A 72,089-nucleotide genomic window follows, 5' to 3' on the forward strand; every position below is an offset into this window, starting at 1 on the left:
TCCACAAGAGATCCCACTTCAAAAAAGTAATAGAGAAAGTGTGCCAAAAAGATGCTTCTAAATTGAGGGTGAAGCATTGGTGGTAACTCCTCTAGATGATAATAAGCCACGTTCTGTAAGTGAAGCTTTATCAGGACCTACTAGGGATAAGTGGAAGAAAGCAATGGATGAAGAAATAGATTCTATAAGGACTAACAAAGTATGAAAATTAATTGATTTACCACGTGGCTGAAAGGTTATTGGAAACAAGTGGGTCCTCAAAATCAAAAGAAAAGTGGATGGATTAATTGATAAATACAAGGCTCTCTTAGTAGCAAAAGGGTATATACAACAAGAGGGAATAGATTATGAGGACACATTTTCTCCTGTTGTATGCTTCAATTCTATCAGACTGATTCTGGCAATAGTAAATAGTCTGAATTTAGAGTTGCACCAGATGGATGTAAAGACTGCTTTTCTAAATGGTGATCTGGATGAAGAAATTTATATGCTACAGCCATTAGGTTTTATTGAAAAGGAAAAAAAGATAAAGTATGTAAATTAAATAGATCAATTTATGGACTAAAACAATCATCCAGACAGTAGTATTTGAGGTTTCACAGAGCAATAATCTCATATGATTTCCAAAAGATTGAGGAAGACCAATATGTTTACATCAAGAGGTTCAATGGGAACTTTGTAATATTATCTCTTTATGTGGATGATATTTTACTAGCCGAAAATAGTCTGGATTCAATAATCACTATTAAAGAATGGCTTTCATTGAATTTTGAAATGAAAGACATGGGTGAAGCATAATATATTCTTGGAGTTAAAATCCAAAGAAATCACTTTAAGAAGCTTCTTTATCTATCACAAGAGAATTATATAAGGAAAATTCTTGATATTTTAATATGAAAGATTGTAAACTCATGGATACCTCAGTAGCTTCAGGTGTGAAGCTTAGTCCTAATATGGGTCCTAAAACTGAGATAGCCAAAAAGAAAATAGAAAGAGTTCCATATGCCAGTGCAGTCAGAAGTTTGATGTATGCAATGATATGTACAAGACCAAATATCTGTTATACCGTAGGCCTTGTGAGTCGCTACCAATCCAACCTTAAAGAAGGACATTGGAAGGCTATAAAGAAGATCTTAAAATACTTAAAGGGTACTGTTGACTATACACTGTGTTATCAAGGGAGTGATCTACGCCTGACAGGATACTCCGACGTGGATTTAGGCGGAGATGAAGATGAACAAAGATCAACTTTATGCTACAGTTTCTTGCTAAACAATGAGGCCATTTGTTAGAGCAGCAAGAAGTAGACATGCATTGCCCTACACTTTATGAAAGCTGAGTTTGTAGCATGTACTGCAGCAGTGCAAGAGGCTATATGGCTTAAGAGATTTATAAAAATATCTTGGGTTTGAAAATGAAAGTACAAATTCAGTGTTAATTCATTGTGATAACACTGCAGCTATAGCTTATACCAAAGATCCTAAATATCATAGCAAAACCAAACATATAGATATTGAGTACAATTTTATAAGGGATTATATAGCACAAAAGGTTATCACTGTTCAATACATTTCTATGAAATGTATGATAGCAGATCCCCTAATAAAACCCATAGCCAACGAGATATTTGAGAAACATGTAAGGGCTCTTGGCATAGCTAGATTGACTTGATGTAATATATTGGTTATATTAATAAGATTTTTCATTACTTCCATATGTGTACAATTGAGAACATACAATGTCTAGTATGTCGTACAGGTTGATAAGGTTGACTCTCTCACATGAGCAACTACCTTTGACATTAAAATCAAAGATGAGATATTAGTGTTCACTAACAAGGCAATAAAAAATGTTGATATGGTAGAAAAGAAACACAAATCATATGTCAACTTGATCAAAGAGCAAGTTGAGATGAGATTCATCAGCATACTTGGATCGAGTCATGGATCCCTATATCCATCTGTAGCCAAACAACAAATTCTTTTAAATTGACGTCATGTGAGATCAATAGAAAAGAAGAATTTGGGTTTAGGTACAATGAAAGCTAAACTTAAGTTTGTATGGTGCTAATAATAAATGAAAATGACGTACGCTCTTACAAGCAAGAGTAACACCATAACATGTGTTTCATACCACATGTGCTTAAGAATCGCAATGGGAAGCAAGTGAATAAATCCCTGCTTCATTATTGTCTGAGTCCTAAAAAGGAAAAATCCTTTCATTGATGTCCTTTGACTTTGACATTATCATGGAGATATGTTACAGTGTCTGCTACTTTAACATACATCATATGGTCATGATTGATGCGACCTAAAGGTTTCATGTTAGGAAAGCGACTATTTCCTATCAAAGTGGTATATGGACAAAAGGAAGATTATCTTAAATATACACATCTATGCTCGTATTCAAGACATGTCCCTTATGAAATAATTTGTGAATTCATAAGTGTGGATACTACGTATATAAGAGAGACTATCTGAGTCTTGTACTGACTTAAGAGGGATCAGATTAGTCATAATGAGAAAAAGTGTATATTGGTAAATCTAGGACATTAAGGCACAAATTTAAGCAAGAATAAATTCAACTTTAAAGTTATTTATGCTGGTCCTTAATAGGATTTCCTAGTACAAACAACTGAAACGAAGACGTCAAGCCTATGCAGTCACGGCAAAGCACCTAGTATGAAGAGAGGAAATAAAAAGAGATAGGACTAACATTATCTTCTCCACCTAGTGTGAGTGGGAGATGTTGGGTTATCCACCCTTGGTGGATTAGGCCCATATAAAAGCCCAAATTGAGAAATGGGGCTCTTGTGACAATTACAAAAAAATGTTTGGGTTCAAAATGTAATTTACTCAGGGCCTTAAAACATAATATTGTTCAACCTTTGAATTTGAATTATGAGCGGTTAGACAAATTGCCGCACGTTCCCATAAAAGGTGGTTATGGTGCAGTTTCAGTCAGTTCATTTTTTTGTTCTCTGCGTAAAGAAAGAAACCGAACGCTTTCGTTTTTCAGTCAACTCATTTTCTCCTTACAACTCATTCTCTCAGAGAGTGTGTTTGCTGTATATCCGAATGAGGTTTGACCGGTGTAACTTTGTTCCCGCATACATACGTGCGAATTAACGACTCAAGGTATGTTTTTCCTCCTCAATTTCTTTCAGATAATAACCAAGCCCTTAAGCTCGTTGATTAACTCATTGGTAGACGGTACATTTTTAAGCTTCATGTTATTGCAACACGTATGTCGGGCTTGCATTTGTTTTCCTCCACATGACTGATGATGAAGACATGATCAAGGCCTATAAGGATGAAATTCATCAGCCTCTATTGACATGGATGAAATTTATGTTGATGATGATGATTATGGAACTAACGTAAATTGCTTACAATGCAATTTTTATATGACGATACCATTGCCCAATTGTGATTATTATTGTGCAAATAAGTGAGTTAGAGAGTTAATTAAGGAAACAATATCCTAATGCCCATTCTTAAGAATATGCAGTGGATTGCACACGACATAGAAATTAAATAAAAGGTCAAACCATAGGCAAAAGAACCATACCTTTATAGCAAATACAATGAAGTTAAAATTGGAGACCATCACAGTTAATCTAACTTTTAACAAAACCTCATGCACCCCAACAACTCGCAACTTGGAGTGGTGACCTTACTTTAATTGGGGTAGCAGCTAAATATCAATGCAGCGACTCATTAAAGGAAAATATTCAAAAGTAAGAAAGCACCAACTTGATTGAGAGTTAAAGAAAATATGCAATTGAAACACCACTATATATATATATAGTCCAATGTATATGGTTGGAGTATTCATGCAACTTCAAAATTCAAATATCCAGATTGTTCAAAAATAAATTCAATTAGGCAGACATTAAATGGATTTACGAAGTTAATGGAAGTCAGTGAAATATTGCAACTTATTTCCCAAGTTTCAAACCAATCTATATTTATATATAAAATTATATGTAAACATATATTTGAAGGAAATTGGCATGCGTGTTTTACGTCAAGTAAGATTTATATCAAGAAAATTACCATAAGTCAATGATCACAATCAATACATATATATTTGCATCATAGTTTTTTCACACTCCAGACAATTTTAATATGCTTTTTTCAACATAAAAGAAAATCCATATCACAAACAATGATTCAAACTCTTCCTGATCCCAATTAGATTGTAAACAAATGGATTCATGCATTTAATATCATCACAAATTTATCCCATGATTATAATTTTCATAAATTAAATAATCAAATCAAGAAATTAATTCTTGCATCCACTTTCATTAAATAATATTTTCAAATGATGAATAATAATTTAGGCTAAATTATATTTTTAAGCATTTAACTTTATACAAAATTTTATTTTAATACTTTAATTTTATAAAGTGTATTTTCAGTCTTTTAACTCTAACACCTTTATTTTTATCACAATTTTTTTATATTAAACTTTTAAATATTGAAAAAATATTCTCAAATGTTGACTTATTAAGATTTTTTTAAAAAAATAATAATAATTGATATAAAAAATAATCATTTGAAACTAATAATATTAGTGTTAAAAGATCAAAAATATACTTTATAAAATTAAAGGACCAAATTGAATATTTATATAAAATTGGAGGACTAAAAATATAGTATATGTTTGGTTTTTAATTTATCAAAAGCCAATTTGATAAAAATTTATTTGACAAAAGTCAATTTGGTGAAAATCAGTTGTTATAATAAAATTTATAGTTAGATATATTGCTCTAAAAGTTAGTTTAATAAACTAAAAGTTGTTTAAATTAATAAATACTTGTACTTTTAAAATGTACTTTTAAATATACAATGACAAAAAAAGACATTAATTTATGATAATTTATAATTTTTATTATACAAATATAATATATAAAAAATGTCAAAAAATTTAAAATAACATAAAATTTAAAATGTTAAATAATAAGAATAAAAAAAATAAAATTTAGTATTGAAAAAAATTATGTAATAAATAATTAAACATTCACTAATATTCAATAGTTACTTAAATGATGATTACTATTTATACATGGATGATATGAACTATTTATACATCCTCACCAAACGCATTCCTAGCAAATTCAAAGACATGGCTGATGATTACTAATTAAAAATTAGGAAAATTTGATGCGAGCATAAACACGGTATCAAAAAATAGTGTAATTTGTCCTTGTTAATATCCTTTTTAAATCACATGATTTCTTAGGCAATGATTTATTTGATCAAATTAGGCAATTAAATTATAGAACAAACCATTTGAAAATAACATCAATCATACAAAACTATCTCAATTATATAAAAATTGAATTATGATAGTTATGTTTAAAAAATTTTAAAAAATAAGTTGAATTCAGACATTTGTAAATAGAAATTTTAATTGCAAATTAAAAGTTAGATTTGAAATTTAAATATATAACTTGAAATTAAAACTCTTCCATTTATATTTTTCTACTAATTTAAAAAAAATTTCTATAACCTAAACATCATTGGATTGAAGTTTTGGATGTTAAACAATATTGCTATTACATAATCAATAGTATTACTACCAATATCAACTGTAGAAACTTCGAAGTAAATGATATACTTATACAAGATTCACAAATTTGCTAAAAGGATTCTCCTTTTTCATTTCTCTACAGCATCAGAAATTAAAAACCTATAAATTTGACCTTGCTAGTAGTTAGCGCTGGTGATATATTACAAGCACAACTTTTGAATTTTCTCATCCAAAGCTTAGGTGGAATATTTCTTTAAGAAAACAATCAACCTGAATCTACACATATTCTTGAACTACTTGTGAAACTATCATTTGCACTTTGAACCACTTTTTGTTTATTCAATGCTAAAATTAACAACCAAACTTCCTAGTCGATGAAAAAAAAAGACAAAGAACATAATCAAATCTGAAATGGCAGAACCAAGCTTTCCAGTAAGCAGAATCAAACTTCCTAGTTGAAGGGAAAAAAAACAGAGAGCAAAATCAAATTTGGAATTGCAAAACCAAACTACCCAATAAGCATAATCAAACAAGTAAAACCAAACTTCCTAGTTGAAGGAAAAAAATAAGAGAGCAAAAACAATTTGGAATAGTAGAACCAAACTTTCTAATAAGCATAATCAAACAAGCAGAACCAAACTTCCTAGTTGAAGAAAAAAATAGAGAGCAAAATTAAATTTGGAATGGCAAAACCAAACTTCCCAAAGTAGAATCAAATGAGCAAGAACCAACTTTTGAAAAAATCACCAGATCCAAACAAAGGACCACCAAATCGGAAGAGGATATCATACCTTGCTGAAGGAAGATTAGATTGAAGGAGGAGGTTGGAGTTAGATGAGTAAGAGGTTTGAAATTGGAGATGGCGGTCGTAGCTTGGAGAAGGAAGTTGCACTCATCAGGTTACAAACCCAAGTGTTTTGACTTCTCTCAACTTTGAAATGTCGCCTAAATTGGAGAAGGAGTTTGATCTATGACAGACTCAAGTAGACGGTGATAGTCACTATGATCAGCTTCTCTAAAATGGCGAGTGATGAAGCTCTAGAGGACAATAAAATAAGAAACCAAACTTGAGGATGGAAGAAATGGAGGAACTCAAGTCCGATCTATGACCAAATGATGGAGGAGACGAGAAGGAGAGATCGTAGAGAGACAAAGAAGGAGCGATATGAGAGAGCTCGGGCAGAAGATATGTGAGTGATAGTAACACAAGCCTTGCACACGACAAGAATGAAAAAAATAATGGAGGGTATTATGGTCAAATATAAAATTATGTACAAATTATTAATGCCTAAATGATCACATTCACATTGAAAAAGCTACCTAATGAAGCTTTGGGAAAATCCACGTTCAACCCATTCCAGATGTACCTTACCAAAGTGTTTTTACTCTAAAAAAATTTTCCCAAACAACTTTTCACGTGTTTTTACTCCAAAAAAATTTTCCAAATAACTTTTCACATTCCAAAAGTAGGAAAGTGCTTTTGGGATATGAAAAGTGGTTTTTCCAAATGGTCCCACACACTAATCTAATTTATTATTGACAAAATATTCAGCCCGCGTTCATGTGTTAGCACGAGAGAAGCTAATGTGGTTTTATAATACATCGACAATAGTGCCTGGAAGTCTTGATAGTGTGTGTCTCTCTCTGTGTCCGTGTGTGTTTGTGTGTGCGAGAGATTTTGAATCTAAAAAATTTCCTTATACCATCATCAATTTTAATTAATATTAATTATTAATAATGTATAAACTTCAGTACCCTGATGAATATTAAATTTAAATACCTGCATAGCATGAATGATGAAACACACAAAACATGGTTGATTTAGTCGTTACTTTTTTTTTTTTTAAAAAAAAGGTAGCCACAGGAGATAAATTTTAGTTAATGTGTTTATATGTTATAATATGCATAGATTAGATGGTGGTAAAATGATAAATTTTAATATTCCAATTATATAATATATTTGTGCAAAATTTAGTATTCAATGACTATACATATACTAAAATATTGTACAATATATTAATATTTATTCAATATTAATTTGTGTAAAACTAAAGAACATTCATGCATCACATGAGTGCATTACTAGTTAAAGTTATAATAACATTTATGTTTTTTGTTTTATTTATAATAACCTTGTGTCTTTTAAGCAATTGAAGGGTACAAAGTCTAAACCCATATCATATCATTTCAACGAATCAGACCCAAAAAAACTTCTGAGTAATTAACCATTTTATCAATTTAAATGCTTCAAACAGAATTTGGTTGTACTGTAATTCATAAAGGTTAGGATAAATGTCACCAAAATCAAATTAGTTATCAACACAAATTTAGAATAAATTTTATATACAATTTATAACATGTTGGAGCTCTCATTTTTAAGAAAATAGCTTGGGGATCATTTTCTCATCCATAATATATCCAATAAAATTACACCAATTCAATCAAATAAAATTTTATATGTCATTATTTTTAACAACTATGTTATAATAGAATGTCATTTAATTTCTTGAGTTTTCTATTTCTATAATTATTAATATCAGAATTAATTTACATTTAATATTGCCTGAATGTCATATTTTTTATTAGATAAACCATGAATGACGTGTTGCAATGAATCTATCAAGAAATTCTCCGTGTTCAAATCTTATCACTGTTTATGGAACAAATATAATTGAAAGAGATCTGCCATTTATTCTCTATATTATATTCAAAGATTAATTTCAATTATCCGCAGAGGTCTATCTCAATAAAAAAAAAAGTATAAAATCTCAATTTTAATTGGATCATCGTCTTAAAACAGCACATAATTTTTGGACCGATCGAATAAAATCTCCCCTAATAAAATCCTTCCTTTGTATATTGAAGATTCCATAAACCTAAAATCCTCCAAATATAAATATGTAGAAGATGGACAAACTCATCACTCAAACACAAAGCAACAATTTTTCTTGTTCCAAACTTACGAATTTCAACCTCAGAAAGAAACGATGGACAAGATTTCTTTCAAGTTGGCTTTCATTGTCGTCCTCGTGTTCCTATCGGCCTACGAAGGTATTTTATTATATTCTTTGTATTTAAATTTCTATTTAATTGAATCGATCTGTTTAATTTCTTATGAATAATGTGTAAATTTTTTTTTATGTGAATGCAATAAAAAAAAAGGAGTGACTCTCCTAGTGTAGTTTTTTTTTCATTCACACAATATCCTTATTGTTGATCATACTTAAGATATACTAATTTTCTTTCACTCGATCCAATCACTATTAATTTTATAAATGAAAAATATGTTTGTATCAATCCCTATTGATTGGAGTAGAAGAGATAATTACGACTCATTAATCTTCTTTCCATTTAATTAATTATAGGTAGAAAAGTATTGGTGCTTATATTTTAGATAATAAAATTATAAGGACTAAAATTATTTCTTAAAATTTAGGGATTAATGTTTTAAATTGCTAAAACTATAGTGACTGAGTTACATTGAATTTTAACAATGACAATTATAGAGATTAAGTACTAATGATGATAATTTTATTTTTCCCTTATAATTAATTATATAATTATAGATTAAAATTGATGACTATATATGTAACATATATGTGAAATCTATATGCAGGGGTATCAATTGATTGCAGCACTGGAAAAGATTGTGAAGTGAAGTGTGGGGAAGGACATGGGAATTGCATAGATGGTGTTTGTTACTGTGATTCTCTTAAAAATGTTAAGAAAGAATCTGGCTGTGTTTTTATCGATGACTGTGCTAATATCCACTGTGCTTCACCATTATGCTCCAAGAAATGCCTCACTGGAAGGTGTTTTTGTCAGTGTTAATTAGATAATCTTAATTAATTACTGTTAATAAATGTGTAACCACATACACGGTTTCACATTTCTTGTCCACCATATTATATTCTATTAATAATAACATGACTCATGATATGAATTTATATGGTTTACATGAATATTGCAATCTTTTATATATTCTAGTTTTTCATGAGGCATTGAAGGTACATTGACAATTAAGTAACATAATTTTCTGTAGCAAAAAAAAAGTAAACATGATTAATTAAGGTATGATTAAGATATTCAAGAAAAAAAATGAAATTGTTGAAATTCAATTGAATTTTAAGAAAAATACTCCCTCCATTTAAGAATATAAGACATTTTTAACTGAATCCTATCTCTCAATAAAGTAGTTATCTACTTTTAAACTAATCCTATTTTTTCATATTCATCCCTATTAAACACCCTATAATAAATATAAAATTATTATTAATACGGATACTTTTAAAAAAATGGTAATAATTACACATCAAAAAAATAAATATGCCTTATATTTTTTAACATCTAACTCCTTAAAAAATGCTTTATATTTTAAATAGAGAGAGTAAGTAAAATTTGATTACAAATAATTAATGAGGTTTATTTTGATTTTTATTATGTCAATTTTGGCTAAGTAATTCTGCATTTTTGTTCTCTGACCCCTGAATAATATTTTTAATGAGAATAAGGAAGAAAATGAGGATATGGATGACATTTAATTGAAAGTAGAATCATCTTTAATCATATATTGAGAAAATAAAAAAAGGAGAATGACCAAAAGATTTGCAAATTAAATTTCAAATGGGGATTTCACTCGCAAATTCTTGTTTTGTTGGTTACAAATCATTTAATGAGAGTAACAAATTTCAAGGTCAATTCACTAAATGATTTCTAATCATTATTTTGGATTGCAAATCTTTTGGTCTTTATTTAAGTTTAATTCAATTTTTTGGTCCTCTCCATTTTAGAATATATGGTTAGCACTAATATTCCTTAAAATTACTTCTGTAATTGTATGCAGGGAATATTAAAGTGTCACAGAAGGGACTTGAAATTACTCCACAGAATAAGGGATTAAAATGAAAAAAAATATATAATGGGTGAAATATAATAATAAAAATATCCTTTTTGGCTACCCCTCTAGCGACATATTGTAGTTCATATTTTAAAAAGTTATAGTTCAAATTTCAACTTATCAAAATTAAAATTTCATATAAAAAATTAGGAATAAAACTTCCAAATCTCTAAACAACTTATCAAAGTCTAAATTACAAATTGTCAAAACTCAATCTATACCTTATTGCTATTGATTCAATGGCCACTTGGAATAACAATTTATCAAAATCTAAACTATAATTATAAAAAAAGCCAAACTACAATTTTTCACTTTTTAGGGTAGGCTCTTTTTTTTAAGGCAGCCTCTATGAATAATGGCTTGTTAAAATATGAACTCTAACGTGTTAAAATTTAAAGTACCGCAAGAGGTTGGCCTTTCTTCTAGAAAAACAGAAAGAAAACAAAAAACAAAAAGCAAAGGGGAAAGAGATATTTTCATCATTCTAAGTTACTCTTTCCAGCCATATTTATAAGACGGAGAGAAAATATATTTTTAATCTTATTTATAAATTACTTTATTAAATTTTTATAATCAATTTCTCAGTTTATCCTCTATTAGATTTTGGTGAGATAAATTGTTATTAAAATATGTATATTTCATAGAGGAAAAATTAAAAATTTATTAAATTTTTGGATAGAATTAATAAGTTATTTTTTTACTTCTGTGAAATATATTCAAAATGACTTAAAAGTAGAATCAGAGAAATATTTTTCATTTCATTTCCCTGCTAGCTAGTCTTCAGTAAAGATTTCAGATTCATATATCCTTGTTTTCAATTAAGTAATCAATTAAGTAATGTGGGACTTTAATGAAATTTTCAATTGAACATATGACTGTAACAATTCAGTATTAATGTTATTATATTTGTTACAAATTTTTTTATAATATTTATATTTTTCTTTTATTTATAATAACTTTGTATCTTTGCAACACACTACATTTGAGCAATTGAGGAGTCAAAAAAATTCTGAGTAACATGTCGCCATGTTATTACGAGCAACTTATACTACTCAACTCTAAGCCGCCATATGATCAATTTAATGTTTCAAGAGCCTTTGGTTAGACTGTAATTTATAAAGGTTAACATAAATGTCACCAAAATGAAATTAGTTATCAACACAGATTTGGAATGATTTTTATATAAACTGTAGAAAGATAAAAGAGCAAATTGACCTCTAAACTATAAGCTCAAGAGTATTTAGAATCTTAAATTCATCTTTTATATAATATTTCCCTTTAACTTTTGAAAATTGTGTAATTTGACTTCATTATTAATAAAAGTTAACTTTTTCTTTACCAATAATAAAGTTAACTTATTAGTTAACTGAAAAATGACAGAACAAGACAAAAAATTAAAGTAAAAAAAATCTAAAAATTACAGATAAAGACCCAAAAATAACAGAAAAAGATTTTGAGATCCTTATGTCATTTTTAAGTCAATTAATAGTCAAATTTAACTTTTGTTAACAATAGGGTTAGATTGTATTATTTTTAAAAGTTGAAAGAAAGAATTGCATAAATGATGAGTTTAAAATCCCAAATGCTTTTAAATCTATAATTTACATACTAATTTCTATTTTATCCAATTTAGAACATAAATATATGGGTCCTAATCTAGACTTGACCCAGACACGCTTTGAGGAAGAGGATTTTCTTGGCTTTTTGTTGATGGATTGGCGACTCAAGAAGGAAGATGTGGATGTGGTGGGATGTTGCGTGATGTTCACAACCATTGGATCTGTGGTTTCAGTTCTAAGCTTATTATGGTTCCCCTGTTATTGAGGAGCTCATTGGTATCATACAAGGATTACATTTATGCTAGGAACGTGGCCTTCACAAAATTGTTTTTTTCTGATTGTATTGCAGCCATTAATTTGATTGCAAAAAATTGTGATTATAATTATCCTTTTAGGGACATGGTTGAAGAGGGAGAGCTTATTATGTATGTTCAGTCATATTTACGGCGAACAGAATTTAGATGCGGACTACCTAACTAGATACTCCCATTCTATGGAGTCTTGTTTTTGTTTCTTTGATCATCATCCACATACAAACTAGGAACTGGAAGATGGTGAAAGAGGATAGGTTTTAGCTTTTCTATTTTTGCTTTGTTGCTAGTTCTAGGTCTGTTCGTGCCTTTTGAGTTTATTTAATGGATTTGCAGTTTTATTAAAAAAAAAAAAAAGGAACATGAATATAGGTGCTCTAATTTTTTATTTTTTTTATTTTTGAAAGAAAACAGGCTTGGGAGCGGGTTCATACATTGGTTAATGGGACAAATATAATTGGGAGAGAATTACCGTTTGGTCAAAGGAAGAGAATTACCGTCTGGTCAAAGGAAGAGATTTACCGTTTGGTCAATATATTCAAGGAAGATTAATTTCTGTCGGTGAAGACTGAAGAATACACCTATCTCACAAGAAGAAGAAAAAAAAAGTATATAATCTCAATCAATGATTAATTAACTAATTTGTTGGTCAAAATTATTAATTAACTAATTGGCTCATTTCTTAAAACAGTAAATAGTCTTTGGACCAAATAAAATTTCTCCCAATAAAAATGTCCGTTTTATATTGAAGTTCCCATAACATTCAAAATCCTCCTCCTATAAATCTGTAGGAAATCATAACAAATTCATCACTCAATCTCAAGCACTAAATTACAGCAACAAATTTTTTTTGTTCCAAACTTAGGAATTTCAGCCTAAGAAAGAAACGGTGGAGAACATTTCTTTCAAGTTGGCTTTCATTGTCGTCCTCGTCATCCTATCGGCCTACGAAGGTAGTTTTATCATATTGTTTGTGTTTGAATGTCTATTTAAATTTTACCCAAAAATACGTCTATTCAAATATCTACATTGGGGCAACATTTGTGTCTAAAAAAAAAAAAATCGAAGATACCAGGCATATCTGTGTGGAAATTTCCATAATAGATTTGTATCTTAATCTAAATTTTAATATGTATGAATTTGAAATCTGTAAATTTTTATGGACCCTAACGATGAATTTAGCCTAGATCTAAATTCAAATCTCCATGTATATCGAAATGAAATGTTAGAAAACTACTAAAATTAGCTACTTGTAGAAGCTAAAGTGCGACTACAATTAGATTGAACAAAGAACATTGGTACTGCATGCAAATCTAGACCAAACCAGAGATATTATTAATGGACCACATTTATTTAGTCAGAGTTTATTTAGAAAGTTATATTTCTTTTAGTAAAGTAATTAAAATTGAGCCGATCATTAAATTGATTAAGATATTAATTTAACAGTTAAAAATCAAAACTGTAATTAAATTGATTATAAACATAACATTTTATTAAATAAGTCAATCATTTAAGATTCATCAATTTAACCGAATGAGTGAATTTTTATATTATGGTTGATAGTGTATGAATAATACGATTTTTTATAGATAGTGATAAGAATAAAATTGACAGGAGTGGGAGTGTCAGGCATGAGAAAGTATCAAGTTGAAATGGGAGGAATCAAAAAAGGCATACGCCAAGAGTGTCAAATCAATTCAGATTGTGAGCCAAAGTGCTTCCCACCATGTGATCTCCCTTATTGTAAGGTCCAGAAGGGAAAATGTGAGTGCCAATGCGTTCATTAAAATGCATGTGTTGTAATCTTGTCTTTGTGGACGTCTCTGGGAAAAATTATGTGATGCACTCCGACAATAATGAAAAAATAAAATAAAATAATATGTCTTATTGAGTATGTTCTTCTACCTCATCATACACATCCTTACTCGCTTTCTTGTTTAACCTTGTAGAGAATCACAGTCAAGTTTTTGATAAAAAAAAATTTAAAAATTAAATTGTAAATATTAATTTAAACGGTTACAAACATAAAATTTTGATATAGTATGAGTTATAATTAAAACTTCAATGTCTTGTCTACAATTAAAACTTTTAAATTTGCACTTGTTTAAATTGATTTTTATGATTTATTTTTTCGGTAATTCTTTTGGAGATCTTTTTTTTTTAGCAAAATTTTTTTGTTTGAGATCTAATCATAATTAATATAAAAGTCTAAAATTTATTGTCATCCTTGGGGGTTGATGTGCGCGTTGCATCAACATGCTAATTTGACTACAATTTAGAACCAAAACATATTCTAATAAAGGACCAAAAAATCTTAATAGCTGAAATTATTAAAAGTTGGGATATCATTTACAAATTATTATACATTCATTAGTAAATTGTGGAAGATAAGTCCTTATTATTCTATAAAAAGTAATAATCCACTAGTTAAAACAAGTCTTTTTCTTTTCAATCTTCCATGTTAAAGATGATCAATTAGTTGCGTTTTTCAATTTGAAATATAAAAAAAAAACTATTATTGGAAGATACAATCACCTTCAACACCATTGTCCTTCTTCCCTTTGTATCACGAGGTCCCACATTTCACATACTTGTGTAGCTCTTCATACTCATTTCTATATAGTATGTAATCATTAGGATAAGTATGTATTATTTTATAATCCATAACCATTAGGCATAAGAGTTTCTTTGCCTCATCCATATCTTTTGGAAGCAAATTATGGGTTGGAAGTAGATTACTAAAAAATTCAAGAAACTTTGTGAAGCTTGAATTGGTGCACCCACTTCTTCATTTTAAGTTAACCAATTAACTTCAACATAGCTGCCAAGTGAGTACACCTTGGGTATAAAGGCTCCTCTACATCACTACACAAGTTGTTATACCCATATGATTGTGCAAATAACTCCATCTCAATATCACGAATTGTATCATCTATTATCATCCAAGTCATTAACAACTTGCTATTTTGGGACATAGAAGTTGTGCTTGCTTTCCATGCCATACCCATCTTGCATGTCTCAAATTTATCCCATCAAAAATTAAATATGTTCTTTTATTTCATTAATACCCAGTACACTCTTATTCAAACAGTTGATATAATGACAAGAATGCTTTCCATTATGAACATTTCTTCTTCCAAATTCAAGAAACCGATTCACACCATTATCATATTTTTTACTCATTCTCCTAGCATTCATCTAACAATGATCCAAATATTTGATATTTCCTACTATATTTAGGAAATATCAAAGTTAATCTTGCTTAAACACATTAACATTAGAAAAAAAATTTCTCTAGCTCAATTCTATATTTGTTGAACTTATACAAACACACTAAGATTAGGGGAAAAAATTGATAGAGTTTTCCCTTAAAAATGAGTCTCCAAATTTCAACAACATTTAATTAATTAAGCACTTTAACTAATCCAAATCATCAAATATCAAATTTAAGTATAAATGGACTTAGTCATGTATAAGCATGGAAACAAAATATGTATAGTTAGGAATCTAATTGTTGGCCAATCAATGGAAACACCATGATTCAATTAAAAAGAAACTATATCAAAAGCAAGAAGAAGAATAAAATTGAAATTGTGTTTCGGTCAATGAAAGAGGTGGGAAGAATATGGAGTCATCACATGTATCTTACAATTTAGATTGTTTACAAAGGATATTCTTAGACTACACCACTGACATTATCTTTCTGTTACCTCCACTCCTACCCTTTTTCTCTCTTGTGTGCATTTTGTTGTACATGATTCATGAACCTGCCATTATCTCTCTACATCCGTTTTACAGCTATATATGCACTATATATATCTCAATAACATTCATCCTCAAGTGAACACAATACAAGATTCTAATTTTAAATATCACTTATGATAGGCATATATAATAGATAGGCTCCAACTTTCTTATCTCGCATGTCACCATTAATACTATATGTACTAATTGAACTCTTCGTTACTTGAAATTCAGTATCAATGAGCCAGAATAGTAATAACAGCAATATATCTCAAAACAAAACAAAAATAATCAACATATAATTCAATATCATCAAACAAAGGGGAGCTCCTGTCTCCAAAATTACAAGGAGAGAGCTACACAAATTAAATACTATGAAAGAATTATATATATATATATATATATATGAACCAATAATGCAGCAAAACTTCCAATAAATCTTTTTTTTTTTAAGGAAACTGTGGATTTCACAAGCAGAGGGGAGCTGGAGAGGAGAAGAGGACTAAAGAAACTCGAGCTGGAGAAGAAGAGGAGGGGAGCTCGAGCAGAAGTGGATGTGCCGAATTGGGTTTTAGGAGAGAAGACAAGAAGAAGACGAGCTGTGTTAACGCCAAGAAGACGAGCTGGGTTTTTGGATCGTCGAGAAGAGGAGAGGAGAAGATGAGCTGTCGCCGTTCTCTCTGTGGGTTTCGCGTGAGGAGACGATGAGCTTATGGGTCGGCAGAAGGGTAGGAGCTTCTGCGAAGAGGAGGAGACATGAGTGGGAATCGAGAAACTAAGGGGTTAAATTAAAATTCTGATATTTTTAATGCCACGTCGCTTTTCCAACAAACGCGATGTGGCTTTGTTTTTAAAAATTGAACCACGACGCTTATTTAATAAATGACGTGGTTGGTTTTAAAAAAAATAAATAATTTATTCATCTAAATATCAAAGCCACGTCGCGTACGACAAGACGTGGCATGGCTTCGTTTTAATTGTCCATGTCGCCATCTCGGAAGGTAACTTGGATAACTGAACCATGTTGTTTAATTAACAAACGATCTAGTATGTTCTAAATTAGAAAAATTATTTATTTTAACTGAAAATAATCAGTTTTATGAAATTAATCAGCTATTGAATCAATCAAGATACTGATTCATGATTCAAACGATCTAGTATGTTTCTCTTCAATTTTTAAAAATTATATAATTTAATTTTCTATCATTAATAAAAGTTAATTTTAAATATTAATTAACCGAAAAATGATAAAAAATGAAAAATTAAAATAAAAAATTTAAAAATTACATATAAAGATCCAAAAATTACAAAAAAAAAATTGATGTCCTTTTAAATTATTTGGTAGTCAATTATAGTCAAACTTTTCTTAACAATAAAAGTTAGACTTTTTTTAAAATTGCAGAAAAAAATTGTATAAAAAATAAGTTTAAAATTTCAGAAACTTCTTAATCAATAATTTACAAATCAATTTCTCTTTTATCCTATTTAGAACATAAATATAGGTGCGCTCTCTCTCTTCTTCTGTTTTTTAAGCAAACGGAGCCGATTCATGCATTGGTTAATGGAACCATGGTATTGAAAACTGGACCAGACCGGCCGGGTCAACCTAAAAACTGATGAACAGGTCCCCTGTCCGGTCTGGGTTTGCTCTTAACCCGATGAGGGAGTAAACCGGTGTAACCCGGTCAACCCGGGTTCAACCCGATATAACCCGGATAACCCAGTGGGTTGACTGGGTTAACCGGGTTAATATTTTTTCAGACTTTTACCCCAAAATAATGTCGTTTTTTATTTTTTTTCATTTTTAATTTTTCAGAGCTCTGAGTTCGGAAAAAAGATAACAAAAAAAGTAAAATTGAAGTCAAAAAATGAAAAATTAGAGATAGAGCATGCTAAGTCCAAAAATATAGAATTTTATTATTGTTAGACTTTTGAGTGGTTGGATTTGGTTGAATATTTTTATAATTAATGTCTTTTTATTTAAATTGTATTATTTTAATCATGATCGGTTTGTCACCGGTTCAACCCCCGGTTCAACCCCGATTGAACCACTAATCCGTGATCCAATACCATAACCGATTTAATGATCGGTCCGATTTTACGTACCTTGAATGGAACAAATATAATCGGGAGAGATTTACCGTCTGGTCAAAGGAAGAGAATCACCGTCTGGTCAAGGGAAGAGATTTACCGTTTGGTCAATACATTCAAGGAAGATTAATTTCTGTCCGTGAAGACTGAAGAATACACCTATCTCACAAGAAGGAAAAAAAAAGAAAGTACATAATCTCAATCAATGATTAATTAACTAATTTGTTGGTCAAAATTATTAACTAACTAATTGGCTCATTTCTTAAAGCAGCAAATAGTCTTTGGACCAAATAAAATTTCCCCCAATAAAAATGTCCGTTTTATATTGAAGTTCCCATAACACTCAAAATCCTCCTACTATAAATCTGCAGGAGATCATAACAAATTCATCACTCATACACTAAAGCAACAAATTTTCTTGTGCTAAACTTAGGAATTTCAGCCTAGGAAAGAAACGATGGAGAAGATTTCTTTCAAGGTGGCTTTCATTGTCGTCCTCGTCATCCTATCGACCTACGAAGGTAGTTTTATCATATTGTTTGTACTTAAATGTCTCTGTCAGGATAACATTGCATAAAAAAAAAAAATTGAAGATACTAGATATGCTGTGTGGAAATTTGAAACATAGATTTGTACCTTAATTCAAATTTTAATATGCATGGATTTGAAATCCATAACTTTTAATGCATCCAAACTGTAGGTCTAAATTGAAATCTCTTTGTATCCAAATGCAATATTAGTAAAAACTACTCATAATAGCTGCTTGTAGAAGCTAAGAGACACAACAATTAGATTGAACGAAGAACGTTGTTGCTATGGATAAACCTAGAACAAACCAGAGATATTGTTAACGAACCACATGCATTTGGTTACAGTTTATTCAAGGAAAGTTATATGATTCATGATAAGGTACTAAAAACTTGACCGGTCATTAAATCAATTAAGATACTGATTCAATGATTAATGATTAAAATTATAGTTGAATCGTAATCAAACCAGTTGCAAATAGAGTATATTATTAAACAAATTAAAATATTGATTTAATAATTTACTAAATCAACCGAATGAGTTGGTCTGGATTTTTACATTATGATCGATAGTGTATGAACAATATGACTTCTTATAGATTTGTGTGTGTGTGTGTGTGTGTATATATATATGTTGATGAGAATGAAATTGGCAGGAGTGCGAGTATCAGGCACGAGGAAGGATCAAGTTGAAATAGGAGGAATCAAAAAAGGCACACGCCAGGAGTGTCAAATCAATTCAGATTGTGAGCCAAAGTGTTTTCCACCATGTGATCTCCCTTATTGTAATGTCCAGGAGGGACAATGTGAGTGTCGATGCTTTCAATAAAATGCATGTGTTGTACTCTTGTCTTTGTGGTTTCTGGAAAAAATTATGTGATGTACTCCAACAATAATATAATAAAAAAAATTTCTTATTGAGTAATAAGTTCTTATACCTCATCATACATATCCTTTTATTTTCTTGTTTAATCTAAAAAAAAGAACATTTAGATCTTAAAATATTAAATTCATGATGGTTAGGTTTTTGATAAAATAAAAAAAAAAAGAGTTGTAAAGATGAATTCAAACAATTATAAATGAGATTTTTGGACGCAATTTGAAAGTTACATTTAAAATTTAGATGTCTTATCTGCAATTATAATTTGTGGATTCACACTTATTTGAATCAATATTTACAATTATTTTTTAAGAAATTTTATTAAAAATTTAATTTTCATTAATTTAAAGTTTTAAAACTTAATTATCATTCCTTAAATTTGGGGAATGTTACCTTACATGAATATGCTAATTTGACCATAGTTTAGAACCAAAACATTTTTTTAAGAGAGAATTTCAAATAAGGACCAACGATATGACATAATTATCACTTAATATTAAAAATTTTGAAATTTTAATTTAGTCTAGAAGGATAAAAGTAAATAATTTCAATTATGAAAAAATCAAAGTACCCTTCACTTATTATGCAAAATCATTGGTTATTAATTTTCTTATTTCACTTGTTCATTTACCAAAATTATTTGTAAATTATATCCATTTATCAAACAAGCAGTAACATTGGTTATTAATTTGCTAATGTTTCTTATTAATTTACTAATATCAGTTATAAATTACAAGACCTGTCAATAATTTACAATCGTATTAATAAATTCTAAGACCTGTCAGTAATTTACAACTGATGTTAGTGAATTAGCAAATTAGCAATTTAACAACTAATATTACTGTTTATGATTAAACAATTAGTGTCAAGTCTTATATAATTATTAACATGTCAACTCATGCAATTTGCAACTCATTAGCAAATTAACAAGTGAGGAGAGAAAATCAACAACTAATTATTATGTATAACAAGTTAAGGGTACTTTGATCTTTTTACAATTAAAATTATTTTCATTTTTATCCCCTTGAACTGAGCTGAAATTTTAAAATTTTTTAAGAGCCACCAATAATTATGTCACCTTATCTTTATTTAAAATTCTCCCGTTTTTTAATAAAGGATAAAAAGATCTCAATATCTGGAAATATTAAAAGTTGGGATATCATTTACCAATTTTTTTTTTTTTTGAGTGAAAGGGGAATTTCATTAACTGAAGTAATCAAAAAGGGACCAAACTGTGCAGAGTGGGAAAGAATAAAGCTACAACAAAGCAAAAAAAGCAGGAAATTACATCAAAGTAGAGGAAAGATCAAAAGTTTTGATGGTATGATCAACAATAGTGTGAGCTTGGCGCAGGACACCTTCAGGAGTGCAAGATTCATCAATGAAAATTGTAAGATTTCTAGCTTCCCAGATTTTCCAACATAAAACACTAAACCCAATTTTCCAAGAAACATCGATCCTCTTATTCTGCAAGAGTTTGGAAACCAGTTATCCAAATTAGTCCCATAGAAGTCAATAAACATATCCATTGGCAAAGCTTTTTTCCAGACTGTAATAGCAAGTGGACAATTCTTAAAGACATGCTCGATGGAGTCTTCAGATCCAGGACATAAGAAGCAAGACTGGTCCAACGACATATTGCTTCTATAACGCTCAACATTAGTAAGTAATTTACCTTTGAGAAGTAGCCATATAAAAGTTTTAACTCTCTGTGCTACTGGCAATTTGCAGACCCGTTTCTATTTCATATCAGCTTCATTCTAGTCCAGGTATAGAGAATTCTTGTAAAAAGACTTGATGGTAAATTCACCATTGGCCGTGAGATTCCAAAAACATGATGGTTGCTCCTGATCATTCACATTGATATGGGTTGCTACAATATCTCAGAGTATATATAGAGGAAGAAGGTGTTGAAACAGAGACTAGCGCCACTGACCCACATCATCCAAAAAATCAGTTATGGGCATATTCAAATCTGAGGCTGATAAGTTAGACAAAGCAAGGAGTTTTAAAGGGCTTGAGTCTCCAATCCAATAATCAAACCAAAATTTGACATTGCTTCCGCTTCCAGGATTCCACTTAACATGCATAATCGTATCTTGCCAAGCATTTGTGATGTTCCTCCAAAGAGAAGAGCAATTTCGTCAACTAATATCTCGGGGGCACCTATCAGTTAGCCTGTATTTCCCTTTCAAGACCTGAACCCATAGCAGATTAAGTTGAGAAACGATTTCATAAGCAAGCTTAGATATGAAGGCTTTATTCTGAGCTTCCAAATTGAGTAAGCCACATCAAACATTGAGCAAAGGTTGGCAAAGGTCAGTCCATTTCCTCTATTTTCTTCATTATATCCCCAAATAAACTTCCTGATCAATTTCTCTATTGCTTTACCGTTTGAAATAGCAAGGTACTTTGCATATTGTATGATGGGATGGAGCTAAGGACTGACTTGGTTAAAGTGATTCATCCAACACAGGAGAGTGTATGGCTCTTCCATCCTGATAATTTTTGTTGTAGCCTGTCTAAGATATATACATTCAAGAAGCAACTCTACCATTAATGAGGGGGACACCCAGATAGCGTCCAAGGGTGATAGTGCGTTTGAAACCTAGTTTAGTACAAATGGCATGTCCAAGCCTATGGCTGACATTTTTTGAAAAGTATATCTGAGTCTTTGTCCAGCTAACTTTTTGCCCAAAGGAGTCACAAAATTGTTTTAGCACCTTAGAAATAACTTCAACCTAAAAGTTTAATGCTTAAGATAGTAATAGCTCAAGATAGTCTCTCCATACACAAAACAAAGAGGTAGGGTGAGAGGGGGTCACCCTACCTGATGCCTCTCATAAGGGCAAAGGTACTTGAAGGTTTACCATTCCACAAAATTTGCACAGAAGAGTGGGTGATATAGTTCATGATAAGTCTGTGTATGGGAATCCCGCATCACCAAGGTATCTTCAATAAAGTCCCAACCTAGTATATTAAAAGTCTTCTCAAGATCAATCTTGATTGCTGTTCATAAAAAACAATCAGGCGTGGTGTCACGAGAAAGAACCTGACTTCTAATCAAATGCGAGAAAATTGAGCTCTCTTACCACAGTTTACTCATATATGAGAATGTGAAGTGAAGAAAATTAATGTAGATGTAGGAAAGTAGAGGTACATTAATTAAAGAAAGAGGTGGCAGTAGAGTTGGGAATAAGGGCCAAGCCTAGTAGGCCACCCGTTTAAACTCTTTTTAATAAGGATTTTGGCTTAAAAATTTAATGTTTTTTAAGATAACTGGGCTTTGAAGCTCAGCCCTTTTAAGCCCTAGAAAAGGACTTAGGCCCGAGCGGCTCGTCAAGCCCGTGTAACTTTTATTTTAGTTTTTTTTTTGCTTCTATGTTGGATTTTGGCGAATGGCTGAATTGGGATTGAACTTTCAACCTTCAAAGAAACCCTATGCAACACACTCATACTCAGTCTCTTACTCTCTCACTCTCAGACCTGTGACAGAGTCGAAAATAACATTTTGTTTGTGGATGATGATGAGGGAGATCTTGATTAGCATTGATGATGACTTTTGTCTTTATCTTATTTAGACTTCTAAATCTTGAGCTTATTTTTTAAATTATGTGAGACTTTGGTTTGATGTATCTTGAATTTTAGAATAGTCTAAGTAAATTAAAATGTTAAATTTTATTTTATTTTTCTTTAAATGGGCTTATGGGCTCAGTCCTGAGCCCTTTGAATAAGGGCGTGCCTAAACTTTTGGATGAAATTGGGGTAATTGAGCTTTCGAGCTTAGGCCTATAAGGGCCGAGCCCATATAGGCCGAGCCTGCCCGTTTCTCAACTCTAGATGGCAAGCTATACCGGCTGTACAGCAGAAAAATAAAGATTAAAACTACATAATAAAAGGAAAAACTAAATTAAAATAGCAGACATGGAGTCTGAGAATTTGTTGATGTAGATGCCTATTGTTGAGAGAGGGGTCCTCTATTTATAGATGATCCAAGCCTCATAATCGCTATTTTTCTTGAATTTAGGAAACACTTCCGCTATCATAGCCACTCATCATGGGTAGAGTATAAACAATCTTGTCTTAGTGGCTAAGGTTTCATAAATATTTTCTTTAATTATTTTAAAGCCAATTAAATTGAGTTGAGCTTGAGCCTTCAAAGTCACAATTTGGATGTAAACAATGTCCCCCGCATACAAATTGGCCAAACCCTTCGTAGGCTAGTTTTGTATGGATATGTTTTAAAGGACCAACTCATTCTCGTTCTAATTGATAGTTGATCTGGTACTTTTCTTGAAGGGCACCCTTATGATTGAGGATTAAGGACCATATGGTCTGGCTTAGGATAAAGTTTCTCAAGGTTTGGGATATCAAGAACTAATTTTAGAATTGGCCCTTCAAATTTTTTAGACTTTAAGGACTGACTTTGTAAAACATAATTGCTACAGGGCTCAACCTTATGACTTTTACCCTTGCGAAGAGAACTCTTTAGGAGAGAACTCTTGTGGAATGGGCCCTTACAAAGCTCACTTTTCTGACTTTGGCCCCTATGGCTGTGGCCCTTGTGATTTCAGCCCTTTTGGTTGCGGCCCTTATAACTTCAACCCTTGTGGTGCTAGTCCCAATAGCTTTGGCCCTTGTGGCCGAACAAGCCTGCTATTAAATTAAACCTGTCATTTATCCTTTGAGGGATGTTATAGCGGTCCTCGTTATTGATCTTCTAGTCAAAAGGCACTTTGAGAGACTGCCTCTCGAGTCTATCTATTCTCTAGATGTGCGAGCCAATTGGAGCTTTCTCTTGTGACAATTTAGACAACATAGCAGAGATGTTCGTTAACCCATCTTTCAAAGTTTGCAATAGAACTCTTTACCTCTCGTTAGCTTGTACTTCACGTTCTACGTGTGCAACTATGTTCTTTGAGTTGTAAGACTCAAGTCCATTCTTTCCAATAGCATATTAATCCTTACGTATTCTAGGCATTCCTTTCACATGGGTCCCATCGGGCTTGCCAAAAATAGTTTGTAAAAAAACAATCAGGCGTGATGTTGCGAGTTATGCCAAAGATGCAGGATTTCAAAAGAATGGAAGAATCTGACTTTTAATCAAACACGAGGAACCCAGGCTCCCTTACCATAGTTTACCCGGATGTGAGAATGCAAAATAAGAAAAATTAATGTAGATGCAGGGAAGCAAAGAGACATTAATTAAAAAAAGAGGTGATGAGCTATGCTAGCCGTACAACAGAAAAATAAAGACTAAAACTACATAATAAAAGAAAAAACTAAATTAAAGTGGCAAATATGGAGTTTGGAAATTTGTTGATGTAGATTTCCATTGTTGAGAGAGTACTCCTCTATTTATAGATGATTCGGCTTGATATCCAAGCTTTATAATCGTCAGTTTTCTTGAATTTAGAAAATATTTTCTCTATCATAACCACTCATCATAGGTGGAGTGTAGATAATCTTGTTTTAGTGGCTAAGACATCATAAATATTTTCTTTAATTATTTTAAAGCCAATTAAATTAAGTTGAGCCTAAGCTTCAAAATTCACAATTTAAATGCAAACAATTACTATTCAACTTATCTTCCTAGACTTCTTGCACATAGAATGCGTAACCTCTTGAGTTATGACAATGTTATCAATAATGCTTCTATTTCGAAAGAAGTAAGATTGGAAATGAGCTACAATTTCCGACAACACAAGACTAATACAATTAGCTAAGAGCTTGGTTGTAACCTTATACGCAACAAAGTAGAGGCTAAGAGGGCGGAATTCACGCAAGTATTGTGGCTTATCAATTTTTGAAATAAGAGCTATTAAAGTACGGTTCAATGAGGGGTCTAAAGGATTACCAAGCCAAATCCTTTAATCATACAATAGAGACTATCCCCCACTGTTTCCCACTGGCTTTGAAAAATTGTGGAAGATGAATCTTTATTATTCTATAATAAGTAATAACCTACTAGTTAAACAAGTCTTTTTCTTTTCAATCTTCCATGTTAAAGATGATAAATTAGTTCTTTACCCAAAAAAAAAAAAGATGATAAATTAGTTGCGTTTTTCAATTTGAAATATTAAAAAAAACCTATACAACTACCACATATTTATATATGGCTTTGACAATTATATTTCGTAAGTTATTATTAATTATATAACTATATAATAATTGACAGTAATTTTCAGCGATTATTTGGTGAGCATATGACATTTTATCAATGTCATTAGAACCAAACCAAATATTAAACCGGTTAAAATACTGGTTTACTGAATTGTGACTGGATCTTGGTAAAACCATTTTAAATTAAAATAATATTTTTAAATAATATACATGAATACAAAATAATTTAATCAATATTTGTTCATATATTGTTATGCATGCTCTAATATATCTTGTAATATTTGTTTATGTCAATTTCATATATACTAGTAACGCAATTTAATTCATGCCCAATTTAAATAATCAAAAGATAAATAATAAAAATAAATCTAAAAAATGCACACATGAACAAAAATTTATATTTTTTTGAATGAAAAGGGGATCAAAATATATTAACTAAAAACAGAAACACAATGCAACTAAAAACAAAACAAGAAAAAAACAAAGAGCAGCAAACTTTCAAAATCTAACCCCCCCTACATGAGAAGGGGTTGATGATAAAAGGACTCACAAGAATGATTACTAATCAGGCCTAACCTAATAATTTCACTAATATACACAGAAGGAGCTTGACAAGAAAAAGAACACGTTCCAATCTTTCATGGGACTTCTGAAAAAGAAGCAATATCCTGCCCACTTTGAACCCAAGTTGCATCTCTAGTCAACAGATTAAAGAGCTTTGCACAATTAATGACTACTTACACACTATTCCTTTAACCCAACAATGATGAAGACCATGACAAAGGATCTTTGAAGCAGCTACTTCCATGTTGGTGTGAATTTCCTTCTGAAAGCAGCCCGGCTCCCACGCATGATCTCTGAGTCTAACGACCAATGCTCCAATCTGAATTCCTTCTAAATTATCCACACTATCTATCTACCTTTATCCGAACATCAAATAAGTTATGGTTAATTCCATTGGTAGAGTTTCCCTTTACATGAGCAATCATATTTGAACAAAAAATCATCTTCCTATCTTGCATAGCTCTGTACAGTGTAGTTAGAGCATTTACATTAGGATCTTCGTCTTCCTTACCAAAACAACAGCCTACATCTCTCAATCCAAATATCCCAACACATGTAGGAGAAAAGAATCTTCCAAGACAATTGCCTTGTGTGTTGAGCTCCAACTTCATTAGTCAGATTCCACCGCAGCCACCGAGTAATATTTCCACATTTAAAATCATGCCATTTGTCACTAGACACTAATTGTAGCCACCTAGATTCAGCCAACCAGCAATTCCAGAATAGATGAAGCTCATCTTCAACACAAGCTCACCCAAGTGTGCAAGAGTTTGACTCCGGGAGCCCTCTTCGGTGTCTAAGTTGAGCAGTATGAATAGCTTCATGCACCATCAACCAAAGTAAAAACTTCATTTTCTCTGGCACTTGAAGCTTCCAAATGCATTTCCAACTGAATGTCCTAGTTCAATTAGTACCTGCAAGAAGAAAAGAGTAGGCAGAGTGGAGAAATAACCATGCTAAGTATTTCCAAATAAAAAACTCTCTCTCACAAAGACTAAATCCAAGCCGAGTGCGAATAGTACTGTTCGCTATTCCAGTGGGTAGTAGGATGTTCAGTTTCGTTTTATCCCAATGCCTTGAAGGAAGCAAATAATCTGTTACCTTCTCTTCAAGATCAACCAACCTCACCAGATTAGAAACACAATCAATGATACTGGAGTTAATAGGTGACCACACATCCACCCAAAATCGAGTATTTGTTGTTGGATCAACCTTAGTACCCAGGCTGTCTAGAAAACTATCCCCAACAGTTAATATGTCAATCCACGTAAGAGAATTAAAGCTCTTCTTTATAACTAGTAGGATTGAGCCAGCCCCACGCTGATATTTCTCCTTCATAGCCTGCGCCCATAACTTGTTCGATTGAGTAACTAGAATCCAACAAAGCTTCATAATATAAACTTCATTCTGCTTCCTTAGATTTTTCACTCCCAAGCCTCTGCTCCACTTACTCGCCTCAACCTTGTCCCATGAAATGTACTTTCTTACACTCAGGTGCATCTCCCCACAGAAAACCTCTATCTGTACTGCTCAGTCTCATTGAGAACTTTCTTAGGAATAAGCATTGTCTGCATAAAGTAGCTCGGCATGGCTGAAATCATAGATTTGATAAGAGTGGTTCTACACGCAAGATTCAGCATTTTATCCTTCCACCCCTTCATTCTACATTTTGTCGTTTCCCCTAGTAATGGATGCTCCCAGTCTTCTACTCATCTCAAGAGCTCGAGAGAATTTGACATTACTAGTCACCCTTTATGACCCATCCGTTTCGATAGTATCATCAGCCAACACAACAAATCTTGAGGATTGTAAGCCTAACTGCTCTTTTATTATGCTTTGAGACTTATAATAATAAACCTGCTTTGGCGGTTCACTGTTGGGGCTGTAATTGTTATCTCTCTTCGGATACCTCGAGTTAGTCGTCCATGGTGACGACATCCACTAACCGAGCTCCTCCTCCAGGGGTATGTTTATCTTTTGCTCAAAGTTATTTCTTACCTCCGCTTGCGTTGCCTGGGGTGTGATCGGTAGCCATCGGAGTATCCTCTTGACTCCCTTCCTAACCAGCCTGAGGTGATGACACTGGAGTCGGTGGGGGATTCAAAAAGAGACACTGCTCTTTGCTATGACCAAAACGACTACAGCCTAAACAAATGATATTTAGACCTTCTAATCACAAACTTAGAAGAGAGACGTTTGGGTGTCCCAACAGTGAAGCCTTATTAAGAGAACTGTGGAGATTTAGCATTATTTCCACTGTTATAACTCTGTTAACCACTTAAGGTTGGGATTGTGCACACTCCTATCCAACGCATCCATCTCCTCCGTCATCAGATGATCAGAAGTTGACTTATCTCAAACACCCAGCGGACCACCACCACTCACAATTGACCTAGCCCTAGGATTCACTCACCGTCTCGCTCATGTTTACCCTAAGGGAAAACTTCTACTTGTGTAGTGAATGCATATTTTCAAAAGTTATAATGCATACTTGTAAAGTTTACTCAGTTGAGTGGAGGCATTTGCCCACTCACGCTTCAAATTTATAATTTAAAATACAACAACTTACAATATTATTAAAAGTGCAATTTTAATTTTAATTAAAAAGTACATGTAAATCTGGCGCCTTTTTTAAGTTGGGACTCTAAAAGGCAACATGTGATGATGTGTTGGAGAGAGTGTGCATTGGGAAGCGATGGCCTGCCAGCATTTTTACTTGTCAATAAAGAACAAAATAAACAATCATTACCGTTTATCTTTTAAAAACAATCTTGACCGTTGATTTAAAGGTTCTTTCCTCTTCTCTCGTCTGCCAAATACATAAACGCTGTCCCTTATTTATAATTGAAATGAAATTTAAATTGAAATTATGGTTTTAATTATTTGATATGCATGAATTTAATTTTTTATGGATTCTAATTTTATCAAAATACTTAAAATTTAATTTCATCTTTATCATGATGAAATTGTCACAATTCTATGGAATTATTATAAATGCCCCACATACATACTCCATCATGATAACTAAGTTTTTATTTTTTTTATAAGGATATTTTGGTTTTTATTTATTTTAAATACATATATTTATTAATATTATATTTAAATTCTATCTTCATACCAAACATACATTTATAATTCAATTCTATTCTGATTTTAATTTTGATTTTAATTTTAATTTCGATTTCGATTTCATCAAAAACTCTTCCATCATATCAAACGAGACCTTAACTACATTTCACCGCAGACCCCACTTCAGACTCACAAAGGCGAGGAGAAAATGGTAAAATGCTGTGAGACATCGCCATCTGACAAAAGAAGGGTGCATGGCTTGACTTTTCAAAATGAAGAACATTTGTATTTTTCTTCTTCTTTTCCCTTTTATGCTGTTCTTTTCTCTTCAATATTCTTCACTATTATTCTTCCACTTTTCTTCTCGAGCCCTCAGTTTTGTTTTTTTTTTTTTTTGGCCTGGGTGGTCAATCTTTAGGTCATTTTTTTGGGGCCTGGCAGAACCAGCTAACCGGACATGTGCCTTTTTATATTTATAAAAGAAATAAAACATTAATTTGATAAAATATCATGATATGTTAAGTTATTAACACAATAAAACCACAAATCCTTAGCATCAAACAGGTATTCTAAATAACAATTATTATTCTTTCCCTTCAAAAATCAATAAATCCCTCACTTTGACAGTTGACAAAAAGAACAAATAACCAGTTTTAGAATTTACTTTCAGATCATTGATCAAAGAAAAGAATTTACTTTCAGATTCAAAACGAATTGCTGATACAGGGAAAGACGATGAAGAAAGGACTTTATAGGTTGGATGAAGGAAGAAGACGAGTTGCAGATTCAGATTGAAAACTAAGTTCATATTCGAAGCTTGGGAGAACACGATCTCAAATCAAAATGAAAGAACAAAAGAAGGAAAGCACAAACGAAGATTCTTCCGCAAAAGCTTCGACTGACGACGTCGCACAGAAAAGAGAAGTAAGAGTCTCAGTCTCAGACTGAATGAAGAAGAGTCTCCCCATCTCAATCTCCCAGATCGACGGCGTCGCACGCGAGGTAACTTGGTAGAATGGATGAAGGATTTTTTTGGCATCAAAAATTTTTTCAAACCTTATACCCAATGACCCGCCGGAACCGCTTTCAACCTGCTCCAGGTTCCCGTCTAATTTCGGCTCTCTAAAAACCATCTGGTCCAAAGCTGCTCAAAACAATCCAACGAGCTAACCTGAGCCGTCTTCATGCCCAGACGACGGTTCAATCGATCCGACCGACAGGTCAGTTCGATTATCAAAACACTGCTTGGAATACCGCACTGGACCGAACGGTCGAACCGTCGACCGGTTTGATTTTTGATCTGATTTAAAAAAAAAATTATTTTAGGAGTTGAGTCAGTTTGAGTCGTTTCGAACCGACGATCGGATCGAAAATCAAAATCAAACTGAGAACTGAATTTACTTTTTCAAAAATCGGACTGTTAAAAAAAAATTATTTTTTATCAAATTTAAAAAAAAATGACTACTTTTTTAATTATTTAATATTATATTGTATCATATGTCTTGTTAAGTCATGATAAATTTAAAATATTTAATTTTTTTAAGTTAAATAATAATTTTATATATATTTTTTATATTTAAATTATTATATATATATATATATTTTAATTTAATTATTATGTTAACGGTTTAACTATACGAATCATAAATTATTTTTTTAATTTAATATCCAAGGATTTTAAAAACATCACTTAGGGTGAGTGGATTAGGATGAGACGTCAATTTTTGACATTATTATTTGGGGAGAATAGCTAATCAGACTTTTCTCTACAAATATCTAATCAGTTCCCAATTGCTTGCCTCCCAAGTCATCTAATAAACACGCGTATGACTTCAATGTCCCTGTCGGCTAGTTGATAGACACCATCAGGCGTATCCATTACGCCGTGGACTTTCAAATAATTTTATAAGTTTTGATAAGATTATGCACAATAATAAAATTTAATAATAATACATTATAAACTTATTTTTTAAAATAAAAATATAAATTTTTAAGATACATCTTATTTAATATAATTTTAAATTTATATACTTACTCCCTCCCATTCAAAATATGAATAGTTTTTACAAAAAAATTCATATATTAATAAAGTCTTTATCTCTATAAAATATATATTAATTTTTTTTTTACTTCTAATTCCAATTAATAATGCACTTTACAAGGAGTGAAAAAGATATTTATATAAATATTTAAGTTAATAAATACAAGGGGTAAAATTTTTTTATATACTAAATTATTCATATTTTGAACCAAAATTAATTAAAAAAATAATTATATTTTAAATTAGAAAGAGTAATCATTAACACTATAATTATTTTCATTCTCTCTTCACTTAAAAAAGTACTAATATTAAAAAAATATTAATAATAAAATCTTATTTTTATTAAATTATTTTATATTTTGAGATAGCAATCGGAGGGCATAATATATTAATAATTCTATTAAAATATGAGGTATTAATTAACTCATTTTTTCACAATTTCTTACTACTTAACTTTTTTAAATTTATGATTTTCACCGCGTCGTTGACTAGTACAATGGCTCTAGATACCCTGGTTTACTACCATGCACTAGACCAGACTATGATTGGTTCTCATAGTTGATTGAACAGACGGATCCAGTTAAATTTAAGTTAAAATATACTTTTATTTTTTTTATTTTATACAAAATTTTATTTTAATCCTTTAATCCTAATACTATTAATTTAATTAAAAAAAATCTTTCATTAAATTTTTAAATAATGACAAAACATTTTTCAATATTGACTTATTAAATTTAATTTTTTAAAATAACAATGATTCTCAGAAAAATCAATCTTTTAAAACTAACAGTATTAAAATTAAAGGATTAAAAATACACTTTATAAAATTAAAAAATTAAGTTGAAAACTTTATATAACATTAGAGAATTAAAAATATACTTTAACCTTAAATTTATTTTAAAATGATTTTAATTATTTGACTCCCTCTTCAATTTAAAACTCGATAGACAGGACGCCAAGCAATTGCCAGGAAGTTACTTGGAGGAGAAGACTAACAGAATGTAGACTTTGCTCTGAATTCCGCGTTTGATCTGGAAATATAAATACATCCATGATAGCAGAAATCCTGATCGGCAGTTTGTTTCGGACATGGAAGAGGAAGAAGCCAGAAATAATGAGAAGAAGAAGAAGAAGACGCCATTAGAGTTTTCGATTTTACTGACATCTTTAGCAGCGGTTATATGCCTCTCTCAATTACCATACAAACAGGTCAATGGAAACCCTATTCCAACGGTCATCTTCTCAGAACACGACCCTTCAGTGTTCCACGCCTTCGTCCTCTCCATCAACTTCTCCTTCTTCGGCTCTTCCACTTCACTGTTCCTTCGTCGTCAGCATCCCAAGCTTGCAAGCTTTTGTCTCCTTCTCTCTCTCATATCTTCTGCTTCTGCTCTCTCCATACTCTTATTCCTCACCCTACCTTCCTCCTTCACATTCCTTTGCCAAAACCTCATCCATATATATTCTCATATGTGATCATCCATATAGTGATGCTCTGTATTTCTCTCCTTGTAGTATAGAGCATGGATGTGTGTGTGTGTGTGTGTGTGTGTGTGTGTTAATGTAAAAAATGTTTGTGTGAAAATTGGGTCCCGACACTCATCGAAGTCACAGAGTCAGGCATGCCTCCAGACTTACATCACGTTGAGTACCTACCAATAAAATCCCCGTATCAGCAGCAAGGCCACAACCTTGAGTTATGGAGATTTATATTTTGCCTTGTAGTTTGTACTTTTGTATGTTGTTTAATTTGGCAGTAGGGTTGTCAGTTAGTTAGACTTTGAAAATATGTGAATACACGAGTTAATTTTGAAAAAAAAAAAAAGTAAATTCTTTACACGTTGGTTTTTCCCATATGCCAATCAAAAGGACTAATGTGTGAATAACTTATTGTTTATAGAAATTAACTCGTGTAATCATTTTTATTTTTATGTTTTTAGATTGATACATGTAATATATGTAATAATCGTGGAAATAAAAGTAATCACTAGATGATGTTTATCTTCGATGGAACGTGTTGGGCTACATGTCTCAGTGCGCGTGTGTGTAATGTGTTGCCAAACGTACAAGTATAGGAGCAATTCTAAAACACGCTAGTCAGTAGATACCACTCATCATATCATAAAACATTTTTAACATATATATATATAGAAGCTCTCATATTCATATCTTATTAAAGCCTTTCTTTGAAATAAACACTCCCAGGCATAAATCATTAAAAAAAATTCTGGTTCCGAATGTCTGTTCCTCTGGTCTCATTTTCAGCAACCTCATTCCCAAGCTTTTGGTATATTTTTAAGAAAAATGATAATATAGTTTTTTTAATATTTAATCAGATACAAATAACAATAAAAAGTTCAAAATGCCTCTTTTGAACCAATTCATTCCACAAAAATCATTTGTCCAATGAGGACTCGATTGATCAAAGTTCCATTAAGAAGCATATCTGAACCACTACCGACGGAAGGTGGAGAAGAGGGATTTAGATTCGGTGAGTCAGGCAATCCTTCCACAGGATGCGTGTCAACATGTGTCACACACCAATAGATCAAATCAAAGGCTAGGAGGCAAGAGTGCAAGAAAGAGTTGAGAGCCAGGTTAAATTTATTCTTTTTAATACACAAGTCCCTCATAAAAGTAAGGGTAAAATATACTTGAATCTCTGTATGATAAAAGTAAAATATTATTAAGTCAGGCTTTTTAGAAAGGAAAGAATTTTAGAGAGAGAGAGACATAAAAAACACACTGATTTTATTTTTCAATTGAGAATGCCTATAGACTCTTCAAACACTCTAACAAATTCTTAAACAAAACTAACATCATAACTTAAGCTCCTTTATATATATATATATATATATATATATAAATAAAGAGAGAGAACATATAGGTGAGGACAGTATATTTGCCAAAAGCTAAAATAACTTTTGACAAAAGCAAATGCAACTTTTGACAAAAGCTAAAAACTAAGAGTAAAAGCTACTTTTCTAAAGGTGGCTTGTCAAAAATAAAAGCAGATTTTCAAGCACGATTAGAAAATAAGACTGCTTTATCTTAAATGTTTGTAAACGCACTCTTGATTAAATCTTAAATGTTTGTAAACGCACTCTTGATTAAATGAGAGGTTAGAGTACCTACTTTCCTCTTTTCTAAATTACCATGCTAAGCTCTCCTTTTTCCATTGTGCTTCTTTATCTTTTTGTTCTTCAAACTATTATAGAGTGCAAGGATCTTTTACTTCAGAAAACTGTTAATAAAATTGAAATTCTATCTCGCACAAATCCTGACTTTTTGGAGGAAGGATTTCCCAACTTTGGGACGACCAAGTCTCATGAGTTATGAAACTTTAGTCCATCCATGTAGAATATCCATGCTTCAGAACAACATCTACAACCCATTATGCTGGATGGATTTTTGGGGCTGGAAGATCATCTGAGATGACAAGCTAGGAAGGAATTGGACCAATTGGAGTACACTTAAGATCTGAATATGTGCCTATAAAATTGTTTAGATCACATAAAAAATATTTTAACTTAGTTAAAACTTTTTTTTCATGTCGATTAACAACATAGAGATTTCCATGTTGATTCAAGTTATAGGGACAGTAGACAATGAAAATGGAGTAAATCTTTCGCTTGTTTAAAGGTACTTTCTACAAGTCAAAAGTTTCAATGACTTGGTAAAGTTCTTTGCACCACCATGATAATGATGACAACCATTCAAGGAAGTTCCAGAGTTTAGACCCTTCATTATTTTTATCACAAAGATAATGGTAAATAAGTAAAGGTGGGACAGCAAATGCACGAGTACAAGGCTGAGAGAGACCATATATATCACATGGCTTCTTCTAGGATAAGACCTCAAACATAAGGAATAGCCTGATATGAAGTTTGAATGTCAAAGTAATCAAGCTGAGGGTGGGTCTGGGTCTTTTGGACGAGGTTTAGCCAAAAGAACAAGCTTCTTTTAGCTAATTGGTGGACTTTAGGAATAAATGTGAAACAAGAATTAAGAAGAAAAATTAATTTCCTGAGTATAATGGTAAAAATAAAAAGGGGTTAGTGATGAGAAGGTGTTATGAGTTAGATCTTTTTCTGGGGTCTGGTCAGGTGGGGTAGGCCAAAGATAACACCAGTAGAAGTTATTGACCAAGATCTCTTAATTAACAATAGTCCTAAAAGCTTGTTAAATGATAAAATACAATGACATCAAGGGTCTAATCAAGTAGGGTAAGCCATAGATAATACCTATAAAAGTTGTTGACTAAAATCTCTTAATTGATAATATTCCTAAAAGCTTGTTAAATGATAAAATACAATGGCATCATACAATTCATATAGCCAACCTCACCTAATGGGATAGGACTTTTTGTTATAGTTTGGTAACATAGTTTGCAATGGTTTTATGGTTTCCTTTTATGTATCAAACCATGGATTTATAGCGGGAAAACTAGCTTTTTCATCCAAAGAGTTGAGTTTTAAGGAGTACTTTTTTGTTTTGGTCAATGATTTTTGGAAACGACATGTCGTCCATTTTTATCACAAAATGGTAGTAGCTAGAGTGAAAGCTGAATTTTTCTATGCCACGTGTTGAAGCATGAATATTCTATATAAATGGAACCAAGGTTCCTAACTCGTGAAACCAAGTAACCCCACAGTCATAAACCCTTTCCTATAGAAAGCTAAGATCCATACAAGATAGAATCTGAATTTTATTAACAATTTCCTAAAGCAAGATATTTTTTCACTTTATAACAATTTAAAGAACAAGAAGACAAAGAACCACAATGGGAAAAAAAAAGAGCTTAGCATGGCACTTTAAAACAAAGGAAAGCAAATACTCTAACCTGTCATCTAATCAAGAGTGCATCTACAAGCATATGAGATAAAGAAGCCTCATCTTCTAATCATGTGTGAGAATATGATTTTATTTTTAATAAGTCACCTTTAGAAAAGTAGCTTTTGCTTTTATTTTCTAACTTTTGTCAAAAATTACATTAATTTTTGTCAAAAGTTGCTTTTACTTTTGTCAAAAGTTGTTTTCACTTTTGTCAAATCTATTGTTCTCACTTGTATATCGTCTTTCTCCTCTCTTTATCTATAAAAGGAAGCTTGAGTTATGATATTAGTCATAGCTTGTTTAAGAGTTTGTTGAGTGTCTACAAGAGTTTGCAAGCATTTTCATCTAAGAAATAAAATCAGTATTTTTTTTAATTTCTCTCTCACACATTCTCTCGTTTCTCCTAAAAGCTTGACTCGGTAATATCTTACTTCTATTATATGAAAATTCAGGCATGTTCTACACTTGCCTCAATGAGAAACCTCTGCGTCAGAAAGAATTTGATCCCAATCCATGAGTGTAAACCATGTTAATATGCTTAAAGATATCTGGTTAACTTGGATCAATATCGTCCCAAGAGATACAGGATCTCTGGGTCTATTGAACAAAACCTGCCCCCATGGTATCTTCCTAATTTTATTTATTTTTTTATTCACAAGGTTTAAACATTGAATCTCATACATCCGTCTACATGATCCAACCACTGTTGATGTGTTAGATAGACTTTTTAATAAATTTTCACATATTAATTTGATATACAGAAAAATGTAAACTATAAAGGTAACTTTCACAAAAAGCATCCGTATTTAAGTTCATACCAGTTGCACTTACTCTAAGAAGGAAACATATTATTGATTTATCAAACCCTTAAGCGATCAGGCAGCCTCATAACTTATCATGGATTTGGAAAGGAATACTAAGTTGTGCTAATGTGGTTGCAAAAAGCTGAGATGGAGAATTGGGAATTGAGAAAACATTCCCCCAAACTCACATTTCTAGATTCTACATAACCAACAAAGTAGGGCTGTTAATTAAAGTCAAGCCCATCAAGCCAGCTCTTTTAAACCTTAAAATAATTAAGACAAGGCTGCCACTTTAGGGTAGAAAAAGAAAATAAAAGAGCCAACCCTTTTAAACCCTTTTATTATTTTTCTTTTAATTTTAATCTTAAAAAATAAAAGACTAAGTATCCAACTAAAAGAAATGAAAACCTTAGACTCATTCCTCCCTCGCTCATTCATTCATCAGGATTTAACTAATGATAAAAGTAAAGTCTAATTTTTATTGGTGTTAGTTTTAATATTACTATTTGATGTTAGATTCGAATATTTAAGTTTTATATATTTATTGTGGTGTAGATTGACTTAAATTTATTTTTCTAAATGTAATCTTATGTGTAATAACCTTTTTAAGATTATAAATATGTTTTTTTAGGTTTTTAAATTGAAAAAAGAAAAAAAAATATAAGGCCAATGCCCACAAGGTCAAGCCTTGCAAAATGAAGCTCTAAGATGTAATCAAGCTTATCAAACCAGCCCATTTAAGCCCTGACCTATTGACAGCTCTACAACGGAGAAACATTCCAGCTAATGCAAAGGTTTCTGGTCTCTTGAAAAAAATCTAAAAACCCATTATCACCAATGAAACAATCTCTTTTATCCTCCCTCTTCCCCAACCTTCATTTGCAGCAATTCACCAATATTCCGATCTCCTTAAACGGAGCTGTAAATTGGTTTGGCATGGAAATCTTACAGGGAACTATGCGGTTTCAGCATGCTTCAAAGATCTTACCCCAGCTTCTCAAGCTTCAGAGTCAGATATTTTGTGTTTGCAAACTTAAAATTCCTACCAAATCTCTGCTTTTGATTAGGAAGTTACTAAATATAGCCATTCCGTCACAGGACATTCTTCTACATCATCACCTACACTCCCATCAACTTTGTGGCTTTGGATGTATGGAAGAAGAATCCATCCAACATCTCCTTTTTAACTGCCCTTTCTCAAGAGCAGTATGGTTTGGTGGGCTCTCAATTTTCTCGTCAGAATTTACTAATTCTACTCCTCCAAGACAAACAGGACAGATCTCTCATAAAAATCATAATTCTGGTAAATATGATTTGGGGAAAAAGAAATCAAACTTTTCATATAGGCAAAATACAGCAACCAGAAAATATGATTTGAGAAATTGAGTGCAAAATGATGTGCTCGCTGGACGTTTGTCCAAATGAATCAGAAATTGAACCTACCTCTGCTCAAGAGCAGATCTCCACCTTCCGAATGCAGTAAAGCTAAAAGGAAGGAGAAAACACAAATTCAGATTGCCATCTTCCATGAGCGTCAATTTCTTCAAACATTTACATGGATCAAAGCAAGGAAAGTACATGGTGTGTCGTCGTCAGATCAGATACCCATACCTCCTTCGCCGACGACGTTTGAGGCACTCGATCAATTGGATCCGAAACTTCAAAGTTGGCACCAGATCGATCTCCTCGGTCCAGCATCTTAAGCGCATGCAGCTGCAAATTCTTCTTTCGTTTCACCCAACAGACATCCTGTCGTTGCTCTCCTCTTTTAGCTCTGTTTCTTTGTATTTATAGAATTGCCTTTTAATTTTAAAAACAAAAGCAAAAAAATGGGCTATATTTTTGTTTTTGGGCTAAAAAATAATGGGCCTCTTTGTTTAAGGGCTTACTAATTTAAACGGGTAAAAAAATTTAGTTGGGTCCAGTTCACTGAAAATTTTATAAACAATTTATAAAATAATTGTATGTAATTAAAAAAAAATTTTTAGTTCTATCTCCTACCAAATTGGTTATGGATGCTACATCTAGAACTAAAAAGTAATTCAAAAAATATGGTAGGGTCAAATTTTTTTGGTCAGGTAAAGAAAACCTTTTTTAGATGAAAATTTCTGTTTATATATTAAAATAATTGCTGTGAAAATAAAAATAAAATAAACTATGAACCATCTAATTTTAATTTGTATAGTATAAAATTCATTATAAATATATATTCTGATATTCAAAATTTATCATTTTAAGTTTGCGTGCTTCATTGGCAAATTCAAAAGGTTTTGCTTGATTTGAACATAGAAGTAAAAAAGTTGGGTCAAGCCAGAAAACTAAATAAAGGCAACATAATGGCATTACATCTTCCAATTCCTTTTGTGAAGTGGAATCTTTATATGTTTAATCTGAATGGCTTATGATAATATATTCTCACAATGAAACCCTGAAATATAATTAAATTGAAGATATATTTGAAGACATTTGCTTTTTCTATTTTAATTGAAAAGCATAATGGGCATGACAAGGATCATCCATTTAAACTCCATTACTCCAACCAAGGTTTGAAGACTCGGACCGACCCGGACGATCGGACCGGTCGGACCGTCACTCGTTGAAGAAAGCGGGTTAGGTCAACTAATTAACCCGTATGAGCGATTGACCTAAGTTGGCTCGTCTGAAACCAGACGGGTTTTATAAACCCGGAAAAGAACCGAAACCCAGAACGGTTTGAATGGTCAGAAGGGGGTCAAAGGAGGGGCAAAATTGGTATTTTAAAAATTAAAAAAAAACCCTTATCAGTTATCAGATCACTATCGGCTCTCGGATTTCACTTTCAAATTTAGATTTTAGATTCAGCCATTAATGCCTACGCCGGTACTCCCTACAGTCACGCAACCTCGTCCGCTCACCATCACAGCTAGACTCAGAAGTTAGAAAGAAATTAGGCATCAGCGTCTCACGGTCTCAGTCTCAGTCTCAGTCTTCTCTTCTCTGTTCTCTCTCTATCTCGCAAGGTAGCCGGTGGGTTCTGTCGTTCTGGTCAGTCATCGGCTCATCGCACATCGCCTCCTCAAATCTCAGCTCTGGGTTTCATTTCTGGGACTTCTTTCTTCATCTTCTTCACCATTTCTGTGGGTCTCTTCTCTGTTCTCTCTCGTGCATTCACACCGAGACAGTCAGACTCTTCCCTCTCTGTGCATTCACATCGTTTCTGTGCATTCACCATCTTCGTCTTCTTCACAATCAGACTCTTCCCTCTCTGTGCATTCACACTGAGACAGTCATACACTCAACATCCTTCATTCTTCATCTTCTTCATTGATCGCTAATCGCTCTCTCTTTCTCTCTCTCAGTCCTAGTGAGCTCCCTCATCTATCTCTCTGCCCAATTTAATCTAATGCCATGGTTTTGAATAACAAATTAGCAATGAATGAACGTTGATGGATGAACATTTTTTTTATTATCTGCTCTGTTTATTTTTTGAATTCTGAATCATTCAAGACTCTTGTACTATGTTGTCTGCTCTGTGATTTATCTATGGATATGGTTATAATTATATTCATATTATCCTAATTGATTTGAGACTCAAGAGTTGTTTATTGACAAAATAGGAAGGCTATATTCATATTGTCTATCTGCTTTTAATTTGTTAATTTACTTGTTGAGGTGTAGAAAATGTCGTCATCTGATCATGCATCTACTGCTGCATCTACTCAATCTATTAGAGCTAAATCAGATCCTACATGGGAGCATTGCACTCAAATACCAAACAAAAAAGAAGGTGGCAAACCTCGCTTAAAATGCTTGTATTGTGCAAAGGAATTTGCTGGTGGGGGAATTAATAGAATGAAACAGCACTTTGTTGGGAAAAGAGGAGATGCCATTAGTTGTAAAAATGTGCCTCATGATATTCGCTTTCGATTGGAGGAAAATTTGAAAGAGATTAAGGAAAAGAGAACAAAAAAACAAGATAACCCAACAGAAACAGAGGATAGTCTATTTAGGGGGAATGATTCAAATATGGAAGAAATGGCTCCTCCACAGTCTCAAGAAAGGGTGATTGAAGCAAATGTTTCAAGTTCTTCTCAATCAAGAAAAAGGAAGGCATCTGAATCTTTAGAGAAGTTCTTTGCCCCAAGGACAACCTCGAGTGCACAACCAGGAATAAGAAGTGCATTTGCAGGTAAAGAAGCTTTGCATAGAGCTGATTTAGCTATTGGTAGGTGGTTATATGATTGTTGTATTCCAATAAATGCTGTGAATTCCATTTACTACTAACCTATGGTAGATGGTATTGCTGCTATTGGTCCTGGTTATAAAGCCCCAAATTATCATGCTGTGAGAAGTAAAATATTGCAAGACATGAAGAAGGAGGTTCAGTTACTAGTTGATGAATGCAGAAGTTTTTGGGCTGAAACTGATTGTACTATAATGGCAGATGGTTGGCAAGATCAAAGAAATAGGCAGTTAATTAATTTTCTTATTTAGTGTCCTAGAGGAATTGTTTTTATTAAATCTGTTGATGCCTCAAATATAGTTAAGGATGCTCAAAATCTTTGCAATTTATTCATGGACATGGTTGCATTTGCTGGTGCGAATAATATTGTTCATCTAGTAACTGATAATGCAGCTAATTATAAAGCTACAGGGAGATTATTAAATGACAAGTACCCTTTTATTTTTTGGTCTCCTTGTGCTGCCCATTGCTTAAATTTGATTTTGGCAGACATAGGTAAGATGGAGATTGTTACTAGTTTAGCAGCATGTGTATCTGTGGTTTCAAAATTCATATATAACCATGCATTTTTGCTAGCTTGGTTGAGGAAAAGAGAGAGTTGGGTAGAAATTATTTGCCCAGGGGCCACACGGTTTGCCACTACTTTCATTGCTTTGAAAAGTATCTATGAGCACAAGCATGATATACAAGCCTTGATAACTAGTAAGGCATTTACGGACTCTAGATACTCTAAGGATCGAAAGGCTAAGGATGTGACAATGATTGTGTTGGACAACAAATTTTGGAATGACTGTAAAATTGTTGTTGAAATTGTAAAACCACTCATCGATTGTTGAGAATTGTTGATTCTGATGATAGGCCATCACTTGGGTATGTCTATGATGGTATGTATAGGGCAAGGAAAGCTATAAAGAATACTTTTTTGAAGAAAAAATATTTGTACAAGCCCTACACAAGGATTGTTAAGAGAAGGTGGGATTCTCAGCTCTGACGAATCTTCATGTAGCTGCTTATGTCTTTAATCCTGCCTTTCTTTATGATAAAGAAAAATTTTCTCAAAAGCCAGAGGTTATGCAAGGATATCTTACTGTTATAGATAAGAAAGTCTCTTCTAATAAGACCAAGTTCTTACAAGAAGGGACACAATATCAAGAAAAGAGTGGTAGCTTCGGTCATCCATTGGCTATTGAATCTGCAAAATCAATGTGACCTGATAAAGTAAAGATTTATATATTTATCTTTCATATTTATTATCTTGCACCTTTATCTGTAAAATCTCTTCTACTAACTTTATCTTTAATATGGCAGATGAATAGTGGCGATATTTTGGAAGTAGTTGTCCAAATGTTAAAAACTTAGCCATTAAATTGTTAAGTCAAACTGCATCTTCATCAGGTTGTGAAAGGAATTGGAGTGTCTTTGAAAGAATACACTCCAAGAAAAGGAATAGATTAGAGCATCAAAGGTTGAATAATCTTGTATATGTTCATTACAATTTTCGCTTAAAGAATAGGTATATTATTTAAAGCTTTGTGTTTATTTGCATTCATAAAGATTGGATGAATGAATTCTTATAGTTTGCTATTGTCATGTGTATTTTAGAGTTGCTAACAAGAGAAAAGCAACTGATCTTGTTGATTTTGAAAGTATTGATAAAATTGAGTATTGGGTAATGGAAGAAGATGATCCTTCTTTACTTCATGCTGATGAGATAGAAGGAGATCTCTTTTATGATGAGCAAACAATACCAAGAGCTATTATTTCGCAGCAGGAAGAGGAAGGTTTGAATTTGAATTTTCTTGAGAGCTTTATTACATGCTGTCACTTTTATTATATTGCTCTTAATAATGCTTTAATCTGGTTTGATTACTTTGATGTATTTGTTTATGAAGATGATCAACAAAGAGTGAATGTGGTAGAGGGTGAAGGGATTGATTTAGAATCATTTGATCAGGAAGATGATGATAGTTACAACTCAGATGCTGATGCTTTCGAGCCTAACCATGCCTGGATTAATCAAGTGGATTGACAAAGATCTGTCAATATCTTTGGCAAGTAATGAAATTATTAGTTATCTTATAATGTTTGGCTTGTGGATGGTAGATTGTTGTACTTGTGAACTTGTTGCATTATGTTAATGACTTGACCAGAACATATTATGGTGTTTTTATTGTATTAATGACTTAGGTGTTTTGAAAGACTTAGGTGGTGGTATATTTTTGCTAGCTTGTTGTATTAAAGACTTGGGTGGTATTTTAAATATATATATATATATATATATGTTATTTTTTATTTAATTATTAGGTAGCCGGTTCAACCATCGGTCCGACCGGTTGAACCATGAGACTCGTGACTCGCTGACATTTCCTGTTCGCTATCTGGTCCGGGTTTTAAAACATTGACTCCAACACATGTAACTTTACACATGAGGGGCAGTACATGTTTGGATTCCACATTTGCGAGCTAGAATTTAGGGGAAAAATTGTAATTTTGCCCAATTTGATGTTTGGCTATTTTTTTAGATTAAGGTTGTAAAACAAAAAATAGCAATTGATTTAATTGGTTGAGAGAATTAAATTATTTGATTTTAGAATTATGCCAAAGATAATATCCGTGAGATATCTGTGCAGTTGTTGTTGATAATAATAATTCTACACCAAGAGAGTTCAAATTAGTTTAGATAAGAGATGATAATACTCTAAGTTTTTTAGGATATTGAACAATGAAATAAAAAAATAAAAAGTACACATAAAAGAGCAATTTAATAAACACAACTAAGAGTAACTTTTGGGGAAAACAATTTAATGTTGATGTTATGTCACAAGCTGTAGACTAAACACTTGCTTCATTTAATTTACTTTTATCACATCCAGTTTGGATTGGTTAAAATATTTTATAGAATGAAACAAAGTAATTATTTTGATCTCTTCAAGCTATGCTTGTCTTTGAAGGGGAAAAAGAAAGTATTTGAATTCAATAACAACCTTAATTAGAGGTGACAATATGAGTTGAGTCCGTGAGCTCAACCTGTCAACTTACAAAAAGAAGTGAGTTAAGTTAAAAAAGTGAGTTTATTTTCACATAAATCGAATTTGGCCCATCCCATATAATTTAAACCTGTTGCACGTTGGTAGGTTAGCCTTCATTATTTAACAACTTTAAATTGTTAAATAGTAAACTCATTTATTTTAAAGGGTGACTTAGGTGAACAACTTACTAGAATGATTACTTTCCCAGGAATTTGGCTTGGAAAAACAATGATCAAACAGTAATTAGTCCCTCTAATGCTATGAGTTCGAGGGATGGCTCCGTTTTCCAACAGTACAACAAATTCTTCATCCTGCAAGCACCAAGCAGCGGACGAGGAAGTCAAAAAGAGACACAAATAGAATTTTAGATATCAACAGAACCCAGACAGATAAAGGCAAATAATAATAAGCCACGCCTCTATACGAAGTAATGAAAATTTCAAAGCTCCTTAAAACCACGCCAAAAATGGTAACAAGGTAAATGGTACACATGAGATCTCGGGTGATTTTAAGGCAGAGTTCAATCATGAGAATTTTTTGGTTAAAAGGTGAAAATTAATCAATACCACATTTATTATTTTAAATGTGTCTTGTATTTTTTTAAAAAATAATTTAGAAGGAGTCTTATTATTACCTGAATAATTAATTTTTAGAAATAAAACATAATTATTTTGATCATAAAAAAACTCAAAAAGAGATGAATTTATAATTTTTAAAATTTAAAAAATATTGTTGGTGGGTTAGCCCACAAACTAGTAGTGGGTTGACAAATTGGCCTATATATAACCAGCATAAGACGTGAGTTATGTCAACTCACCTTACAAAACTTGCAACCCGCTGCAGGCCAACTTACAAATCATAGATTAATTTATATTACTAGCTCTAATCTCAATTTATTCATTTAATGAATATCTCACGTAGAATGATAATACTCATTGGGTTCAATAAAAATGTTGTAGAGATGTTGTTATATAATACTAAAAAAATTTTAAATCTCAAATTTTTGAAGAAAATAATATATGTGATGAGTACTTTAATCATGATGATTGTTTTTAAATTTTTTTTAAAAAATATTTTTAATAATTTTTAAATATTAATAAAATTTAATGAATATCGTCGACGCACTTAATTTACTTTAGTTGAAAGCGCCGACCATTTTCTTGTTCACTAAGGCAAAGTGCAAGGAGCGCCAAGTAGCTTTTAATTACATAAAAGAACGCAATGCACAGCTTAAAGTGACATAGCACTAGCAATTATTTATTGATAATGATTGATAATTATTATTAATATAAAGTTAAAATATATTCTCTCCGTCTCAAATTATAAGATATTTTTAAAAAATTCTTTGGTTCCAAAATATAAGACACTAGTATTTTAAGTGAATTAAGGTTTCATTAAATACTTTAATAATATTTTTAAAATCAGATTGAATATTAAATCAAAAGTGCCAACAGTTTACGATTTGTATAGTTCAATCGGATTGGACCAATGGTTGATCGATGATATAATAATTAAATTAAAAAAATTATATATCTATATAATAATTTAAATATACGAAATAAATATGAAATTACTGTTTAACTTAAAAATAAAACTAAACATTTAAATTTTATCATGATTTAACAAGTTACATGATGCAATATAACATAAAATGATTAAAAAAATTAATCATTTTGTAAAAAATTTTGATAAAAAATAAAAAATAAAAAAATATTTTTTGAACGTTCAGATTTTTTAAAACTAGATTTGATTCCCATCTTGATCACGATTTCTAGTTTGACTGTCAGTTCAAAGTGACTTAATCCTTCAAACAATTTTTTCATGCTGAGTGAGACAAAATCTAAATTAGTCAACCATCTAATCCAATTTGGTTTTTTAATCATAGTGCTTCAACCATTAAATGTTAAACCAATTAACGTGTTTGTCCGGTGCAATGCCTGTTCCCCAACGAAGGCAGATAATTGACGATTCCCTCACCCATAAGCCAGAGTAATATAATATATTTATTTTGAGCAATATTTTGTCGATAAAAAAAAATGAATTTTCAATCTAATTGAACGATTAACTAATTCACTATAATGCTATCTGTTGATATCCTATAAATATAAAATATTATTTTTGTTGTAATAACTTTAATTTGTGTGGCAGTGTGGGTGTTAAAAAAGAGAAGTCTCACATTATTTAAGATTAATGTGAAAGATTTAATACGCTCATTATGTTCCTCTATATATATATATATATATATATATATTCATATGGGAAAGAGAGAAGAATTTTTGTGTTACATTTATAAGGTATATTTTAAATTTTTTTTGGAAAAAATTCCCTTTCACCATTACATGTTGGTGAGAGAAAATAAATTATTAAAATATGTATGTTTAATAGGGCAAACCTGGAAGCTTATTAAATTTATAAAGAGAGATCATGAGTTTTAAAATTTTCTTTAATTTTAATAAAATATAAAAAAGGATAGAAGAGTATATATTAAGATTTGTACTAGAGCAAGTAAATAGATTGAGAGCAATATTTTAAAAGCCGGATTGGATGTTGAATCGAAAAAAGTTAGTGATTTTCAATTTTTATGGGCTAACTGGTTAACTAACGGTTAGACTAATGATGCAATAATTAAATAAAAATAATATTAAATGTACATATAAAATAAATATAAGAAAAAAATTTATAGTATGTTAATAAAATGACATAACATGATCGTAAATTAATAATATTATAAATTATAATTTTATAACTTATTAAATATATGTAAATTTTAGTTAAATTAGATAGAAGTAAGTTTAAAAATATCTGTATTTGCATATATATCTATCAAAGTTTTTATAAAAAATTAGTCTCGAATTATATTTTATATATGTGAATTGTTCAAAAATAAAGTTGGACTTTAATAGTATCTAATTTTTAAATTTTTTTTGTTTTCTTTAAATTTTTTAAGCTTTTTTAAATATTATGTTTAAAATCATCCTTTGTGAAAACCGCTACAATTCTCAATTTAACTCTGATTTTTAACTTAATAGTGACTCAACTCTAATTTAATTTGGTTCAATCATAAAAATAATTTTTTAATTCAAATCAAGCCATTAACTACTCTGATCAACAATTCAATTATTTAGTTTAGTTTGAATTTTAAATCATTGACTGGGAGCAAGAATGGGCTTATGAGTCCAACAGAAGGCATGTACGGCTAAAAATGGGGCAATATATCTCTCATGCGCTAGAGTTAAATGCAATGTCAGCAATTATTTTCATTAACAACCTTTTATTTCCAATGTTCAAAACTGGCCCTTGAGTGCTGCGAGTTCAAGGGATTTAGATCATCTTATTATCTTTCAATATTCTCTGTACGCAATCTCATTGATCCATTTAATGGTGTCAAATTGCAATTATAACATTAAAATAAATATACTATTCATTTAATAATTATAATAAATAAGAATTATGAATTTATTTTCAAAAGCACATTTAAGTGATCATAATAATCTATTTCATTTTAATACCATGATTAGCAATATAATACCTTTAAATAAAAAAATTAAATGAATGAATAAGAGTAAGTATGAAAAAATGCATTAAGATAAAGTATAGAGAGAATCTAAATCTAAGTCAAAACACATTACTTTTGAGTTATGAAGCAACTTCATGTATTCATTTTAATATCATGTCCAATACCGACGCTTCTTTGATATATATCCATAGACTACTGAAATATTATTTTTAAATTTTAAGAAATTTTATTTTTGATACATATCCAATATTTTAAGTCTATTTTTAAGAAATTAAATTTTATTAAATATTGTGGTATCAATTTTTTTTGTTTCTAATATATTTTTATGATTTGCTTTTAAAGTTAATGATTAAATTTTTCTTAAAAAAATAAGTTTTAGACATAATAAAAGGATAACAATTTGATTTTTTAATTATAAAAATGTAAGAATATAATCTTTTAACATATAAACTTTAAGTATAGAAATATTAGCAGAGACAAGGCAGTAGGTAATTAAGTAAAGATGTAAGATAAGTATAATTAATAATTATGTTTTGCTTAGTATTTCTATAAAAAAACTATATACATATGCTAGGTTTGATATTTTCTAAATTGAAATCATATTTTTTATATTTTTATAATTTTTTTATAAATATATTTGCACATATTAGAAACATATCATATTCTACATTTTTGAAAATAAAAATATCGACGTATTTGATACATATGCAACATAGCTTTTGAGTTTCCAAGCACTCTTTTTTCATTCCTTATCATTTGTGTATTTCTATTGCCGTATCGATCACCTTGGTTTCTTGTAATGAGGGTTTGTTTAATTTTAGAGAGTTGCTGATGTGTAGTAGAATATTTTTTAATGACAAAGTTGTTGAGCACGACTTGGACCAGAATTACCACTGCTGCCAACAATTCTTTCTTTCTTTCTTGTTTTTTTTTTTTTTTTTACCGAAACAATTATTTCATTTAAATCACTTGGATTTTAGCTTTTCCCCCATGTATGAAACCTTAGTGATGAAGAAAATGGCAGGTCCGTTAACTAAAGTAAAGCCTACTTTTTTTTTCCTTCCTCATTTACCCCTACTTTTCCCCACTTCATTTCATAAAATATTTCACACCCATCTCCATATATCTTACTACAATTTAATCATTAAACTTTGAATCATTGGTTTGTGTTGAAAACATTCACAATTACACTCATATAAATCTCACCCAGGCTTCAATCATATATATGTTTGCAGATCATCATCAAGATGGAGCCGGACCAGAGTTCAGACTCCAACAGCGAAATTATTCAGAACCTTGTTCCTTCTCCGCCGTCGTCAACCTCCGATGAAGCTGAGAGGAAGAGGAAGAGGCGCGGGATTCACTTGATGCCTCGGCAGAGGGCGAGGTGGAGGAAGATGGTGCACGTAGGAAATCTCAGATGTGAGGTTGAGAGCCTGAGATCGGAGAATAACAAGCTTCATCGGATCCTTAAACTCAACTTCGAATCCCATCTTAGGGTTCTTGAGGACAACTCTAAGCTCCGGCAAGAAGCTTCCCATTTTCGCCTGTTCGCTGGGAACGATCTTCTGCAACGATGGCTCTTCACTTTCATTATCATGAATCTAGTAATGTTATTCTTTCTTCCTCGACCTCCCATGAAACCGCCGGGCAAATGATGGCTCCGAGGAGGAGGACGAGGAAGACGGATTTGGGATGTCTGCTCCTTGTCGTGCATGCTTGTTTTAATGTCCAAATTAAAGTCTCAGGATTGGGTTTTCCTCTCAGTGTCTCTCTCTCTTTCTTGCACTTACATGAGCCAGTGGATTATATTTGAAAAAAACATAAAATTTTAAGAAAATAAATAAATAAAAACCTGCCGATGTGAGTGCATGAAAAAAATCAAGAGAGATGCATAGGCAGGTCCAAAATCTGCGGTCATTCATGTAAAGAAATTAAATGATTTGGTTTTTTTTTTATTATCATTAGTTGAAATAAATGGTGGAAGCTGAGATTTTGAAGAGGAGAGAGCATCTCTCCATATTAAATCTCATTCACTTATTTAATTATGCATTTTGTTTAATGACATAAGATTGCTAACTTTGACAATAAAATAAGCATAATATTCCTTTACCAATTATCATTATTAATAAGCAGAATGATCTTATTTTTAAAAGAGAAAGTAGCGATGAAGGATCTCTGAAAAAAATTTATATCAATCAAGAATTGTTTGTTATTAAAATTTGAATAAAAAAAAGCTTAAATAAACTGTTATTAATTTAAAATAAATTATTGTCAAAATATAGATGGATACTTGTTGATAGAAGACTGACTCAAATCAACAAGTATTCATTTAAATTTTGACAATAAATAATCTTTCATTGATATAAATTTCCTCTAATGGTCCCTAATTGATATTTTCTCTTTTTAAAAGCATTTAAGTAATGATAGTGAATAACATAATTATTTTAATACCATAATTATCAAATCTCACACCATCAAATCAAAACAATAATTAAACCGATTTATTCAAATCTAAATCCGAATGAATTTCCACTTTCAATTCCTATATATTTCATCTGCAATGTATTGTTTTGTGTAGTTTGATATTTCGGGCGCTCAATATAAGACAATAAAATAATTATATATTGCCAATGGACTTGTAGCTTGATTAGTGGCATGTAATATAAACTCCCTCAAAAGTGGGAGGTAGCAAGTTTGATCCAGCTTGCAACCTAAAGATTTTAGTGTTGGCTACTCTAACTCCAAAAAAAAAAAATTAGGCATCAAATCATCTATTATTTGATTCATTATTTTTTTGGTCTTACATTTATTAAAACACTCATGTTAATTTATTATTTACAACGGTTAATTAATAAATTGATAATGTCAATGTCAAAAATAATTTTCAAATATTCTCAAGAAACAAGCTCATCAGACTTCATACAGTGACGGGCTACAGGAGCTGAAATCCATATTCATGTTTAGTTGACTGTGTGTGTTATTGCATCTCACATAACAAGGTTTTCTTGAATTTTCATATTGCAAATGAAAACGAATACACACGGCCTCAAATATTGTGTCACATGAAATATTTTCAATAAAACTTGGTTATTTTTATTATAATAATGTTGCTACAGTACATCACGTACTGTTTACATTTTTAAATTTTTAAATATCTTACATTTCTTTTTGTATATGTGTCACGGATGGGCTAGAATCACATGGCTTGGGTTTGTCGTTGCCAACTAATGGGCCAAAGGTGACGATTGGGCTGAGGGGTAATGGGCTTGACTGTTATATCGAAATTCAAGGGGGTGAATGTGCAGCGTGAATGACGCATAAATAATATTCTTCTTGGACCATAATATAAATTATTATTAATTAATTTATATTTTTAAAAAAATTGTTTAAAATTTTGATTTCCTAAAACTTTTGAAATTTTTCCAATCGTTCCCTTGAGTGTAATAAATATAACATTTATACTATATTTGGATACATATGAATTTGGATTTAAACCAAATTTATTGTTTGGATAATTAATAATGTATGGATTTGGATTTAATCCAAATCTAAATTTAAGTTCTACCTCAATTTTTCTATAATTTAAAATCTTTTCTAAACTCTTATTATTTAAAATCCTAATTTAATCTCTTTTGTAACTTGATCCAAATCCACGAAGTGTTGATTGGCCCATCAAAGGTAATTGGATTGGACCATTAAAGTTGATAAAAACAAGCCTCTACCATTGATCAGCACTGGATGGTTGACTTCCATCAGGATAGGACCTACGGAGATTATTGAGATTGGAAGGTTGATTTCCACTGGGACCAGATCGTCGACGACGGGGATTGAATAACTGACTTTAACCAGGACTCGACCATCGATGACAACTGAGACTAGATGGCTGACTTTCACAAGGACTGAACTAATGGTGACGATCAAGAGTGGACCAAACTAACAGCGATGATGATGATAGGGTTTGGATAGTCGACTTCCTCTGGGATCAGATCGACAGTGGGCAGTAAGGCTGAACAGCTGATTACTATTGGGACCGAACTAACGGTGATGACATGGAATGAACGGCCGATTTCCATCTAGATAGGATTGATAGCAATGGCAATGATCGAGACTAGATTGGATTGATGACAATGACCGGGATTAGATCAGACTGATGGTGACGATCGAGACAGGAAGGTGGCGACAAGTAAGACCGGACATCTAACTTCCAATGGGACGGGATAGATGGTGACTACTAGGAGGGGACTAGACCAATGATAACGAGGGTCAGATGGTTGAGTTCCATTAGGACCATACTGATGGTGATGATTGGGATAGGACCTGACCAATGACAATGGCAACAATTGGGAGTGGACGGTTGAGTTCTATTGAGACTTGACTGGACTGTCATCTTCTAATAGGATCGATTGTCGATTCAGTCCTATTAGAAATGGGCTGTCTGATCCTTGTCATCATTGTTTTAGTCCCAGTTGAAGTGGGCCGTCCTGTCCTGGCCCTCGCTACATGTCAAGTCCTAGTGAAAGTTGGCCGTTCGGTCTTAATCATTACCGTCGGTTCAGTCCGATGGCAGTCCAACTCTAGTCCTTGCTGTAGGTTTAGTCCCAATAAAAGTGGACCTTTAGGTCTTGATCAACGCTATTGATTTAGTCTTGGTGGAAGTCGACAAACCTGTGCTGATCCTTATTGTCAGTCTAGTTCTGATAAAAGTTGGCCATTCAATCCTCGTCATTGCTATCAGTCTGGTCCTATTGGATGTGGGTCGTTTGGTCCCTATAATTGTTGTCGTCGGTGTGATCTCAATAAAGGTCACCTATCTGATCCCCATCATCGAGGTTAGTCCGATCTTGGTGGAAGGTAGCTATCTGGTTCTAGTGGAAGTCGATTGTCTCATCCCAATCGTCGTTGTCGGTCCATTCTCGGTAGAAGTTGGCCATCTTATTCTAGTCCTCATTATCAGTTCGATCCCTGTAGAATTTAATAGTCCGATCTCGATAGGTCGGCCATTTGATCTTAGTTATGTTTGTCAGTTCATTCTTGATGGAAGTCGGCTATCCCGTCCTAATCCTCATTGTTGGTCCTGTCTTGGTGGAAGTTTGCCGTCCGATCTCAGTCGTTGCTTCAGTTCAATCCCAGTGGAAGTCGACTATCTCGTCTCAATCGTTGTCAGTGCTACAATCCCAATCAATTTTTATTGTTTGATCTCGGTGGAAGTTAGCCATTGGGACTGCGAGCTTTGACTAATCATTCAAGTTTCTTTTAAATTCAAATATAAAATATAAAATTTAAAATTTTACTAGATCCCAACAAAAAATTTAAAGTTTATGAATTTTAAATGTGAGATTTTAAATATAAAATTTTAAATACAAATTCTCGACTTAAATTCACCATCCAAATACAACATTAACTTATTCAAATCACCTTCATTCATTACTCAATAAACCAATGTGTAATTGGAAACGAACACATAACATGCATCGAATGTTTTGTATTTTAGACAAAATAAAACATCCAAAAAATAACTTATATTGTCGTCTAGAAGGAGTATTGATGAATTATCTCCCTTTTCTCTAACCGTTCTGCTATGCTTCTTTATGTTTCTCATGGATAATGCTGTTAATGCTTTTATTTGGTTCAAATCAGCTTTAGCCGATTTGTCTATTGCCTTTAGCTTGTCGATTAATGAATATTTCCATTTGAATATCATTGTTCCTCCAGTCTTCTCTATAATTTTTGCCTAGCAGGATGAGTGATCATTACGATATGTTTCATTATTGTTGTCTATTTAGTATTTAGTATATGTTATTCACTTAACTTTTTTATATTATTATGATAATTACTCGATTAAGTTCATATGCTTTTAACGTATTTTGATACTAGTTTTTATATTATTTTTTATCACTCCTGGTCTCTTAATTAAGTTTCATATGTTTACAATGTTAATCTCTATATTTTTAAACATAACTATAAAGACTTAATAATAGCTAATATGGACAAAAACATGATACTTTTTTATATTGGCTTGTTAAAATCATAAGGAATTGTATAAAAATAAGTAGCAGGCAAAAAGAACAAGTATGACCTTAAATCCCAATTTGTGCATGTCATCCTTGTTCAAGGGCCTTGCTACATGATTGTTAGGTAGAAAGGTTAACAACTATTTTTTCTCTTCAATTCATCATAATTTCATTAACTCAGCAATTGAATTAATATAACTATGCACACGCTAACAGATTTAACTCTATTACTCACAATAAATACTAACATTGTAGATTGATGAAATTTAAGAAAATTGCATGAAGCAATGAAAAAAAAAATATAGAGACTATCACAAAAATATGCTAAAAATACAGCGGCTAACAATTATATTTTTTATATTATTAATAATAATATACAAGTGGAATGGTGAGAACAAGTTCCAAAATAAATTCACATTGGATTTAACTTATTTATTAGTAATTGCAAGAGCTTTCCATGCAACACATAGGTTCTCTACTTGAATTATAGATAAGTTAAAATGAGTGTAAAAAAATGTCTAGCATATCAAGCAAGATGTTTTCCTTATCAATGTTACATGTTAATTTATTAAACCAGTCTCAATTTCTAAATATTGTACTATCATACAAGATATTAAAAATCTGTTTATTCTAATTGTTAGTGATTAAGGAACATCACTAATTTATTACAAGTTTTCCTATAACTGAAAGATAGTTTCTACAAAAGCTTTGAAAAAGGTTTTTGCAAGAATTCCAAAAACTTAAATGTGGGCGATTTAAGTTTTCATTAGTTCTTACATGGGCTGAACGTTTTTATTTTGGGATAAAATATTGGGCATACTTATTTAAAGCCTTTGCAATTTAAATGAGCCCAACAAATTTGATTGGGCCCGGCTTGCTGAGGAATTTTATATACCTTATTTATTTATTTATTTATTATTGCTTTCCATGAAGTTGTGGACGTCAGCATTTTTTCCCTTCTTATTTTAATCTTTTTTCAAGCTTCATTCGTGCGCACGCGCGCGTTTAATTTCACGTTTGTATTAGATTAGACATGCATCTTTGTGGTCCAGATTTTATTTTGACGGATCAATTTTAATTTTTCTAAAACACCTAATACGATGAATAATTTTTTTTTCAAAGAAACAAGATACACAAAACTATTATAAAACTTTAAAATAAATAATAAATCATTTTTATAAAAAAATAAATTAGATATCATAAAATTTAAAAATAACAAATTACTATATTGGAACCAAACATGAAATAATGTTTTTTTTAAATAAAATCTCTATAATATGATCTCTCATTATAAAATTTCTAAACTATATAAAAATAACTTATTTTTAAATTTTAAAGAAACAGGTTATAGCTGATTGACAAGATTGTCTGGTTGTTTAGCGATATGAAAGATCTTTTATAGACAAAAGATTATTGTTGGTTTGATGTCAAATATACCATCAGTATGGGAGTACGCCACGTCTTGTAGAAGCATTACATACACGTGTTGTGTGCATCAAATATTAAATTGTCATTAATTAGTTTCTATAAAATAATTAACCAAATCTGATGAAACACGTGCATGGTTAGGTCTCCAGATGTTGAATGAGTGAGGGAAGGATGACATTAATAGAGCTTATCTTGTTCGTTTGCATCACTGCAAAATTTGGTCACCTAATCTCAGACTTGATCTGATTAAAATAGACAAAGAGAAAGAGACATAAATTTAGAGGAATTGAAGAGAGAGAAAAGTTCGGGTTGCCTCCAATAATGGAGACTGGGGTGGAGACAATGCACACAACAACGGCCAATATTGGCTTTGATACCAGACAAAAGGCGCATCACTCCAGATTATATGGCCCTGTTTGATATGAAAGATTGGTAAGGTAAGATTGGGAATATGATTAGTTAGTGCTAGTTTTTTAATGTTTGGTATGAGGTAATGGGACTATTAAGGGTAAGTTTGATTTTTATTTTTTAAAATTGGAAAAATTTTAAAAAACTTGTTTGAGTGGATGCTTTCAATTTAAATGATTTTTAATTTTATCTTAAAATAAGAAAATACAAATATCTTAAAATTATTTATTCAAAACATTACATGAAGCTATTATCATCCCCATTGTCACCTATTATTGGTTGCCATTGCCAATCCCTACCCATTGATACCATTGGCCATGCCACCATTGATTGTTGCTATCTTCTACCATCTCAATTGTGACCTATCACCAACAGCCAACACCATTGATCATTGCTAGCTAGCTAACCTCTATTTGTTGTAAACAAACGATCACTTGTTAGCCACTATCAATAGCTATCATTGGTTATTACCATTGATCGTTGCCATTGACCACCACTATTGGATACCATTGGGTGCCTTAGCTAACAACCATCATTATTAGCCATGGCCAACCACCAATATATGTTGACAAAATGAACCTCTATCAACACTATTGTAGAAATTGTATTTAACATCGGTTATTACAAAAACTATCGTTAAAAAAAGGAGGTGGCTTATTTGGAAATAAAGTGAACACATTTAACATTAGTTATTTTGAACACTAATGTGGAAAACTACGTAAAAAAAAAATTCCGTTAAATTTTTTTTTGGATTTCACATCAGTTATGTATATAACCAACATGAAATAATAATAAAAAAAATAAAAAACTTAAAAGTTGACGTTAAAAGTTTTAATAATAAAAAATTTGAAAAATCTGCGCCTTTCACGTTGGTTCCATAAGGAATCGACATGAATAAATGAAACCACGTTGGTTTACATGTAGAACCTGGATTTCAGTTTCAATTACGCATTTCTTTACTCTAGCATTGAAAGGTCACGCCTTTTCCCTCCATTGCCTCCGGCTAGAACATCTAGACATCACTGCCAATTGTGGGTCTGTTCGTTTGCCCTTGAGAGCCCTCATTCTACCTTCTTCCTTCTTCCTCCTTCATTTTTACAGGTTAGAGATCTCTCTCTTTTTCTCCTCCTTCCTTCTTCCTTCTTCTTTCATTGTTGTTAAATGCTCATCTACTTCAACAATTTTTGATCCTTTATTGCTTTGAAGTTTCAGATTTCTTCTCCAACCTTCCTTTTCCATTGTTGAAGATTTGAGTTTCATTTTTTATTCTTTGCGTGAGGTATTCCAAGTAAGTTCTATTTTTTCAAATTATTTCCTTTGATTTCTAAAATATTTATGTTAGATGGATAGATTTACATTGAAATTTTATGAATTTGTAATTATAATTGTTGATATTTCAAATTTGATATTGTTGCTGAAATTTATAAATTTTTCTTTTGTTGTTGAAAATTTAATATTTCTGAATTTATATTAAAATTTAAAAATAGTTTGAAATTTGAGTTGATTTGGGTTGAATTTGATTGTTGAAATTTTGGAATTTTATATTTTAAGAGGAAATGCTACCAAATTTTTTTTCTAACTTTATAATTTGATAAACAAATATATATAATTGCACTAATAAAATATATATGCTTTTATATAATCAAAATTTTTAATTTTTTTGTTTTTTTCTTTTAAATTGTTACATATATGTGTTTAGAAAATGCTTAGGATTATATTATTTAAATTGTTATTGTTTGGGAGTTTGATTTGAAATTGCTTAGGATTATATTATTTGAATTTAATTATTGCTGAAATTTGTGGAGGTCCTATTTTAAGGGAAAATTTTACTAAACTTTTTTTTGCAAAATTTATATTTGTTAGACAATGGATTGTATTTGGATGAATTCTAAGATACACGTTTGACAGGTGTATTGAGATTAGTCAACTTGAAAGTGAGATGTGGATGGATTAATATGAGTTTTACTTGGTTACTTGAATGTTTGATAGATATGTTTCCTGATAGTAATATGCTTCTCAACCATCACTATGAGGCCAAAAAAATTTTGTGCTCGATGGGTATGCAATATAAGAAAATACATACTTGTCTTAATGATTGTATGTTATATAGAAAAGAATATAAAGGTTACATAAATGTCCGATATATGGGGCATCATGATATAAAGTAAAGAAAGACATCAATGGTGATAGTAATGAGATCATTAAAGGCTCACCTTCGAAGGTACTATGGTATCTTCTAATAATACCACAGTTTGAGCATTTGTTTCTTAATTCCATAGAAGCAAAGCATTTAAGATGGCATTTTGATGGGAAAATATATGATAATAAACTTTGACATTGGGCGAATTCTCCTCAATGAAAGATGATAGATCAAAAGTTTCTTGATTTTGGTCGTGGTTCGAGAAACCTTCAACTTGGATTTTGTATGGATGGAATTAACCCTTTCGGTAATCTCAATAGCACACATAGTATGTGGCCATGATGTATGAAATGCAAATACATTATGTTGACCATGATGATCTCTGGACTAAAACAACCCAAAAATGATATTGATGCCTACTTAACATCCTTGATTGAAGATTTGAAGATGATGTGGGAGAAGGGTGTCGATGCTTACCAAAAACAGTTCTTTAGACTACGTGCCATAATTTTTTGCACAATAAATGACTTTCCTATATATGAAAACTTGTCTGGGTATAGTGTTAATGTTGAAAATTGTGCCCTAGGGCCAATCATTGTACAATACACATTGTTATTTAATGAATTTCTCTTTTATTATCATATTAATTGCATATTCACTATGATAATTGTATTTTTGAACAAACTATAGTGATTATCCTAAATGTTCCTGTTCAGCCATCTATGAGGAATCATAGATGAAACAAGACTAGTATGATTTTAATTAATTATAGAGATACAAATCAAAGTCATAGGCACTTGAAAGAGTATAACGTGCTGGACCGTGCTATGAGAAAGCTGCATGATATAAGTCATAAGCTTATCTCATATGTAACTATATCACTAAGCCCTTTAACTTGAGATCATTATGGATTCTTATATGATGATCACTGAACTTTAACCTAGTCAAAAGTTATCTTTAACAGGGTGATCATAAAGGCTATGATTGAGTTTAGTGATATTCATGCAGAGGAACATGAGTGGTTAATATGAAATTTGTCCCTCACATTAAGTGAGAGATATTACTAGGCCCCTTAATGAGTAAGATTGAAAAAATATATGACCATACTATAATGGAAAGGGTTTTTTCATTGATATAGCCAGTCCACTCAGAGATCAAGAAAATAATGGTCAAGGAAAGGAGAATGATGATTTCATGTCTCATACTTGATCGAAATATTGCGTGACAAAAAGGATGTGATACGGTTGCATGATAGGTTACATTGAATCATCGATCCCCATGTAAATTAGGCAGTTGTAATGTCTTGCTAGAGGCTACTTGTGACTTGTGGGCTAATAGTGTAATTAGCCTACTGCTAACTTCATATGGGCCTACAGGTCGCACACAAGAACAACCCAACTCGGACTATAATGTCCAAGTTCATTGAATCTAAAATATGTCTAGATTCAATGAATGTAATATAAGGTGAATGAATTTTAAATATATATATATATATATTTGAATATTATTTGACAAATATTTCTATATATATATTTATATGAAATATAAAATTTAAAATATAATATTATATATATATATATATATTCATTTGTGTGTATATATATGATATATGTATATGATATATAAAATTAAATATATATAATATATATAGATATATATTTTTGAAATATATATGTATATATATATTCGTATATATATATAATATAATATGTATATGTGATATATTATATTATATTATATTGTGTTAGTTTTAAATTTAATTTTACATGATAGATTAAATTTAATAACTAACATGATATGAGAGAATATCATGTCAGTTTTATAATTTAAATTTATAAGATAAATTTAAATTAGATATGATATAATGAATTAAATTAATAATATAAATTTAATCAAATTTTCATTGGCTCTTTAAGTGGAAGACGAAAACTCTGATTCATATACTATATATATAGATAGGGACATGCTTCATGTAGAGATAGAGAGTTAGAAAAGTTCTGATGACAAAATACTTTGAGAACCATGAAACACCCTATAGAGAGAAAAACTAACGTTTAAAGAAGAACGGATGTTGAGAAAGCTAGCACGCTGTTTGAGTTAGAGAACTGTCTGTGTAGATACAAGTAGAGGGAATAGATTTACGTTGTCAGCTCCTGAGATCCAAACTTTTGAAGAGAACATGTGCTAAGTTCAAAGAATTAAAATGTAATTCTTCTATCCACTTTAACTTAAACGAGTTCATTTGGTCCATATCAAGATAGGGACTTTAAAATTTTAATTTTTCACTGCACCTCCCTATCCAACAGTTAAGGGCCGTAAAGCATGTCCTATTTGTAAAGAAAGCACAGTCTCTCAATATTTGAAAGACAAAAAGAAGGAAGTCTACCTTAGTGATAGGAGATTTCTTAGTCGGTACCACCCTTATCGCAGATTGAAAAAAGCTTTTAATGGCTCACAAGAGTATGAGTTTGCTCTGAAAGCATTAACTAGGGAGCAGGTTTACTAACGGGTGGAGAGGATTATGTAACCTTTGGTAAGAATTAAAAGATTGCAAGTGAGAAGAATTTATAAAAAAAGGTCTATCTTCTTTAATCTTTCATGTTGGTAGTGTTTTGATGTGAGGCATTATCTTGACGTGATACATGTGGAGAAATTTTTTTATAATAGTCTTGTAGGCACAATCCTACATATTAATGGAAAGACCAAGGATAGGATAAATGCTATAATAGACTTGACCGAGATAGGAACAAGAGAGCGATTATTTGCTCGACGAGAAGAGGAAAAGAGGACTTATCTGCCTTCTGCGGCCTATACACTTTCAAAAAAGGAGAAAGCAAGCTTCTCTGAGTGTTTACATAATATTAAAGTGCCCCAAGGATATTCTTCTAATGTGAGAAATTTTATGTCGATGAAAGATTTGAAGTTAATAGGCTTAAAGTCTCATAATTGCCATGTATTGATACAACAACTATTACCAATGGCTATTCGAAGCATATTGAAAGATGATGTGAGGCATACAATTACAAGGTTATGTAGTTTCTTTAATTTTATTTGCAGTAAAGTCATTGACCCTGATAAGTTAGATGAATTGGAAAATAAAGGTTATATCATTTTGTGCCAACTAGAAATGTACTTTCCTCTGGCTTTTTTAGATATTATGGTGTATTTAATTGTTCACTTGGTGAGGGAAATAAGGCTCTGCAGTGTTACCTATCTTAGATGGATGTACCCATTTGAGTGTTACATGAAAATATTAAAGGGATATTTGAAGAATTCATATCATCCTGAGGCCTCCAGTGTTGAAAGATATGTCACAGAAGAGAATGTAGAATTTTGTACGGAATAAAGGCTATTGGAGTTCTAAAATCTCGCTATAAAGGGAGTAGTCTCATAGGCAAGGGAACATAAGGGGTCAAAGTGAAGAGTATATGCCGTAAGGAGGTGTTGCAAGCTCATCTTTACATTTTGAATAACATAAAAGAAGTACAATGTTACTTAGATACTCACAAGAAAATGTTAAAGGAAAAGAACTCAAAAAAGAATTATATGCAACTAGCTAATGAACATAACAAGACATTTTGTAAGCAGCTCAAGGAAAAGGTTTGCAATTAGTCTAATGTGTTTGATATGATAAAATGGTTAACTAAAGAGTCTCATTTTGAGGTTGTATGTTGGGTCGGGTTTGACATAAATGGTTATTTATTCTATACGAAATCCCAAGATAAAAAAAGTATTGTATAAAATAGTAGAGTGGTGGTGGCAGTTGAACCTCAACATTTTTCTAGTTCAAAAGATAAAAACTTAAAATGAGTACCCATTCCCTATTATGGAATTATTAAAGATATTTGGGAGATCAATTACACCAAATTTAAAATTGCAGTATTCAAATGTAAGTGGGTTTATACGAATGGCATCCAAATAGACAAGATTGATGAGTTTACCTTAATCGATCTCAATAAGTTGGGTCACATTAATGAGCCTTTGATTTTAGCAAATCAAGCAAAGTAGGTGTTTTATGTGATTAATCTAGCAAATAAGTGACTGTTTATTGTTCTTTCAGGCAAAAGACAGACTGTTGAAGCATATGGTGATGATGACTCTAGTTTTAATGTTGAATAATTTCACCTTTAACAATAAGTCCATTTCAATCAAGTGGAGTGGATGAGACAGATAATGAATATGCTTTTAGAGATGATTATTGTGAAGGAATTTTGGAGAATGAATAAAGTAATAGTTTTTGTTTTATTTATTATTTTAATTCATTTACTTTCTTATATATTTGATCTTGCTTTTTTTACTTATATTTTTATATTTTTGATTTATCTATCTTTTCTTGTTTGCAACAGGCATATGGAGGATTCTAGAAGAGGTGATAATCCCACTAATTCACCTAATAAGAAAAGGGATAGAGGCCTGACAAAATTGAGAGTTTTAGCCATACATCATGGGACGATAAAGAGGTTACATGTTGAACTTAGCCTTGATCTTGTTCTACTTAGTGTTGAGGGAGATCGATTTATCAATTTCATTGGCTTTCAAGCTTGTGGTAAAATTAGTATCTTTTGCAAGGATTAGAGACAAGTGCCACAAGCTATTAAAGATCGCGTTTAGGAAGAAATTATGGTGAGTATCACAAACATCTGTTGTAACAGTCACACCCCCCCGAGCCCACTGCTGCGAGTGGTGGACTGGGCCGTGCCACCTCACGGCAACCACCAGCCGGCTTTCCCCATGGTAGTTCATGGGTTATTCCCCGCACCCACTGCGCTAAGGGAGCCTTCCCAGGTTCGATCCTCCAACCTCTCCTACATAGCGAAGTTGAGGCTGAACCTGGTACCATTGAGTCAACTTGACTCAATGGTACCAGGTTCAGCCTCAACTTCGCTATGTAGGAGAGGTTGGAGGATCGAACCTGGGAAGGCTCCCTTAGCGCAGTGGGTGCGGGGAATAACCCATGAACTACCATGGGGAAAGCCGGCTGGTGGTTGCCGTGAGGTGGCACGGCCCAGTCCACCACTCGCAGCAGTGGGCTCGGGGGGTGTGACTGTTACATAAAAGGCGCCTTTTATAGTTTTCCACACACCCGCACCCACTGCGCTAAGGTGGTGTACTCCCCAGGCCGTGACCACTTCACAGCGAACCAGCCGGCTTTCTCCGTGGTAGTACACGGATTATCCCGCACCCACTGCGCTAAGGGACCTCCCCAGGTTCGATCCCGCAACCTCTCCTACATAGCGAGATTCAGGCTGAACCTGGTACCATTGAGTCAAACTGACTCAATGGTACCAGGTTCAGCCTGAATCTCGCTATGTAGGAGAGGTTGCGGGATCGAACCTGGGAAGGCTCCCTTAGCGCAGTGGGTGCGGGGAATAACCCATGAACTACCATGGGGAAAGCCGGCTGGTGGTTGCCGTGAGGTGGCACGGCCCAGTCCATCACTCGCAGCAGTGGGCTCGGGGGGGTGTGACTGTTACATAAAAGGCGCCTTTTATAGTTTTCCACACACCCGCACCCACTGCGCTAAGGTGGTGTACTCCCCAGGCCGTGACCACTTCACAGCGAACCAGCCGGCTTTCTCCGTGGTAGTACACGGATTATCCCCGCACCCACTGCGCTAAGGGACCTCCCCAGGTTCGATCCCGCAACCTCTCCTACATAGCGAGATTCAGGCTTGACTCAATGGTACCAGGTTCAGCCTGAATCTCGCTATGTAGGAGAGGTTGCGGGATCGAACCTGGGGAGGTCCCTTAGCGCAGTGGGTGCGGGGATAATCCGTGTACTACCACGGAGAAAGCCGGCTGGTTCGCTGTGAAGTGGTCACGGCCTGGGGAGTACACCACCTTAGCGCAGTGGGTGCGGGTGTGTGGAAAACTATAAAAGGCGCCTTTATGTAACAGTCACACCCCCCCGAGCCCACTGCTGCGAGTGATGGACTGGGCCGTGCCACCTCACGGCAACCACCAGCCGGCTTTCCCCATGGTAGTTCATGGGTTATTCCCCGCACCCACTGCGCTAAGGGAGCCTTCCCAGGTTCGATCCCGCAACCTCTCCTACATAGCGAGATTCAGGCTGAACCTGGTACCATTGAGTCAGTTTGACTCAATGGTACCAGGTTCAGCCTGAATCTCGCTATGTAGGAGAGGTTGCGGGATCGAACCTGGGAAGGCTCCCTTAGCGCAGTGGGTGCGGGGAATAACCCATGAACTACCATGGGGAAAGCCGGCTGGTGGTTGCCGTGAGGTGGCACGGCCCAGTCCATCACTCGCAGCAGTGGGCTCGGGGGGGTGTGACTGTTACATAAATGTAACACTTGCCTTGAGTGTTATCCAAAAATCACATAATTCAAACAAACAAAGTGTGGTTAAGGAGTTGATCCTCTAACCAACTTAAGAAATAAATCATTTAAAACCTTAAAAATAATTATAGGTTCTACCTATAGCGCACGGAAGCAAGTTAGACGAAAATGGAATAAAAAGATGCTGTCATGACAGTAATTTATTGCTGTCATGACAGCCCTCCTGGGCCAACTTCCAGGAGGCGGTGTTCCGTCATTCGACCTCCGATTGAAGTGATTTTAAAGCTCACACGTCACATTCAAAGGGTACTATAAGTGTACCAAATTTCAAAAAGATCCAACGGTCGGATTAAAAATTAGACATGTTAAAAGATTGACTATTTTTGCTGTCATGACAGCTAAAAAGCTGTCATGACAGCACTTCCGGACCAACTTTCGGAGTGCACCATTTCATCATCTGACCTCCGATCGGAGTGATTCCAAAGCCCACATGTCACTTTTAAAGAATACTATTAGCATACTAAATTTTGAAAAGATCCAACGGACGGATTGAATTTTGTGCAGGTTACAAAATCAATACTGTAGCTGTCATGACAGCAATTTAATGCTGTCATGACAGCACCTCCAGACCAAATTCCGGAGTGCGTCGTTTCTCCGTCCGATATCCGATCGACGTGATTCCAAAGCCCACACGAAGCTTATAAAAGGTTTTACTTGTGACCCAAATTTTAGAGAAATCCAACGGTCGGATTAAGATTTGGACACCCGGATGCAAAAGTGCAGCTTTTTGGTAAAACCATTTTCAAAATTGTCCAAATCCCATCCTAATGGTCACAAACCTGTGGAAACACTTTGGACACGTCAAATAAGATTAAAAACACTTGATAGAACATTCAAATGATGGAAAACCCCCATACATCAAAATTTGACCACCCGGGTGCCATTTCCTAAAATGGACCCTAAACCCCCAAAATGCACAAATCATACAAGAGTGGTCACAAATCAATCCAAATACCATGTATTTATATAAATACATATGCTAAACATTTTCACTTGGCTCAGAGCTCCTTGTGGGGCCCACGCACCCACTCTCTCTATCCAAGCTGTATGTTTTCCCATAGCACACCATTTGCAATGCAACCACTTTGCATTTGCTTATAAAATCACATATATATCAAAATAAAGATCTGCTTGTAATAGAAACTTGGTCTACTAAGTAAATCCATCAAAACCACACACCATAACCAAGTTTCCTAGCCACAAGTCTGCAAACAGACAAAAATTCATACACAAGCACACAATCCACACATATTCACACACACACACATAATCATATCCTACTGGCACCCTAATCTTAAATACATTACAATATATTTGCTCAAAAGAAAGGGGTTGCAGTTCTTTACAAATCACAAGCAAACCCCTAGCTTTGCTCTTTTCCCCGTCCACCACTGGATCCTTCGCCTGGACCTAGAATATTGAAAAGAAAGGGGTGAGACAACCACAGTCTCAGTAACAGTGAAATCTATATTGATTATTACAAAGTAAGCCATAATTAAATAAATGAATAATAAATTCAACATAGTATATAATTTAGCCATTTAAAATGCATGAATGCATGACCTAGGCCGGTATGGCCTTTCATGACCAACAGAATGCCCCCTGGCACTCTTTAACTCGCAGGTAAACCTTATACCTACTTGTACCTCCACAGGCACAAAACATAATCTAAGGCATGATCTAATCCACCGAACCGCCTATGCCCCTTCGACGTGAATCCTGAGCAGTCAAAGCTAACTCCCTCCCAGAGCCAGCCCGACTTACTCTCCATGTGAGGGCTACCTTGGCCTAGGCACTCAACCTCACACTTCATATGTCGGATTCCCTCCCCCACTGAGAGGTGTCGAACACTCAATACACTAACCACTTTAGTGCACTGAGCCCACAATACGTAAGACAACACTGAGTACTGACAGTGTGCCATAGAATATCAAAAATCCACACCTTCTCATTGGTGAACTCCCACCGAGATCATGCCTTTTACTCTTGTCTACCTTTCCTGAGTATTGACCATTCAACACTCTAAAGTAGTATAATATTTATAAATCTCATTTCCATAAAAACATTGTTATTAAACAATTAGAAAACATATTTGCACTATAATCAAAGTAGTACCCCATAACCCCTTATAAAGCACATTTAATCTTTTAAAACATGTAATGCATGATAACTAGTAATATTTATTCAAAAATAGCTAAAACAAAGTAATAAGAAATATAAATTCCCCTGTTACCTCAACCCTTTGGTACTAAAAGGGTTCCCCTTGTACAAAATAGGGCTCGGCTTGTTCCTTACTTCTCAATAAGTTCCACCAACAATTTTCTACAACATATAAGTGATCCACATCACTTATCATGACAAATAGTATTAATGAAGACTATAACTTATACCACACAACTTAGGTCAATGAGTCATAATCCACCCTAATGGTCCATATATTAAACCAACCATTCACATAGTATCACTTAACCACCAAAACCATTTATTAGCCATCACTAGGCTAATTTTCAATTTATATAATTTTTTTAATCAATTAAAAACCTTTACTTAGTGCCACCAACTTTCACCATTAGCCCTTATAATGAAAACCAAACCTTAATTTAAATCTTATTGGGCTCAAATAGCAAAATTATAACTAAATCAATAGGCTTAAACCATTGAGGAGCAAAAACCCAATTTCTCAAGGTTTATTTTGTGCCCAAAACACCTCTTTTCATCCAATTATTCACTCAAAACATTAGATCACTATATAGAAACTCAAAACATGCTCCCTAGAATCCAAAGAAACAAAAGCTTACAAGAATAAAGCCTTTGGGATCAAAATCCAAAAATTTCCTCTTCCAAAAATTGAAGAAAATCAAGAGAAAGAGAAGAGGATTGAAGTAGGGAGTTTACCTATCGTGTAGCCGAGCTCGCAACGGTCGCAAAGACTCCTAGATCCAAGCCTAACTCCCTCCCTTTCTCTTCTCTTCTTCCTCTCTCTCTCTCTCCCGTTTGTGCGTTTGCTTCCTTTCTCATTTTCTCTGCGTTTCTGCATCAGTTTGCTCCTTAAAATGCTGGTCAAAAACTTTGGGGAAAATTACAAGAAAGGGCCCAACATTTTTTATTATTGCACAAAAGCCCGGGTCAACTTTGGTAATTTTTCCCATAGTTAAAAATCAAATAAAACCAAACTTTTGCTTAGTAAAATTCGAACTCTGGGCCTCTATTAAATTATTCTAAATTTTAATTTAATTATAGATATTTTATTTTATTTTTGTTTATTTTTTTTAATAAATTTGAGTCTTAAAATTTTTAGGATGTTACATTCTCCCCTCCTTTAAAAAGGATTTTGTCCCCAAAATCCAAGCTAATACATGAACCAAAGAGATAAACATACCTAGGGAAACAACTGTGGATATTCCTTCCTCATTTGATCCTCAGTCTCCCAGGTTGCATCTCCCGGAGCTGTCCCTTTCCAAATCACTTTTACCAACCGGATTGTTTTATTTCTGAGTTGCTTATCCTTAGCATCCACAATACGATCTGGTTCAGTCCGGTAGGTTAAATTCTCTTGAATTTCAACCTCCTCAGGTTCTATCACATGCGACGGGTCTGGCTGGTACTTCTTCAATTGTGACACATGAAACACGTTGTGTAGACCCGCTAACTGAGGCGGTAATGCCAACTGATAAGCCACCGGCCCAACTTTCTTCAAAACCTCAAAAGGACCCATATATCGAGGAGATAACTTTTTAGCCCGAATTGAGCGTCCAACGCCTGTCAATGGGGAAACTTTGAGGAAGACATGATCCCCAATCTCAAAAGACAAGTCCTTACGACGATTATCTGCATAACTTTTCTGTCTACTCTGTGCTGTAAGAAGTTTTTGTTGGATCAATTTGATTTTCTCTGTGGTCTCATCTACCACATCCGGTCCCATCATTGTCCTCTCACTCAACTCATACCAACAAAGAGGCGATCTGCATCGTCTTCCATACAATGCTTCATAAGGAGCCATTTGAATACTGGCATGATAACTGTTATTATAAGCAAACTCTGCCAGAGGTAAATGCTTATCCCAGCTTCCCTGAAGCTCTAGGGCACATGACCTCAACATATCCTCTAATGTCTGGATCGTCCGCTCAGTTTGTCCATCCGTTTGTGGATGATAAGACGTACTAAATTTCAGATCTGTACCCATAGCCCTTTGCATAGCTTGCCATAAATTCGATGTAAACCGAGGATCACGGTCTGAAACAATATCCCTCGGTACCCCATGTAGTCGCACAATCTCCTTAATGTAGATCTCAGCATACCTATCAACCGTATAGGTGGTCTTGACCGGTAAGAAATGTGCTGACTTAGTCAAACGATCTACAATTACCCAGATAGAGTCAAAACTAGCCTGGGTCCTCGGCAAACCAGATACAAAATCCATTGAAATACTCTCCCATTTCCATTTAGGAATCTCCAAAGGCTGTAATAACCCCGATGGCTTTTGGTGCTCTATTTTGACCTTCTGACAGGTCAAACACTTACTAACATACTCTGTGACATCCTTTTTCATGCCTGGCCACCACCAATGACGCTGCATGTCATGATACATCTTAGTAGCACCGGGATGAAGGGTGTAGCTACTTCGATGTGCCTCATCCAACAATTTCTTCCGAATAGACTCATTGTTAGGAATACACACCCTATCCTTGAAAACCACATACCCATCATCACTAAACCAATAGTCCATTATCTCACCATTCTCGATGTCTTGACTTATTTTTGACAAAATCGGATCTTGAAGCTGAGCATCTCGTATCTCTTTCCAAAATTCATTAGAAATAACCATAGTATTAAGACCATTCAAAGAGAACTTAGTCATACCCAAAAAATTTCAACCAAAGATTCCATCAATCTATGCTCCCGAACCATTAAATAGGCTACATGTAAGGTCTTGCGACTAAGAGCATCTGCTACCACATTTGCTTTCCCCGGATGATACTTAAATTCAAAATTATAATCTTTAAGAAACTCCATCCAACGTCTCTGTCTCATATTCAGCTCTTTTTGATCTACCAGGTACTTGAGACTTTTATGGTCGCTCATGACCCTGAACTCTGTTCCATAAAGATAATGACGCCAGATCTTTAACGCAAAGACCACCGCAGCCAACTCGAGATCATGTGTTGGATAATTCTCCTCATGCGGTCTAAGTTGTCTAGATGCATATGCCACTGCTCTCTCATCTTGCATTAGAACACAACCAAGACCCTTATGAGAGGCATCAGTATACACATCATAGGGCTTTTGAGGATCCGAAATCACCAATACTGGAGCTGTTGTTAACCTTTCTTTCAACTCAAGAAAAGCTGTCTCGCACTTATCATCCCAGATAAATGGCCTATCCTTCCTTGTGAGTCTAGTCAAAGGCATAGAAATCTGAGAGAAACCTTTGATAAAACGCCGGTAGTAACCTGCTAATCCCAGAAAACTACGGATCTCAGTTATCGATTTTGGTCTCTCCCATTGCATGACTGCTTCAACTTTATATGGATCAACTGCAATACCATTTGCCGACACGATATGTCCCAAGAACCTAACCTCTCTCATCCAAAACTCGCACTTACTGAGCTTGGCATATAGCTTATGATCTCGCAGAAACCTTAGGACAGTCCTCAAGTGTCTGGCATGCTGCTCCTCATCTTTAGAGTAGATCAGTATATCGTCAATAAAAACTACCACAAACTGATCCAAGAAAGGTCGAAAAATGCGGTTCATATAGTCCATGAAAACCGCAGGCGCATTAGTCAGCCCGAATGGCATAACCAAAAACTCATAATGACCATATCGAGTCCTGAAAGCAGTCTTTGCCACATCCTTCTCACTAACTCTTAGCTGATGGTACCCTGAACGTAAATCAATTTTAGAGAAAATCGTGGCACCAACCAACTGATCTAAGAGATCATCGATGCGAGGCAGTGGGTACTTGTTCTTCACCGTAACCTTATTCAACTGCCTGTAATCGATACACAATCTTAAACTACCATCCTTCTTCTTCACAAATAAGACAGGAGATCCCCAAGGAGAAACACTAGGTCTAATAAATCCCTTATCTAACAGCTCCTCAAGTTGCTTCTTCAACTCAGCTAACTCTGAAGGAGCCATTCTATAGGGAGCCTTTGAAATTGGCTGAGTCCCCGGTACCAAGTCAATTGAGAATTCAACCTCACGTTCTGGAGGTAATCCTGATACATCCTCAGAAAACACCTCTGGGAACTCCCTAACAACCTCAATTTCATCCACTATACCTGTCTCAGACCCTTGGGTAGCGAGCACTACCACGTAAGCCTCACATCCTTGCTCAATCAACCTTTCAACTTGTAAAGAAGAAAGAAAACAAGAATGACCAGGGTATTCTTTGATCACCTCCGGTACTTCTACCAAAGTCACTGTCTTAGTCACACAATCTAAGACAGCACCATAAGCTGTCAACCAATCCATACCAATAATTAAATCAATCCCTTGCATAGGTAATTTGATCATATTCACCCAAGTCGATCGCCCATTAAAAGTCATCTTAGTCCTACACACCACACTGGATCGACCAACTAAACCAGAAGTAGAGGAAACTTCTATATCATGGGGCAACTGGTCAACAGGCATAGCCATTCTATCTAAGCGCTCGGCAGAAATAAAAGAATGCGTCGCACCACAATCAAACAAAGCTTCTAAATCGAGGCCACAGATAGAAACCATACCAGTGATTAGATTCGATGACTTCCTAGCCTCCTCCTGAGATACTGTATACACTCTACCAGGAATCACGTTCCTCCGGTCCGAGCTCTCATGTAAATCAGGGCAGTCACGGATCAAATGGCCTAACTTTCCACACTTGTAACAAGCAAAGCAGCGACCAAAATGAACCCTACCACATCTATTGCAAGGTGACCTCGCTGTGCTTAGAATTGGGGCTTGACTGGTCTGTGAAGAACGTGCTGGAGCATTCCCAGAGAAACGAGAACCCCCAGATCTCATATTACCACCCCGATTACCTTGAAATCTTGAACCCCTATTTAAATTTCGATTACCAGAAGCAGAAGAAGACCCGATTCTAAAGGAGCCACTAGAAGAAGAACCAGAGCTAAAACCCATTCTCTTGGATACACCACCAGTAGGAGCTAACCCAAAAGAAAATCGACCTCGTGTATCCCTACTCCGGCTACTCTCTGTGTCTCGGCCTCGACGAGCGGCAATCCTCAGACGATTGCACATCTCATCATATGTCGCCTCGCCCAACAAAGATAGCTGCTGGCGGTATTCTGGCCTCATCTTTTCTAATAACCTCTTTGCTTTCCACTTGCTATCATTAGAAGCCTTCAGATATGTTGAGAACTTAGACAGCTGATTGAATTTTCTTATAAAAGTCTCCTCGTCTAAGTCCCCCTGCTGAAATGCATGAAACTCTGCCTCTTTCTCATCTCTGAAAGCTGGCGGAAAGTGAAAATCATAAAATCTTTCTTTAAATTCATCCCAAGACATAGATCTTCCATCTGTGGGCTTAACAGAATCCCACCAATGCTTGGCTTCACCAACAAGCTGCATCGTAGCCAAGATAACCTTCTGCTCAGATGTACACCTCACAACAGTAAATAACTGCTCCATCCGATCCAACCACTCCTCAGCTTTCCCATCAAGCATACTACCATCATATGTAGTCGGATTAGAGCGAGAGAATTCCTTCCAAGGTTCAGATATGTCATCCTCTCGATTATTAACAACTGGTGCATGAGCTCCCATAGTACTAGAAGATCCCTGCCCAGCACTTAGGTCAACATGCTGATCTGGAACAGTATGACTTCTAAGATTTTGCTGTATATCCACCATAACTTCAAGCAGCCTAGCCATGACTGCATCTGTCCCCTGTGGTGGTGGTGGAGGTGGAGGCGGAGGTGGAGGCGGAGGAGGTAGAGGTGGTGGTCGTTCCTCATTCCTCGATCTACCCCTTCCCCTTCGA

At 33.2% G+C, this 72,089-nt stretch overlaps 1 protein-coding gene and 1 long non-coding RNA gene across 5 annotated transcripts; one reads left to right on the top strand and one right to left on the bottom strand.

The window, feature by feature from the left end:
• Window positions 1-26,147: 26,147 nt before the first annotated feature.
• Window positions 26,148-38,765, bottom strand: LOC129322081 (uncharacterized). 4 transcript variants are annotated; one of them, XR_008596175.1, is made up of 3 exons: window positions 38,565-38,765; window positions 38,430-38,471; window positions 26,148-27,151 (listed from the first exon to the last, which is right to left on the bottom strand). It is a non-coding gene; the product is annotated as an uncharacterized LOC129322081 (long non-coding RNA). The 4 variants fall into 4 exon arrangements; XR_008596173.1 differs by lacking the exon at window positions 26,148-27,151 and adding an exon at window positions 32,330-32,999; XR_008596176.1 differs by lacking the exon at window positions 26,148-27,151 and adding an exon at window positions 37,648-38,238.
• A 10,167-nt stretch (window positions 38,766-48,932) lies between these two features.
• On the top strand, window positions 48,933-49,513 carry LOC129321465 (uncharacterized). The gene has a single exon (XM_054967234.1). It carries the CDS (start codon window positions 49,002-49,004, stop codon window positions 49,410-49,412), a length of 411 nt encoding a protein of 136 aa, XP_054823209.1. The 5' UTR covers window positions 48,933-49,001; the 3' UTR covers window positions 49,413-49,513.
• Window positions 49,514-72,089: the final 22,576 nt, after the last annotated feature.

The sequence above is a fragment of the Prosopis cineraria genome, unplaced genomic scaffold (assembly GCF_029017545.1).
Source record: "Prosopis cineraria cultivar Desert tree isolate PC_DT_omini unplaced genomic scaffold, ASM2901754v1 PC10, whole genome shotgun sequence".
NCBI classification, from domain to species: domain Eukaryota; kingdom Viridiplantae; phylum Streptophyta; class Magnoliopsida; order Fabales; family Fabaceae; genus Prosopis; species Prosopis cineraria.

Bases quoted from the DNA above. Each gene is read 5' to 3' on its own strand.
- LOC129321465 (XM_054967234.1), top strand. From the start codon at position 49,002: ATGGAGCCGGACCAGAGTTCAGACTCCAACAGCGAAATTATTCAGAAC.